This window comes from Vipera berus (genome assembly GCF_964194415.1).
Source record: "Vipera berus genome assembly, chromosome: 1".
Classification (NCBI taxonomy): Eukaryota; Metazoa; Chordata; class Lepidosauria; order Squamata; family Viperidae; genus Vipera; species Vipera berus.
Window position 1 is genome coordinate 234178874 of NC_138202.1, and position 72089 is coordinate 234250962.

Consider the following 72089-nt stretch of genomic DNA (forward strand, 5'->3'; position numbering starts at 1 on the left):
TCTATGAAATTATGACCCATTTGATAAATTATTGGGCAGAATCTTTTAGTTTCCTGACTCCTCTTCCCAGCAAATATAACGGAAAGATGCAAAATATATGGGAATCTGCAACACTGATTGCTGTACAACTGCTCTAACTATGATACAAGCAATGGGAGTCTTAATAGGAATGTCTTTGTTTCTCACAATGCCTGTGAGATGCAACACCTTTTATTTATATGCAGCTGGGTTCAGAAGAGACACAGTGTAATAAAGAAACAGAAACAACAACATTTTGCATTATTATCATCACAGCAAAGCTGCAAATGGAATTTTCTTAATAAAAACTATATGATCAAAGGAGATCAATTTTATTGAACCTGAGACTGTATTTTTTTCTGTTTTAGTTTCATAAAGAGGGGAAATAAGGAGTGATCCTCAAAGGAGATCATTTTATGGCATTCCTGTGCATTGACCTCACCACACTTATCATAAGGCCTGGAGACAATTGAGATGGTGGAGGAAAAAGTGGCAAGGTTGTTTTTTTCTCCATCTGCAATTTAAAGTCTGGAGGCTGAAGAGAAAAAAAATTCCTCCAGCCCTATGAGACTGTTTGATGTACTTTCTATCAAACTTTAAAAAAAATAGACTAACCTTCTATTCATCTCTCCAATTTGATTTACTTGCTATAGGTTAAGAGAAGGGGGAAAATATTGGGTGAATGAATCAGGAGCAAACACTCTTGAGATATACCAGGGACCAGCCTCTATCACAAGAGAAATGGAATTGGGCATAGAAGCTCTTTCAATAGAATGAAGGGCACCAACATCAGTGCTTCTTCACTTCTTCCATACTGATGATATCATCCAGGAACCTGGTTTCTCAAGAAGCAACTTTTACTAATGATGAAAATAATTTTTTTCATGGCAAATAAGTATTGCAGTAAATCAAATGTAAAAATGTTCAACACTTCTTTCCATTTCAGATCACTTTGGGCAGTTGCTCACCAGTACCAGGAAAAGAAGATGGGGAGAGCTCAAGAGTTCACAGAATTAAAAAAAATGCCCATTGCATTTCAAATTAATGATCTTTATTAAGGGCTATACCACTACAAAAAAATTTAACCATGTTAAATTTTCTAATGCCATTAAAGCAAAGATTCCATTTAATATCAACTAGTGTTAGAAGGAAAGGGTAGGGCCAGGGGCATCTGCAGAGGCTGTCAGTGAGGTCAAAATGGCGGGTGTTACTAGGTGATCAAAGCCACGCCCCTTTAGGCCACACCTGCAATGCACATTAAATAGGTGTGGTGTTTGATCATCCAGTCACTCCAGGCTGGACTGATGGGAATCAGGAGACCAACATTTCTCAGTTCTTTTGAACTCTTCCTTGTTTCTATTTTGCATACATTGTTGTGTTCACAAAATAATTAATATTTGTCGATATCCAGAATCACAAGAGTTTTTGTGGGTTGTGTTAAACAAATATGTCAATGAGAAGCTCTTTAGGTTCAACAAGCATATTTATCTCAAATGGCTTTTCCATTATGATGGATCTTTATCTGCCAAAGGATCCATAAATAAAAATACCTATTGATTTCTATGGTACCCAGAGTTCAATATATTCTCGACTAATATCATTCATCTTTCTACATCAAAACCCTTTCATTCTCAAGCACTGCTCTGCATTGTAAATATCAAAAAAAGCAAAACCCTTTTGATCTTGGTGCAGTTGTATGCTTCCTGGATTCAAACAGGTTTCTGGGTTTTGTTTTGTTTTTCAGTTTTGAAAGTTATTATTATCTGTGCTGACTTGTTCATTCATAAATTGTATGTGTATTATAACTACTGTTCATCATATTGCAACCATCCTCAGGATTACGTTAAAAATAGTGTGCTTTTTTTAAAAAAAATGAAACTATGTTTCACATGTTGAGTTTAAACACACATACACAATTACTCCTTTGTGCTGGGAATATGCTAGCATTAATACATTTTATTGTGCACCCAACCAGGACAGCCTGGTGTGATGCAACCATAATTGACTTCAGCTGGTATTTGCTACCATCCCCTTCTTTTCCTGCTTAACCAGGATTATAGAAGCATGGTCAACAGAATGAAAATACTTTCATTCTCTCTGCTAATTAAGATACTGTATCTAAGGGTTCATGTGAGATATACAATGTTTATTTGAGAAACCTAATCTTTCAGAGGCATGTTAGCAAAAATAGTTGTTTAAAGTAGCATTTAAAGTTTGTTAAGAGCACACAACCACAAAGAAAAACCTGGATGACTTCAAAATAAAAAGTGGCTTCCAAAGGAAGCATGAACAAAAGAACAATGGGTAGCTCCCTCTAAGACAGGGGTCTTCAAACTTGGCCCTTTTATGACTTGCAGACTTCAACTCTCAGAATTCCTCAGCCAGCGTGCCTGGCTGAGGAATTCTGGGAGTTGAAATCCTCAAGTCATAAAAGGGCCAAGTTTGAAAGATCCCTGCTCTAAGAGTATGTTTGGTTTTCAGAAAAGTACTGGTTTTGAAACAAATAGCACAAGGCTTCAACATGTGCAGAAAGATATGTACTCAAATTCTATCCTGTCAACACTTGGAGATCAACCAAAATAAGAATACAAAGTTATGATTGATAATATTGTTATTGTAAGGTTAATAACAGAAACTTGCAGATCTAAATGTGCTTCTCCCTTTCTTTATTTTTGTGGTAACTAGGGAGGGTCAAAACTGAGATGCCTTCTCGAATTACATTTCTACCTTGGTCCCAGATTTCTTTTATCTGACTGTTTCCTTGGTTGTGGCTCTTTCTCCTCTTCTTCAAGGTTCTCCCTCTGCCCGTTACACATTCTATTTAGTTACTCACTTTACCTGTGTTGGATTCCTACCTACTTCCTGGAGAATTTCACACTGTAACTATTAGAGGTTGCCAATATTTAAAGTATTCACAGAAACCTAATCAAAGGATCTGCCCACCACACTGTCACTCATGACCAAGAATAAAGGGATACAGAAGTCAAAGTCACAGGGAGTCACAGGCAGATAAAGCTGAGAAATGAAAAGAAGTAGCAATGGAAGATGTAGAGTTTCTTCACAGAAGCAGCACTTGACAATTTGCAGAACTATCTGTCATAAGTAGAGCAATCGGTACAAGTCAGTCTCCATGATGTTGATCAGGACATCTAGGACTGTGTCATCCATAATTTCAAATATCCAAACTAGTATTCAAGGGATACTTCTAGAAATAGAGAGGTCTATGGCAAAACTTTTTCCAGTGTTGTGAAGCACTCTTAAGAATAGCAGTAGCCAGAGGCATGGAAGTTTATCATCCAGATAACACTATCCTCCATGGAGGCTCACATCTTTGCAGCCAGGGAAGCCAGGTTGGCATACAAGCTAGAAGACCCAATCTACTAACCCTCAGTCTATGAAGTTTGAAACCTTGCATTAGTTTTGTCATAAAAAAGTTTAATTGGACAATAAAACTTATTGGTGCCAAATAACACTATGGATAAGATGTTCAGGACTGTTTACTCTTGTCAAGGTCCTATCTCAACTACCACTTCAGGAAAGCATGACTCTTGAAAACAAGAGTTATTTCAAAAGGGTCTTTTACTGAGAGAAAGTGATTGCAGAGAAGTCTGGTGGAGTCTGAAGTTCCCGTATGAAACGTTAAACTAAATTTTCCATTGTCCAAAACCCATTCCAACGTCCCAGTCCATCAGGAGCCAATCCGCTGATCTCAAGTTGTTGTGAGAACTTCGAGCTGAAAAGGTGATAATGAGTCATTCTCTGGCACCACAACCTTGCTAGCAGGCAGGAGTTAGGTAGAAGAAGTCAAACCAGATGGTCCCAAGAGCCCATTCCCCACTCCTCAATTCCCATGCAGATACATCCAAGCGAAAGAGTGAAAAGGAGAAACAAAGTAGAAACATCCTCAATCCCCAACTTGTACTCTCTCTTCCCTCCAGAATGGCAGTGTTCTGGTTGGGACCTGACAGAAGCACTGAGACAAGTGGCTTTGCTAGATGACTATCAGCACTTATAGGGAATGCAGAGCTGAGGCAAAGCTAGAGATGGCAATGGGTTGTGTCAGAACCCATTTCTTTGTTTGGGGGGTGGTTCTGTTCCTTTTGGGTTCTTTCTGTGGATTCTGTCATTCTCCTGGGGGGAGGGGGGAAGCTACAGGGTATATATATAATTTCTCCTTTTGCTCAGTTACAATGTATCTTTCTGCTTTCCCTGTCTGATTGCTCCTTGAACTATTTCCCCTTGATGTCAACCTGGGGTGAGAAAGGAATGTGCCTCCAGCCATCTGGCTTATCTCTCGCTGGGAAAGAGAAAGGTGTAAAGACCCAACAACATCTTCACAGGCATGGGAGCAAACTCCGTTATCAGCTCCATTCCCACAGCGGATTTAACACCTAGGGATTGGCTCATTTGAACTGACCGGATGAACTATTGGGGAGGGGGTTTGCTTGATGCTCCTTTAACCTATTGATCTGAGCTGGAAACCCTCAGATCCTGCCTTTTATGCCTGCTGTCAGCTTCTTCTAATAAAAGTTCCTTTTGGAATGGAGGTGTTCCAAGAGTCCTGCTTTTTTGGGGTAATGTTTTGAAGTGGGTCCTTATAGGTTGTTTCTTTAGCCAAACATTTCATGGCTCAATTATGCTTAAGGCAGTGGACGATCCATAAAAATCAGAGTACCACCTTTTCTAACTAATATACAGTATTTGATTAATAGGTATACGTTTTCAAGAGCTGTGGCATCAGGTGCTTGTTTCTGAAACGCCATTAGCAGATATTCAACTTTATTTTCATTCTAATCTCTCATATGGTAATACCTGAGATTCCATGAACTCTGGGTATTGGAGGAGAAAGAGGTACATCTGGAAAATAGCCAGAATATTTATTTATTTTATTTATTAATTCAGTTTATATACCGCCCTACTCCCGAAGGACTCAGGGTGGTTTACAAGGCAAAATTTAAAAACAATACAATATAAAATTAAAATTAAATTAAATTAAGTCTAGCCCCCAAAAATTAAAATCACAATTTAAAAACATTAAAACCCCTCAGTCCAGACCAGATAGCTCAAAGAGCCAGGTTTTTAGGTCCCGGCAAAATGAATGAAGGTCGGGGGCAGTCCGGAGTTCCGTTGGCAGTTGATTCCATAGGGTAGGCGCACCCACAGAGAACGCCCTTCCCCTGGGGATCGCCCGTCAGCAATCCTTGACTGGCAGTACCCTGAGGAGGTCCTCGCTTTGGGAGCGCACAGGATGATGGGAAATTGATGCTGGCAGCAGGTGCTCCCTCAGATAATCCAGGCCCATGCCATTTAGGGCTTTATAGGTAATCACCAGCACCTTGAATCTCACCCGGAGGGCAACTGGTAGCCAATGCAGCTCGCGGAGAAGAGGTGTTACATGGGAGTATCGGGAGACTCCCATCACAACTCGTGCGGCTGCATTCTGCACCAGCTGAAGCCTCTGAGTGGTCCTCAGGGGCAGCCCCATGTAGAGAGCATTGCAGTAGTCTAACCGGGAGGTCACGAGCACATGGGTGACTTTGCGTAGGGCATCTCAGTCCAGATAGGGCCGTAACTGGCGCACCAGGCGAACCTGGGCAAAAGCCCCCCTGGCCACGGCTCCTATATGATCTTCCAAACTGAGCCATGAATCCAGGAGGACGCTCAAGTTGCGGGCCCTATCAATGGGGGGTAACACCTCACCCCCCATAGTTAACGATGGAAAAGATTGGTTAGTCTGAGATGCCGGTATGCACAGCCACTCAGTCTTGGCAGGATTGAGACGAAGCCTGTTTCTCCCCATCCAAACCCGAACCGCCTCCAGGCAACGGGACATCACATTGAGGGCATCACTTGGTTGGTTCGGGGTGGAAAGAAAAAGCTGGGTATCATCAGCATACTAGAAGAATAGGGAGACAGGCATCATCAGGCATACTAGAAGAAAAGCTTTTAAGAAAAGATTTACCATAAGTGAAAGAGCTAAGTTGCTGGATGTTTAGGCATACTGATCAGGATTTAATGAATGGAAACAAACACGGTAGCAAAGGTCACAAGATATACAAAACCATTTCATATTTCAGGAATATGTATGTAAGACATCTAAAATTCCTGAAAGCTATATCAATTCACTTAGCCATTTATCTGACAGGTCAAGCAGAAGCTTCTCAGTATTCATCACTTATCAGATATTGTTGTTCTCTCTCTCTCTCTCTCTCTCTCTTTCTCTTTGTGTGTGTGTGTGTGTGTATACACATGCAAACACAATTTGAGTTACCTGGAATCCATGTCATGTTACTTGCACACATAAATATAGCCTGCAGCTTTACTTTTAATTAAAAATGACAGACTGTTGAACAATCAGTGCAAATTAAGCACTTTTTGCTCAGAAGAATCTGAACATGTGTCACTGGGGGCCTGTAAGGAAACTAAAATCAACATCACCTTCTGAGATTTCCAACTGAATACTGTTCCTCCCTTTCCTTGTTATGACAGGCAACATTGGGAGATACACAACACAACTCAGGAGATATCTACTTACTGCAAGCTGAGCAAAAATGCATAAGGTCAGACTTACACTGAAATGACTTTCCACTTGCTTGCCTCCCACCCCAAAAGAGGAGCAGATTCAAAATTTCAAACTAGAGATCACTAACATTCTCTAAACTAAATCATACAAAATGTGAAGCAACAAAAATGAATAAGAAATGAAATTAAAAATCATGTTGATTTTGTTACTGAGTTCAAACAGGTGCTAATTCAGTTTTTGGTGCGACCTGGAGAAGACATCTTGATGGTTCACTCCTTCCTCATCTGATAATATATCTAAAGTCCTACCATGCTAGCAGTATTATCATTTGACAGGTGGAATATTTTGTATTTGTTTTAAACGTTATAGTTGTCTCCCTTTGTTATATGCACAGAAAAAGCTGGGTAGATTCATACAAATAACCTGTATTAGCATCCAGTGTCTGGCAGATGTTAAGTTTGAAACTCATCAATAGTTTACAGTAGTCCAGTGTCTCAACAAAATGGGTGATTTTGCATCTGGTGTCACTCTGACAGCTTCCTTCCTTCCTTCCTTCCTTCCTTCCTTCCTTCCTTCCTTCCTTCCTTCCTTCCTTCCTTCCTTCATTTCATTTCATTTCATTTCATTTCATTTCATTTCATTTCATTTCATTTCATCCTCCCTCCCTCCTTTCCTTTCCTTTCCTTTCCTTTCCTTTCCTTTCCTTTCCTTTCCTTTCCTTTCCTTTCCTTTCCTTTCCTTTCCTTTTATCCTCCCTCCCCCCTTCTTTCTTTCTTTCCATCCTCTCTCCCTCGCTTCCTCCCTCTCTCCTTTCTCTTTCTTTCTTCTTTCTTTCTTTCTTTCTTCCTTTCTTTCTTTCTCTTTCTTTCTTTCTTTCTTTCTTTCTTTCTTTCTTTCTTTCTTTCTTTCTTTCTTTCTTTCTTTCTTTCTTTCTTTCTCAGTTTACATACAAAGAAAGATGTAAGATTATTGTTAATATAAGATAGATAAAAAGAAGACATTTATTTAATAATATGTCCTGCTATATCTAATGGATTTATTTCCAGGGAAGTGTGCTTTTGAAAGCCTTAGATCTGCCAATTCAGGTTTCACATTCATGTTGGGATAGCTGAGTTTTTATTGTATTCTTATGTATGAACATGGTATTATTGTAAATTCTAATTTCTAGGATATTTTGCTAGGTTTTTTTATGCATTTCTTTCATCCTATCTGAAAATGTGCAGTATACACTTGGTATACTTTTAAAAATGATGTTATGGTAATATGAAGATTCAGTCTGATATGATTGTTATTGCCATTTCTATTTTAAAATACAATCTTGCCTGTTCTAAATGGCATACAAAGTATGTGGAGTATAAGGATCTAATTTTAAGCTGGAGAAAAAGGTTTTGGGATTTATTTTCCATCGGAAATAATCCCTGGCTTTCTACCTAGCTGGGTTCTCAAGTTGGAAGAGAGGTGGATGGAAAAATATAAGACAAACCTTGTCAATGGCAGTGTTGGATATATTGGGTGGTTAAAAACTAAGGTTGCAGAGAAAATTAAGATACCTCAAAATAAATACAGAATTGTATTTATTGTTTTTGGATGTGAGGAACAGAAAATTCTGTACTTTGACCCTAAGCAGGCTTGCACGTGTCTTGTTTGTTTTACAACCCTCTTTTATATCACTGAAAGTCAGTTAAGTCACACACACTCACACAAAAATACACAGGAAATGATGAATTAGAACAAGGACAATTAAAATGTAATTAAAGATACAATCCTAGAACTAAAATCATTGCAATCAATCGACCTTTATTCAGTCATAGACTAGCAGATAAAGCTCCAAAATCACGATTAATTAGGGTAAAAAAACCAAAAAAACCAAAATTGTTTCAAAATTAAAAAAGAATTATTCTCATTCATGAATTTGTCTTTTTTATTCATTCAGCCATTCATTCATTTTCTTAATGAGAAAAAATTAATTAGCATAGTCATATACTTATGCATAAATTATGAGTTGTAGGGAAAAGATTTTTAAAAATCAAATCCTGCCACCTATACACACATCTGTGCACATAGACAAAGCAAATAACTATATCTCATTGCATTTCAGTTCACCCTCACAACTCTTATAGCAATATGTCCAGCCCTCTATTTCCAGTAATGTCTTACTATAAGGATCATATTTACAAATTTACTTGCATATTGATTGATGATTAATACTTTGGTTCAAGAGGGATATAAATTAGCTTTAATTTTTAAATTGGGGTTAAAACATTTTCCTTTTCTTTGAAAGCCAGACCAGTCTCTAAATTAAACAATAGTGTTGTGTAGGTTGTGCACTGTGCTATCAATAGAAAGAGCCAGAAATTATGAACAAGGATGTGGCAGAGACCCACTTGGCTCCAGTGTTAGCCTGTTATCCATTTTGTTTAAAATGAAAAAGAAAAAAGAAAGAAAGAAAGAAAGAAAGAAAGAAAGAAAGAAAGAAAGAAAGAAAGAAAAAAGAAAGAAAGAAAAAAGAAAGAAAGAAAGAAAGAAAGAAAGAAAGAAAGAAAGAAAGAAAGAAAGAAAACAATCTAGTTCATTATCCCAAAATAGTCTGTTTCTACCCACTTGCTAGACATACCAGAATTGATTACATAATTAGGGTATTACAACAGAGGCATTGTTTTTGCCTGCAAATGCTTCCAAAGATTTAGCTATCTATCTAAAAAAGATAGGCAAGACCATGATGGATTTTGAGAGCATGGGATTAGCACTTTCTCAAACTGGCTGTGATGAGAGATTGGAATTCGCACCCATGTGAAGATTTTTAAAAATTACAAAAACCCTACTAGGGAAATGTTTTAATCCAAATCCACCAGTCCCCTTTTCCTCACCTAGGACAAGGAGTGCAACTTTGACAGTGAGTGAGTAAATGGATGGTTCAATGGGGTTATTGAAAAATGAACTAGAGGGAAGAATTTACTATTGTAATGAGATGCTTCATGTAAGCATCTCATTATACACTATACATTATATCATGTAGGGCAAGGGTCTCCAAACTTGGCAATTTTAAGACTTGTGGACTTTAACTCCCAGAATTCTGGGAGTTGAAATCCACAAATCTTAAAGTTACCAAGTTTGGAGACCCCTGATGTAAGGCATCAAAGCTGGGTCTATATATTAGGCAAGATGTACCACAAAGAAAATATGAAAGGACGGCATGGATTATGTATTTGTTAAATTTATATTCTGACCATCTCACTGATGGGGGGGACTCTTCAGAATAATATGAAGATAATTTTGAAGTTCAGGTGTTTTTGTACTTTTTAAATTTTATTTATTAAATTTTATGCCATTTATCTCCCCTACAAGGTGACTCTGGGCAGCTTCTAGGTAATAAAACAACTTTGATAATAAAATGTTTCCTCTTATATGCAAAAGAAACTACACCATAGGATAGGGCACTGAGTAATGTTATCTCTGATACATAATTAATCAGACAATGGTTTTATCACTTCTGTAAACTCTGTTCATCAGACTGCTGTTTGCTGTTTCTGTCTGCTGTTTCTCACTCTTCTGACAGAATTAGTTTAAGCAGATTTGCTTAAAGAAAGGGGGGGAAAACAAAGGGGGAACTCAGATTTATTCTGCTGTTATTTTTAAATCTGGTCTGCACTTTACTATTCAGTCCTCTGAATTTGTAGCCTTTTATCTTTTTCTTTCTTTACTTTACTTTTCTTTACTTTATTCTTCTCAAATTTATTGTACTTCCTGTACTTCCTGTGGCCAATTTTTCAATGATCTTTCAGCTCTATCAGTCTGCCTTGTCATTCTCTTTCATCACCTTTTTTATACTTTATGCTCTGCTTCAATTTACAGAGAGAGAGAGAGAGAGAGAGAGGGAGGGAGAGGAAAATCTTAGGAACAAATCATTCACTGACAAGCTTTTTTTTCATTTTTAACTTGTAGCTGCTCAAGCATTGCCAGGACTCTATAGTGAACATAGATAGAAGTGGCATAGAGAGTTTGGCAGGAACCGGGAAATTAATCATTCTGATCCTGATATTTTAAGTTGATTGCATGGAATTGTTGTGTAAAATTAGATCACTAGCTCATTGGAATTTCTTGAAAGTATGGTCAGGTCATTATTTTCCTTAAAAATTCTGTGGAGGAATTTGGATGAAGGAACTGTACAAACTAAACTAGTAGTTCTGCAGTGCGTATCAGATTCAAAGGCAGAAAGGTGCTTTGAAGTGTGCAGGGGACTACTTGTCTAGTACGTGCCAGCTACTCTTTGAAGTGGCTGTGTCTCTTCCTGAGATTACACAGCTGCAAAAGGCAGCTGTATCACAATCCTAGGAGTGTGTGATGTAAAGAGTTTCATGCAGGTGCCTATATGCTGTGAAGGATATTTTTTTTTTGCTTTTGAATATGAAGAGTGGCATAGCTCCGTTAATAAATTATCTTCCTATGTATCTACATCTGTCTACATGCAGAAGTGGAGATATGGTAGAAAGACTGGAATCCTATTGCTTGTACTGTCTTACTGGATATGTGTATTAAGTGTAACATCATCAAAGAGTTGTTTTTGTGAATTATCTGGAGAATCAAAAAGAATCCCCATCAGATTAATAAATAAGAAACTATATACAGTACATCTCATGTATTTAGTATACAAGTATGAAAAGATTTATGTTGAATTCTATGATAGATCTATGTGGACTGTTCCGTAACACAAATTAAGAATTCTTACATACAGTAGATCACATAAGCAAAGTCATCTCAGGGAAATGTATATTTAAAATCATGTATATTAGAACTGTGCGATGTCTCAGATTTAATTGAAAAGAGATATACAGCAGCTGAAAATAGATATGGTTTCATTAATAGGATGCAAGCCAGTGTTGCATTCCCTGATGTGCTTCAGATGATTAATTGTCTATCCGCTCCCAAGACTGAGTGACCGAGTCTTCTTCATATCATACATAGATCTGAAATAGTATGCTAGTGATACATAGCTTGGTGGATCAGGAACTTCAGCCTACAGCTCTGAGAAATCAAAATAGATTAGAACAGTTGGGAAGAGACACTTCCAGAAGGACCACTATGATGGGCAGACCATAGACAAGCAGTCAGAAGAAATACAATTTATTGGAAAAGGAAATGGCAACTCACACCATTTCTGCCAAGAAAACCAAAGGGAGATTCACAACCATGACTGTATTAACTTGATAGTGAAACATGAACCTTCTATGTCAGAAGGTATCCTACAAACTACTGGGGAAGTTCAAAGAGCAGATACAACTAGGTAGTACTCATCACATGTCTGGCATAAAATTGCGAGAATGTGCAGCTGCTAATGTGTAAAAGGAAAGTTTGATGTTGCAAACATAAGTAACGGATCTTCTGTTTAACAGCTTTACCTGCCTGGTCTGTTGCATTGAGGTTTTACTGTGACAATATATTCTTCTGATACTTAAAACTTGATGCTACTTGTTTAGAAACCCAAAATGCAAAGGTTGCAATCATGTCACTTAAAGCTGAGCCAATTTGGTCATTACTGGCAGGCAAAAAAAAAATAGTTACAAAGACACTTTTGCAAACAATGTTAATATTTAATTGATTTGTCTCTAAGGATTTATTTGATAAATGTGTCTGTTTACACAGTGTTAAAGAGGGCTGAGTGTTTTAGCCTGTAAGAACTATATGGGCTTCATTTTTCACAGAGTGCTGTCTCATTAATGTCTCCATGGCATAGAGAGGCAAATCAATTGTTGTTGTTTTTCAAAATCTGCCTCTTAGCCTTAAGTGGTAATAGATTTAACTTCTACTTTATTGGTCAATGAAACAATACAGGTCATACCATTTTGTTCATGATGCTCATTTTCTGTTAAGACATTAAAGTTAAAATCTCATGACCTTTTTATTCTGATTCAATTAAATTTATCTGTTATGATTTCACTTATTCAAATCAGACTGCCTAATATTATTTTATAGTTCTGTGTGAAAAGTGTAAGGTAATGTTTAACAAAGTCTGATGGAATGACTTAAGGACAAAAGATTATGAAACAAAAGTTTTAAAGAAAGGGATTTTGTGTGTGTGTGTGTGTGTGGAAATAGTAACACCCTATCTTGAGGCACAAGACATCACAGATTGTAGTCCGATTAAAATGATTATTTGATTGTATCTCTTAGTAACATTTTGGAAAGTTTATGTGCTTCAGCTCAGTTTTTCCACTTAATCTTTTAGTGTTTCTTACTTGATCTTTTTAAGATGTGATTTTTGGAAAGGTAATTTCTGAAGCTTCACTTAAATATGAAAACAAATGAGAATTGAATGACATCTAGTGAAACAGACTACCAAAATGAATCTGGGAAGAGTAAATATTTTACCTTTTGAAAAGTCCTAAGCTAGTTTTTTCTTTCTTTCTAAAGTTATGCTGGAAATCACATCTGAGAGTCCTCTGACAAACAGAAGGTTGATGAAACAGCCTAAATTCTCTGAGGCATCTGCCAGATCCTTAATACTGATTTTGCTTCAACAGAAAGTTAGAAGCTTATCCCTAAACAAAAAATGCAAAAGGAATCATAGATGCTGATCCTCCAACCCATCACTCAGGGGTAACAGCATGTCAGCCAGCATAATCCTGGATGCTCACCATATTCCCTGTTTTATGTTACTAATTTTAACAATTTTAAATTTTATGTTACTAATTTTAAATATAAAAAGATGTGGAGCTGGAAAGCAGTGGATTAAAACACCAATCCTAGGTATAACTTGTATATCTAGCAAAGCCTCTGAGCTGTAACTCTGGCAACATAGACTATAAAATATTTTGTGACTGCAGTTCTTTGTGTTGTCTTCTGATACAGTATATAGGTATTTGGGGATTAGTCTAAACCACATGTCAAGCATTTCATGAGACTATTCCTAACAGGCCTTCAAAACCCAAATTGCCAATTAGCCCCCCAATTTTAGGACCTCTGTTATAAACCTAGCTACCTCCAGTTCGGCATGCTTACACTTCTATTTATGGCCTTATCGATTTACTCATTGATCAGGTGCAAATTAGATAGGCTTAAATCACAATGAAGCTGGACATTCGCTCATATTATTTAATTAAGTAAAAATCATTATACAGAAAAAAAATACAAGGTTTCATCGATCATTTTATTTAAAAATCAATGAAGAAGAGCAAAGGCAGTATCATCAGATCTGACAACTGTCAGCTCTATAACTTCTTTTTTTCCCCTTGAATTTCCACTGTACCTCAAAGGCTGTAAAAACAAATGAGAGGTTTATTGGAATGGAATAATATATGCCAAAATCATTCTGCCTCAATCACAGGCAAGTTAGTGTTATGATGGAATTGTAATCACTGTTCTTTAGTTATTCTTGTGGGCTGGGAGTGAGGTGGGGTAGGATATGTGTTGGTTATTACTTAGTCATTGTGATTCGAACTCATGTATCATAATGTACAATGGTACTCTTTTAGACAATAAGAGTATCTAATGATATATGACAGATCACCAGAGCATACCAATTTCTCTTAAATCATCTATTTTTTTTAAATGAAACCTCTGAAGACTGCCATTGTACCCTCAATAACTTTATGTATACATTTTTTAAAATATTGCACTTTAAAAAGACTAAATAGTATTGCCAATATCAAATAACTCTGCAGAGTTGTTTGTTTATCTATCTGTAAGATTTCTAGGCTGCCTAATTCCAAAATAAACACTGGACAGCTTCAAAAAGTAAAAACAAAACAAAACAGCGTTAATGAAACCAACAATCATTTAAAGAAACACACATGTCATCCTTGCACATCACTCCCAACTTAAAAGGGCCTGCCCAATCATCTTAATCCAAGCAAAGCCAAGTTGTCAAAGACTGCTTGAAGGCAGAAAATGTGGAGACCATATAAATATTCAGAAAAAGAGAGAGGGCCTCGCTCCTGGGTTGTGATACATCAGTGAGGGCAAAACATTTGAGCTTGGTATGTCAAAAGTTGAGAAAATGCCTACCTTGCCTCTGCTGGTGTGACACACACACACACACACACACACATACACACACACACACACAATTACACACACACCAGAAAAAAGAGGCATCTCCAGACCTCTTCTCTGGACTGTCCTCTCTGAACTCTCTGAAAGCCATGCAAGAAGGCCCAGAAAATTGTGCCAGAAGATTCACAAGATATGTGGATGCCTCAGAGGCTACACAGCCTTCTTGCGCAACTTCTAAAGGATCTGGAGTCTTGGTCTGTCACAAAAATGGCAGGGGTGACACCTGTGACATGCCTGTCATAGGTTTGCCATCATCATGCTAGATGCTATTGTTTGATCAATGGGACTCAAAGCAAGCTAAGTCAGAGGAGTCAAGGCACACAGAACAGGCAGACATTATGGGAGGAAAAAAAAACCTCAATTTGTGGAGACAGCATGTTTTGAAATCAAACCTTTTAATACTTTGAGGCTGATCACAAGCAGAAAATATTACCTAGAGAATAACCCTTTACAAAAGGAGAAGAAAATTAATTATTAATTTATAATTAATAAATTTATAATTATTAAATTATAACTCCAATTCCAAACTTACACCTGCTTTGTATTCATTCAATTAGTCATATAGTTAGGTATTTGCTGGGTTGTTGTTTTTTTATATTAATCATTATTTTTCTTTATGTTTTCTTTATGTTCTTGCACCAGAAATGTTACATTACTTTAGCTTCCTGATCAATAATCCAATAATCGAGAATTGATACAAGGCTTCTTACGTGCAACACAAAGTTTCTTATGGCAATCAAGTGCATCGAAAACTTAGTCATTCAAGTCAAAATCTATTCTAGAGTTTCAGTTATGTGAACCTGATGCCCTATTAGTCATTAGTATGAAACTTATAGATGCCCCCTAGTATGATAAATACATATCATAATAAAATTAAGGCCTTGCATAGTAAATGAACACAGGAGCACTCATAGAAATAACATTGCTTAATCTCCAGCAGCGCATATTATGTATGCATGGGTAATTTCGTGAAATAAATAACTTGCCATGGAATTTTGCAGATAATTTGTGTTGCCCTACCAGCTGTGAACAACCATTTAGTGCCTACCGTGGGAGAGTGAGGAGTGGGAATAAGCATCATCTGGTTGTTATCTAGAGTAACTACACTGTGTTGTTGGTTTTTTTAAGTAGAATTGTAGGGAGCATGGAACAGAAATCAGTCATCCAGAGATGAAATGGCTGAAGTTAGATGTCTCTTATAACTTTCGTAATTAACCTTTTCAAAGTATGATGAATATATTCAAGGTCTTTACAGGTGGTCTTTGACTTACAGCTCTTCATTTAGTCACTGTTCAAAGTTCCAATGGCACTGAAAAAAGTGACTGACAGCCAGTTTTCACACTTACAATCGGCCTAGCATCCTCACAATTCTGAGATCAAAATTTGGTTGCTTTGCATCCAACAGGGCAAGAAGCAATGAATGGAAACTAATCAAGGAGAGAAGCAACCTAGAACTAAGGAGAAATTTCCTGACAGTTAGAACAATTAACCAGTGGAACAACCTGCCTCCAGAAGCTGTGAATGCTCCAACACTGGAAGTTTTTAAGAAGACAGCCATTTGTCTGAAATGGTATAAGATTTCTTGCCTGAGCAGGCGGTTGGACTAGATGACCTCCAAGAACCTTTCCAACGTTGTTGTTGTTGTTGTTGTTGTTGTTGTTGTTGTTGTTGTTGTTGTTGTTGTTATTATTATTATTATTATTATTATTATTATTATTATTATTATTATTATTATTATTATTATTATTATTATTATTATTATTATATATTTACCATGGTTGCAGAATCCTGGAGTCATGTGGTCACCATTTAGGACCTTCCCAGACAGTTTCTGACAAGAAAAGTCAATAGGGAAAAACCTGATTTGCTTAAAGACCATGTGATACACTTAACAACTGCAGTGATTCATTTAACACCTGTGGCCAAAAGATCATACAATTGGGCGTGAGTCACTTAAAAACCACCTCACTGAATGATAGAAATTCTGGTCTCAGTTGTGGTTGTAATTCGAGGAGTACTTGTACCATAGTTTCCGGCGGGTGCTGAAACTTTAGGGACAGGGCTGGCTGGAAAACCTGGAGCGGATATTCCATTTAGTCTGCGCAGGGAAAGCAGGACCAATTGGAGTAGAAGCTGCAGTCTGTGATTTTTTACAGGCTGGGGTCTGGGCGTCTTTCCTTGAAGAGCAGCTGTAGGCAGGTGGGGAATGCAAGAGCAACTTGAAAGGCAGGTGGGGAATGCCGAGCAGCTGCTTAGCTCTAAGGACACATTTGACTCGAGGAACTGGGCGGGCTGGCTGGAAAACCTGGAGCGGATCTCCCATTTGGTCTTTTTTTTTAATCCCATTTATATCCTGCCCTTCTCCGAAGACTCAGGGCGGCTTACAATTTAAAGCACAAATCAATGTGATTAGCAATAGCCTTCATTCTATGTATATGCCTGCTTATTAGAGCTTTCACCCCCCCCCAAGCAGCATTATTACAAAGTCAGCTAATTGCTCCCAACAATCTGAGTCCTCATTTTACCTACCTCGGAAGGATGGAAGGCTGACTCAACCTTGAGCCTGGTGGGATGAGGACCTGCACTAATTGCAGGCAGCTGGTGTTACTTAAGGCTCTGCACAGGGAAAGCTTTAGAGTGAATTAGGAAAAGTGAAAAAGTGAATTAGGAAAATAGGAAACGGTTGCTGGAATTGGGTATGTGTAGTTTAACGAAGAGAAGGGTGAGGGGTGACATGATAGCAGTGATCCAATATCTCAGGGGCTGCCACAAAAAAGAGGGAGCCAAGCTATTCTCCAAAGCACCTGAAAGCAGGACAAGAAGCAATGGATGGAAACTAGTCAAGGAGAGAAGCAACCTAGAACTAAGGAGAAACTTCCTGACAGTTAGAACAATTAACCAGTGGAACAACCTGCCTCCAGAAGCTGTGAATGCTCCAACACTGGAAGTTTTTAAGAAGAGACTGGACAGCCATTTGTCTGAAATGGTATAGGGTTTCCTGCCTGAGCAGGGGGTTGGACTAGATGACCTCCAAGGTCCCTTCCAACGTATTATTATTATTATTATTATTATTATTATTATTATTATTATTATTATTATTATTATTATTATTATTATGTTTAATCCACTTGCACTGTTTTATGTTTACATGTTTGATGACAAACAGCCTTATGTTTATAAGTGACAGTTTTCCTACTAAGTACCTGCATGTCATAAGCATTTGAATTAAAATTATCATATTAAAATCAAATCTGATGTTTTTTAATTTTTATTTGGTGTGCGTTGGAAGAGGGGTAGTCTTATACGGCAAGTATAGCCCAAACCCTATAATTTAACAGGAAATGTAGGGGGTCGTCTTATACGCCCAGTCATCTTATACGCCGGAAAATACGGTATATAACAAGGTAAACTGGATAGACTTTGGCATTGATGCAACTATGGAATATGAGCATATTACATTGCACAGAGGTAATTTTCATCTTTTCCCCTATAAATTTAAGACTTCAAATTTCTTCCACACAATTAATATTTTCACCAATAAAGAGCATCCAATGTTTTTCAATACTTTTTAAATATTTTATATCTATTCCTTCAGTGGTTGTGTCATGCATGGAAAAAACTGTGGGAAAGAAATACAGGCAGTCCTCAGCATACAACCACAATTGAGCACCAAATTTATGTTATTAAGTGAGAAATTTGTTAAGTGAGTTTTGCTCCATTTTGTGACTTTTCTCACCACATTTGTCAAGCAAATCACTGCAGTTCTTAAATTACTAACAGTTCTAAAATTAGATTTTTAAGTGAATCTGGTTTCCTCATTGACTTGGCTTGTCAGAAGGTCACATGACTCTAGTACACTGCAACTGTCATAACTATGAGTCCGTTGTCAAGCATCCGTGGGGATGCACCAATGGTCATAAGTGTGAAAAATGGTCATCAGTCAATTTGTTCAGTGCTGTTATAACTTCAAATGGTCACTAAATAAGCTTATAAGTCAAGAACTATGTGCATGAGAGAATGACTAGAACTGGAGTAGCAGTAGTAGCAAAAAGTCAAAATGAAGTTCCTCTGCTTTTAACTTCAATGACATCACATGGGCAGGGCCTTAGCCCAGAATTACCCAAACAGTGAGATGGTGGTATGTACTATCTATCTATCTATCTATCTATCTATCTATCTATCTATCTATCTATCTATCTATCTATCTATCTATCTATCTATCTATCTATCTATCTACCTACCTACCTACCTACCTACCTACCTACCTATCTATCTATCTATCTATCTATCTATCTATCTATCTATCTATCTATCTATCTATCTATTCATAATTACGACCTTAATCCTCCCCCCCACCAAAAGTAGAAAAGAATGGATTCAATGAACATTGCAATGAACAAGGACATACATTCAATTTTGCAGCTACTAAGATATTGGCCAAGCAGGTACAAAGATAGCCAATGATTGAACCCTGAGAAATGAGCCCCCTTATAAGTCAACAGGAGTACAGATTTACCCGCAAGCTTATCAGGTACTTAGGAGCCAAGGACTTAGAAGCACAAGGAAATACAGGCAAAGACTTAACAACTGGCCATCAACACCACAATCAACAACTAAAAAGCCCCATTCCCAGGCACCACATAAATACTATGCATAGAATAGCCCAAAGCACACATTCTGGTAAAGAATAGTTCATTCATTCATTTCATTTCATTTTATTAAATTTATATGCCACCCTTCTCCCTGAGGACTCAGGGCGGCTCACAACAATAAAAATTAAAAAACATAGAGTAACAAATTTAAAAGAGAATTAAACAATAAATACAAAATTACAAAACAATTTAACCCAGTAAAAGCCTAATTAAAAATCATAGTCAGTCCAGGCCCGCTTGTTGGAACAACCACGTCTTCAGGTCACGGCGGAAGGACCGAAGGTCAGGGGCCGTTCGCAGCTCCGGAGGCAACTCATTCCAGAGGGTCAGCACGCCCACAGAGAAGGCTCTCCCCCTGGGGGTCGCCAGCCAGCATTGCCTGGCCGAAGGAACCCTGAGGAGGCCGACTCTGTGGGAGTGAACCAGGCAATGGGAGGTTGACAATGGCAGCAGGTGGTCTCACAAGTACCCCGGGCCTAAGCCATGCAGGGCTTTAAAGGTTATTACCAGCACCTTGAATCACACTCAGAGGGTAACCAGAAGCCAATGCAGCTCATGGAGTAGAGGTGTTACATGGGAGTACCGAGATACTCCCATAAGCACCTGCGCGGCTGCATTTTGCACCAGTTGAAGCCTCTGGGTGCTCTTCAAGGGCAGCCCCATGTAAAGAGCATTGCAGTAATCCAGGTGAGAAGTGACAAGGGCATGGGTAACCATGCATAGGGCATCTCGGTCCAAAAGGGGGCACTAGGCGAACCTGTGCGAAGCCCCCCCTGGTCATGGCCATTAGATGATCTTCCAAATTAATCTGTGAATCCAGGAGGACACCCAAGTTATGAGCCCTTTCTGAGGGGGGCAATACCTCCCCCCATCAAAAGAGATGGAACTTGTTGGACAATATGAGATGCCGGTATCCACAGCCACTCGGTCTTGGAGGGGTTAAGCCTGAGCCTGTTCCTTCCCATCCAGACCCACACCACCTCCAGGCACCGGGACATCACATCAAGGGCATTACTGGGTTGGCTCGGGGTGGAGATGAACAACTGGGTATCATCCACATATTGGTGATACCTCACCCCAAAGCCATGGATGATCTCACCCAGCGGCTTCATATAGATGTTAAACAGGAGGGGGGAGAGAACCGACCCCTGCGGCACCCCATAAGTGAGGGGCCTTGGGGTAGATCTCTGTCCCCCTGCCAATACAAACTGTGAGCGGCCCGAGAGGTAGGAGGAGAACCACCGTAAAACAGTTCCTCCCACTCCCAACCCCTCGAGCCGTCGCAGCAGGATACCATGGTCGATGGTATCAAAAGCCTCTGAGAAGTCAAGTAGGACCAGGACAGAGGAACAGCCCCTGTTCCGGGCCCGCCAGAGATCATCTACCAGTGCGACCAATGCCAGTTCCCTGAGGATGGGCTCCAGCACAAATCCGAAAGCTTGGAAGTTCAAACCTCTGATCTTGGTGATTGACCAAGATTGGATCCTGCAGAAAAAGAATGGATCAATTTATTTCTGGTCAGTTTCTATTTCACTCATAAAATCTCTTTTTACCCATTTGTGATTTTAAAAAGGTGCATAAAATGATTTTTTCCGTCTTTGTAATTTCAGTCATTAAATGAATGACGATAAGCCGGATGGCTACCTGTACCTTTGAAACTCTGCTCCCTTTCAAAAGAGGCTACTCTCTGTGTGTGCAAAAGAGAAGAGAGATTTTGCTGTTCGACATCTATACCTCCTTTTTGAGGTGCAGATCTAGCCATGCGTTTCTCTGAAATCAGGCAGCAAAGTGGGTTAATTGTGAACTGACAGTGGGCTGTCATTCACTGCGTAACATTTCAGTTTGGGGAATCTTCCAAGAACATTGATGGTAGTCTATTTAATTGGATTTGCTCATCCACAGACTTAACTGTTAATATATGAGGCTTTACCCTCTAATTTGTTTTCTGATATTTTAAAAACTGGAGGAAGTCCTTTGATTCCTTCCGGTTCTCTTCCCTTTTCAATAATATAAAAAAATTGGCTTTGGACTTTAAGGGTTTAATGGGTTGGAGGTGTCTTTATTGTTTGCATATTATTTAGAATCTTAGCATTGTAAGGTTACAAATCTAACACCAATCCTTTTCGCAGTCCCCACTTGGTGTGATTACTAAGGATCAGGTTATCTCATCAGTAAGTCTCACAGTATACAATTACTTCATATTGAAATTTCACTATGAGATTGATGGATTTTGTTTCTACTTGCTGTAGGGTACAGAATGGCTAATGTCTTTATTCAGCAAAAGTCTTCAATGTTCAACTGAGAATTAAAAGAAATGTTTCTTTTGTGAAAATCTCACCATGAAGGTCACAGGTACTTCACTGATGATGAATGTGTAATTGCTAAAATGTATAAACTTTTGTTGAAACTTGAAGCAGAGGAAGAACAGTTTAAAGATTGTATGATAAAGTGGGTAAGAATTTTGATTATGCTGTATAGATAGAATAATGGGAAAATAGATGGATAAAAGAGTTAAAATTTACATTGGAGTTATGGATTGATTGATTGATTGATTGATTGATTGAACTGATTGAATTTATTTGTCACTCATCTTGCAATGAAAAAACTCTGGAGGCTTCCAGCCAAAACATTAAAATCCTAACAAATAAATCTCTAAAACAATAAAAATAGAAATCCAATCAAGATAACAGTTAAAGGGAATTTTTATAAAATTATGAATGTATAAAGGCACTTCAGATCAATGTTGGAAATGCAAACAATACAGAAGGGCATTTTTGATGCTTGGTGCATGTGTAAAAAAGGTTAAAAGATTGGGTTCAAATACATTCGTTGATGCAGAGGATTCTAAAGTTTAATATTCAATTAAAGCCAGAACTTTTCCTTTTTTGACTAATGGATAAAGAGTTAGAAAAAAGTCATGGAAGATTATTTCAATCTATGATTACTTCAGCAAGATTATTATAGGCATAGAGATGGGAAGATTCAACACTATCCAATATAGAGGAATGTGAAATTGATAGATCATGCTGAGATGGATAAATTAACTTCTCTGATTAGAGAAAAGGGTTTGTCTATATTTAATGGTGGCTGGAAACTTCCTATGGACTTTTTGCATAAAACTGCAGATAATGAATTTGTAATTCATGGTTTTGATGATTAGACAGGCTAGAATATGGAAAGAAGAGAATTAGATGTAACATATAACTGCTGTGAGGAATATTGGAAGCCATCGCTTTGTATTGTTTTTGTTTCTTTTCTATTTTTCTTAATTTTCTCAAATTAATTGTCTTTTTTTCCTTCCTTTCTTTTTTTCTTTTCTCTTACTTACTTTGTATTAGTATGTATTAGTCTGCAATTGAATTCTTTTTTTAAAGTTTCAATAAAAATCACATATGTGTTTTGAATAGGATGTAAGTACTCCAAGAATGTAAAAAAAATACATAATGTAATAATTAGCAAATGTTGATGCCTTAGAATATCTAGATTCTAAGCCTTAAGTTTCAAACTAGTCCCATATTAATATATAAATAGCTATTTCCAAACATAGCTGAGAATTAAAAAAAAATGAGGCAATATTTCATTCTCCATAGTGGCCTCCCTCTGTGTATTATGTGTTTTGTACACATGCATATGTGTGTTCTTTATGTATTTTGCTGGGAGTTGACTTCAAAAAGTTCTTGCAAGGTCTACCCCGAGTTAAGAGTGAAAAAAAACAGGCTATAATAATAATTTCTGCCTATTGGGTTGTTGAAATAACTTGGCACCCCTACAAAATAATATATCATAATGACTACTGAGATACCTCGATGTTGTACTTTCATATTTCTCCCACATATACCTTCTCCTGTATGTTCATTTTATCATTGTCAAATAGAAGGCAAAATGAGTACACCCAAGCATTATGAGATTTTGGAAGAAAGGTTATATAAAGGTACCATGTGTGACACGGGAGGAAAAAAAAGGGAAACCTTTTCTAACTAGAGATGCTTCATATATTGAAGATATTTGAACGGTAACAACATTACTTGCATAAGTTTTATTATGTTCTTATTTGTAGAACAAATATCCCAAAAGTATTTCAAGAAAAAGCTTACCAATGTTTTCCCCATAAAATCTACATTCATTTTATGGGAAAGAGACAGGATAATCCAGGGGTGTCCGATTTGGCAATGTTAAGACTTGTGGACTTCAACTCCCAGAATTCCCCAGTCATAATCTGAGCTTGTCAGCTGGAAAGCTGACAGCCTGGGATTGAGACCTGAGGACTGTGCAATGGGTGGAGCTCCTGTCCCTTGCTCCAGCTCCTACCCACCTAGCAGTTCGAAAGCATGCCAATGTGAGTAGATTAATAAGTACCAATTTGGTGGGAAAGTGCCTTAGGAGTGTAGCCATGTTGGCGACCTGACCACGGAAAATATCTTTAGACAACACTGCATCCCTCAGTCAAGAAATGGAATTGAGCACTGTGCCCTAGAGTCAGACTTGACTGAATAGGGAAACCTTTACCTTTAATAGGAACTTCTTAGTAGAGCTTACTAAGTGATTCCTTCTTCCCAAGTGGATTTATATAAAAAATTGATTCTAAGAAAAAGTATTTGTGGGATGTTAAGTTTTGGTGTTGAGTGTTGTTGTGCTGTCTTTAATCCTTGGGATTTTTTTCTATGTACATCAATCTTGAGTCCTTGGGAGTAGAATAAATAACTAAATATTGATCATATTCATATGTCACATTAAGTCTGGAAATGTTTCCATATATCAGTCTCTTCTTGTCAGCAGAAGCAGCTAATTTACCTTTGTGGCTTGTTATTGTGATGCTTTAGCAGTTAAGTAAGAAACCATGGGTGTTCTTTGCTTCAATATCTGGATCATTAAGATGGGAGTAAATTATAGGTCCAGGTTGAAACAAGCCACACAAGATGCTTTCATAATTCACTAGCTGCTTCAGTAACATCAGTATTGTGCTTTAATATCATGTCCAATGCAGTTGTTTGTTTTTCTTGAGCTGTTATCTCACCTAACTCCAGAGACACTGTTTGGGTAGCATGCAAATAAAACTTATAAAATAATCATTAAAACATTAATTTTACAACAATACTATCAAAAGGAGGAAAGGAAAAAAATATGAAAGGTACAGATAATCTACATTGTAGAGCTAAATTTTGAGGCTATTGTTTTGTTCTGCACAAGGATACAAGAATGGAGGCCATGTGGATTTCAGGAAGCAGAATATTCCAAATAGATGGGGCCAAAATGGCCATTTTCAGATCCATTCCTCCTTGATCTATAAAGGAAGGGAAACCCAGACAATCCTTTCATGAGTCAATTAAATGAGATGGGTAGATTCCCATTGGAGTAGAGGTCTCATAAGTAGCCTGGATCTAAACCATATAGGCCTTTTATAAGTAATGAACAATCAAAGCAGTGACATTATTGGAGTGGTCTACTAATTAATTCTGAGGAAAAGAAAATGTGTTTATTGGCCTAACATTTATAAAAAAAATGTCTTCTGGGAAATATTCAACAGATTGAAATTATTTCCATTGAAATTTCCACAACTGACATGTTTGTGTAACTGTACTTGCCCTTTGGCCTTTGCTGATAAACTGTTCCACAGAAATACATAAGGAAAGAACACATTTTTATTGTGTCCTTAATTTGCCATTATTTAGTAAATAAATAAAAGGTTGGTAGCTGGAGAATCTGCTCTCTGAAAATTAGATAATTAAATCTGTTGCGATGTAACATGTAAGGCACTTTTTAAAAGTAGAAAATGCAGCTAATATTTTCCTTTTATTTAAAGAAAAGTCAAAGGAAATATGTTTGGAGTTATGAGAATGAATATTATTATTATACTGAGCTTTCTGTTCCAGTTCAAATGGATCCACATCAAACAAGCACAATTTCTGCTGGCCAATCTGACTTATATTCTATAAAGAAGATAAAACATTTCAGATCATGGAAGTTTTTGATGATAAATAAAGGCTGAGCGTTTCTCATTTGGATTCCTGATTCTTAACAGTAAAATCATGAATGCTCAGTACGTAGCAATCCAGACTCTTGTTCACAGTTGGTATTAGTCTTGCCATTTTTATCTTAATGTTTCAGCTCTCCTTACATTGCCTCCTCCCTGTTTTTAATTCTCACTACTGGTAGCCATGTTCTTTTCCTTCTAGACTTTTTCATTACTCATTTCTGTGTATGTTTCCTAAATTAGATGAACTTCTTTCCACAACCGGTTAAAAAAGCTACTTTTAAGTATTGCAATTTCTTTGTTTCTCAAATGAAAATGATTGTTTATCATCTACCTATCATCTATCATCTCTATCTACCCACTTACCCACGTCTCTCTCTCTCTCTCTCTTTCTTCACTCACAGCTGCAGAAATGTACCTGACCATTAACTACTAACAAAGAATTAGATATTTCTGTATCTCTTTGCTACCATCTAGAGCAGACATGTCAAACTCAAGGCTCACAGGAAAATCCGGCCATTGATGTGTTTAGATCTGGCCCACAAGCAGACTAGGAGGAGGAGGTGATTGACTATGTAGTGGGGGGGGGGTGACTGAAATGGCGGCAGCACCAGAGAGGCCTGGGGGAGAGTCAGCTGGATCTGTGGTGTTCTGCTGTGGCCCCAGGATTAGCGCTCATGGCTCCAGCTGATAGGGGCTTCCAGCAGCCTCAGGGATGGTCGGCAGCTACCAGCAGTCTTCAGGTGGAGAGTCAGCTGGAACCGCAGGGCTGCCAAGGCTTGGTGGGGACCCCAGAATCAGTGCATGCAGTTCCAGCTGATGAGTGCTGCATGAAAAGTCCAGCCAGGCAGTGAGTGAACAAATGGGGGAGAAGAGGATATAAAATGAGGATTTTTGGTGGGAAAGAAAAGGAATGAGGGGGGAGAAAAGGAGATAGGGAAGAGATATATTGGTGAGGCAAGCCTGAGGGAGAGAAGGAGATAGGAGAGGCTTCTGTGGGGCAAGCCTAAGAGAGAGAAGGGGACAGCAACTGACCCTTTGAAGGCAACCATAATGCTGATGCAGCCCTCAATGAAATTGAGTTTGACACCCCTGATCTAGAGGTCAGGTGGATTTTTGACATGTAGATCAGGTATCCAAACTCATCATGATCAGCAACAACAACAATATCATCATCAATCATCATCATCATCATCATCATCACCATTGTCATCATCATCTTCACCTTCATCCAGTTGAGGGAATATCTTTGTCTGTGTTAAAGTCAGTTTCCACCTTCAATAAACACTGAAAACAAATTCCTTCCATTAAAGCTTTTTTTTTCAGTACAAATGTGAAAGTCCTAATATATTTTTCAGGTGATCACTCTTAGCTACCAGTCAAGGTTAATTCCAAGCTGCACAGCCAGTGATCCTTTGCAAATATTCTCACTTGTTTGGTTGTCACAGAGATCCTTTAAAGAATTACTGCAACTACTGTGCATAGAAGGTTAATATGCAAGGTAGAAGTAAGATGTTATCACCAGTCCATGCCCAATTTTGCATGTTCTACGTCCTAAGATCCACATTTTTTTTAAATTTTTATTTTAATTCCATTTATATCCCGCCCTTCTCCGAAGACTCAGGGCAGCTTACAAGCTTAGCAGTAGCCTTCATTCTATGTATATGCCTGCTTATTAGGGCTTTCACACACACCCCAAGCGGCATTATTACAAAGTCAGCTTAATTGCCCCCAACAATCTGGGTCCTCATTTTACCTACCTCGGAAGGATGGAAGGCTGAGTCAACCTTGAGCCTGGTGGGATGCGAACCTGCACTAATTGCAGGCAGCTGGTGTTACTTAAGGAGGCATTAGCCCACTGCTCCACCAAGGCTCTATGTTGAAAACTATAAAAAGAAAATGTATATGTGTAGAGCAGTACCCACATAGATTTCACAGAATTGGGAACCACTGTTATCACACTTCCAGATAATAACAATGAGCATGGTGAGTCTACATTAAGGTCATGATATGAACACTAATGACATTTAAATAACTGGCTGACATTTGACACATACATTTATTTTATAAGACAATGGCAAAACAGCATCTTATCATGACCCAGAGATGACATTAAAGCCATCAAACTTCATTTGAGAAGGTACCACGTTTTAATTTGATCGGAGAAAAGGATATGGCTGAAAAATAATCATCCCTCTGGCTCCTGAGGAAGGCATTTATAGTGGCACAAAGAAAAGCTTCAAGAATAAATCTGTGACTTCAATTTCACATTGATGTCGCATTTGCAATAATTCAGCGGGAGGGGGGGGGGAACAAATGAATTTTAAGCTCTGCAAGGTAACTATAGATAGGATCTATTAGATTACAGATAATGGTCACTCACAGAGTGAAAATTAGGTTTGTTTCAACAAATCTCCTAGTTTATATAGGTCAATCTTCTAGTCTTTTTGGTCTTTTGTCTTAACTGTTGTCTGTCAACGTCAGTGTCCATTCTGTTGAGCTGTTTCCAGATGGTCTATAGGTTGGCAGATTTGATATGTCACGTCACATAAAAAGCTGGCAAAACTGAAGTGGCATACACATCAAGTGGGGCTTTGATGATTAGCCCACACAGGGACAATGATGCCACACGATCCTATCATGCACCCATCATCCCTGTCACCCAAATCCAATCATCGTCGTTAAACATGTTACACCCTGTGCTGAAGTAGGTGAGGGCTGTGAATCTGAAGGCCGATGATGAGAATTGAAAGAATTTATGAAAAGCTGTGGGATAAGTTTCAGTTTGTGCAGAAATGCATTTTCGCTCCTGTAAAAAAAGAAATAATTACTTTTTAAATAAAATGTTAATAGATCTATCTTCTTGGCAAGAAAGGTTCAGTGTGTTCAAAGCAAAAAAAAAAGCAGTGAGTGTTGTTAAAGAGTATGCCAGATTGGAGGTAACTTCTAAAGGTCATGGAGCTGTTTTTCATTTCATCTCACAGTTTCCCTGTGTTTAAAATGTACAGCTATGTGTGCAAGAACAGTTAGAGATGGATGGCTCACTTCCTCTCCTTGATTTTTGTTAATTCATGCAATTTTTGCATGGGTCAACCCATACTTCCAATCTATTCCAGTTTTGTACTTATCTAATGTATGTAAAAAAACAAAAAGCAAAACTTTTAACATACTAGTGATAGGGGGCCATATCCATCAGTTCCATAGACATTATTGCAATTCTCTGTGCCTTCAAAATCTTCTCTAGGACATTGGAGGAGGCTAAAAAGTGTGGGATCTATTATGTATGAAAAGAATTACTCAAAACTGAGCAGAGTGTTGGTCTCAGCCCTACAGGAAAAAATGCAATTGACATTCTCCATATATATAAAATCAGTGCTTTTTTTGTAAAAGAAAAAGGTGCCGGAACTCACACATGTCATACAACCCGCCTTGCCTACCCTACAAGGTTCCATCCAAAAAAGGTGCCGGAACTCCGTTCTGAGCGTTCTATGACAAAAAAAGCCCTGTATAAAATAAATCAGCAAGGTGGCCTACAACAGTGAAAGAAAATAAACTAAAGCCATCATCCCTATTTGTGATAACATACAATTAAAGCCAAAAACAAAATATTTTAATGCACATGCAGTGCATTTTGACAGTTGAGCAGTATAATGCCAATTCAATAACAGATAACTATTCTTCCCTTTGATCTGACAGGGACAGACTGAGTAGCTTCACACAGAACTGTACAAAAATGGAATTTGTTGAGTATCCCAGAGATTAAACTTGCTTCCCTCATTCATTCATTCATTCATTCATTCATTCATTCATTTCTCCAGTTGGGATAATTTGCTTTTAAAGTCCATTTGGGATCAACTGTTTCATATGAATAAAAACATTCCAATATGGACATAATCCAATACATTGGAAGTGTGCAACATTTTTTCCCAGGCTGATGACCACAATTTGAGTGGTCAGCTCAAGCAAACTCCAAACACTATTGACTAAGAAGTGCATGGGACCTATCAGGCAATAATTCCCTTTCCTTGCCTTAAATTAAAAGAAGAAGAAAAAATCCATGCCTTTATTTAGGAGGATTTTGGAAGCTGCACCTCATCCCTTTTCAACCACATGTGGCTTTAAAGCTCAGCTACTTAACTTTATAGGTAGTTTTTGACTTATGATCAGTTGCGTAGTCTGCTTCCTAGCTAGCCACCCAAGGGAGATTAAAACTAGCATCAGATGCTACAAGCAGCTGTGTGGGAAGCAGGCCTCAACCTCCAAACTGTAACAGCTCTGCTGGTTTTGGTAGCTTCTTCTGTCAGCTTTAGACTCTCTTGGACGGCTGAATGGGGTGAGGGACTCCTTGGAGGCTGGGACAGGAGAGCCCGGGCTTCTGCTAAGCCTCCCAGGGTCTCAACACTGAGGGACTCTATTCTCTGCCTAATGACTCTCACAGTTACTTAACATCCACATCAGAAAGAGTAAGGGTGCAGGTCATTAAGTGAGATGATCACATGGGCATCTCATTAATGAACATCGCAACTTGTGACTGTAATGGGCAGGCTCCATTACAGTTGTAACTCAAAGACTACCAGTACTTTAAATACTAGAGCAACATCATGACATGAACACACTCATGCAAGCAACAAGAGGAATAAAGGAACAAAAGCAATATTTCAAAAGGGCTTAATTTTGCTTTATTTTCATTCTGAAGTTGTTATCTCTTTCTTTGTTGCCCTCCAACAGAAGCAGGAGGCCTGCTTGAAGTTACATATTTCACTTCAGCTGTGTTTTAATATGCAAAGGAGATTCTACAAATGGAATCTGGGGTTGAAAGCTAAGCAGCTTTTCGTTAAATGCTCTTAAAACAATCACTGTCACTTCCACTTGCTTTCTATTAATGCAGGCAGATACAATATGTATGTGAAAGCGAGCATGTGCTGTGTGTTTTAACTCCCCTGCTTTAAGTACACATTTGATACACAAGAAGAAGAAAAATATTCATGTTGCCACATGCTGCTTCGAAGCACTTAGAAGTGATATGCTTAAAAGTTAGACTTAAGAAAATGGGAGAGCAAATTAAGTAGGTTCACCCAAGTGCTGACACTGCCAGGTGACTGAATGCAAATATTTAACTTTGAATTAAACCTTTTCTTTGCTCAAACTTTGTTAATGTTTTTGAATATTCTAATCTAAGTCATCCTATTTGCCCTCACTACCTCTCACTTTCCCTAACTCACTTAATCACTCAAAATGTTGATACACTGAACAAAGAAAGAGGGGGGGGGGAAGCACAGAAAAGTGAAGAGGTTTTCTAATTACTCTAGATTTACATGTGAATTTTTCATTTTTTTTAAGTTTCTGTAAAAATTTTGTTTAAAAAAAAGGATATGATGGGATGGGAGAAAGGGGGAAGGGGAAAATGGGCAAGGGGTAAGTGGAGAGGAGAGGAAAGGAAAGGATTAGGACTATCTGTATTACAGCTACATGAAAGGCGAATGGCCTATTCTATCAGATGACCAATGAGGAATAAAGTGCACACAGCTGGTGGTACCATCTGTATATAGCATTTCCATACAAAATAATCTTTACCCAAGAGTTTCCAGTTGTTAATTGGAGGCAATATGGCCACATTGCTGTGATCAGGAAAGAGAAAATAAGAGAGGGATTAGCTTTGGCTTTACTATATGGCATCTTGCTGCGAATCATCACCATTACATATTCTCAATTTCTGCCAGCATTGTTCCTCCTATAAAAGTTGGCTGTGGAGCAAGTATGAAATGGGCAACCCTCAGCCAGTTACATACAGCCATGTGTGCCTCTGCTGAGCCATCAGTAGGTTATCCCACATGCCAGTTGTTTTAGTTTGGGCTCAAGTTTCATATGAGACACATTTTAAAAGAAAAATCCAGGAAGGGGAAAAAAAACCCTCTAATTTTCTTTCATTTGGAGAGAAGCAGTTATTTTTCCTGAAACAGATGCTTTCAATGGCAAACCACTCATAACTTGGAATCTCTTGAGCACCAATAAAAATGTTAATCAAAGCTGGTTTGAGATTATAGATCTAACTAAAAGACTGATTTCCAACATGATCTCCCATCTGTAGAATCCATCCATATTTCCTGTGTGTTCATGGCACAAGCTTGGATCAAAGTGAAGCCAACCTATCCATTCTCTATGACAAGCTCATCAGTAAATATCATTGTTTTAATATAATTTAACACTATTCAAGTACATAGTATTGCTTAGAGTATAAAGGGAAACTTTGCTGCCCCAAGGAGTTTACAAGATAGCAGGAAGCAGCCATTCATTTATTTCTGTGGTTTTTATTCTGCTTTCTGGACAATTGTGGTCTCCAAATGTTGTTTGTGTTGTTAAAACATAGGCAGCCAACCCCAGTTCTTTAATCTGAAATAAAAAGGGGGGGGAATGGAAAGGGAGAGAAGAGAGATCCATTATTTTTAATCAGAACCAAATGCTAATCTTTAATGGTGACATTTAGATCTCTCCAGACTGGGCTGATATACCTTGGCTGATGCATTTGTTGCAGAAGTTTCATCAGACCATAGAAAAGATAAGGACAGGCTGTACTTCCCTTTAGCTTTGCACTTCTACAGAAGCTGGTGCTCCTAGAAGAAGTAGAGAAGGAAAGGAAAGGATCGATCGATCAATCAATCAGAATAGAGCTGATCTTGGAGGTCTTCTAGTCCAACGCCCTGATGAAGCAGAAAACTCTGTACCATTTCAGATAGATGGCTGCCCAATCTTTTCTTAGAAACCTCCAGTGATGGAGCACCCACTATTTCTGAAGGCAAGCTGTTCTACTGGTTAATTGTCCTCACTGTTAGGAAGTTTCTCCTTACTCCCATATTGCTTCTCTCCTTGATTAGTTTCCATCCATTGTTTTTTGTCCTGCCTTCTGGTGCTGTTCTGTACCAGCCTACTACCGGCCCTGCAGATAAGGCAGGGACAACCCCTTTACAAGAAGGCAAGAGGCTGGAACTAAGCCTGCCAAATTTATGGACACAAAAGCAAACAGAGCAAAAACAAGACACGAACCATGAAACAGGAGCTATTCAAATGGTTGCCTTCAGCAAACCAGCCCTCCCACGCATTCCCCAGTTCAGGGCGTGGCTTCTCTCTGCCTCCTTCCGAGGTGCCCCATTGCCTTCCTCTGTTTACTCCTGATTGACTGCCTCCTGCGTCAGGCGTCCTTGAACAGGGCCAGCTGTGGGTCATCTTCATCCACGCTGTCAGGCTCACACAGCTGGGTCTGCGTCGTAACCAGGTGGGAGGGGCCTGGCTGAGGGCTCTCATCAACAAGCTCTCCAACACCCTCAGCAACCTCTCCAACACCCCCCTCCTCCTCCTCTGAATCGTCCGACACAACTGCCGAACCCACAGGCTGACCCTGAATCACAACAGGTGCTTTGGATAAATAAACTGACCCCCTCTTATTTGTGGCAGATATTGGAATAATGCTATCATGTCACCCCCTAGTCCTCCTTTTCTCTAGACTGGCCATACCCAATTCCTGCAACCGTGCTCCATATGTTTTTGTTTCCAGGCCTTTAATCATCTTAGTTGCTCTTCTTTGCACTTTTCCCAAAGTCTCAACATCTTTTTTGTAATATGGTGACCAAAACTGGATGCAGTATTCCAAGTGTGGTCTTACTAAGGCTTTATAAAGTGGTACTAATACTTCATGTGAATTTGATTCTATGCCTCTGTTTATACAAGGGTTGTATTAGCTTTTTTTGGGCTTCTGCCACATACTGCTGGCTCATGTTTAAGTCATCCACTATGACTCCAAGGTCCCTCTCATAGTTCCTGTTTCTGAGCCAGGTTTCATCTAATCTGTACCTTTGGTTTTTCCTGCCTAGATGTTCCTGTAGCTCAGGGTTGCCAAATTGCCAGCCCGTGGGCCGGATGCATCATCTGGAAGCTGCACCCACCCCATTGCCGGCAATGGCAAAAATGTCCCAATATGTTGCGTGATGTCATGTGATGTTGCGAGTTTGACATGTCTGCTCTAGCTGATACAAGCTAGGCCAGCCTCTCAGTAATCCTTACTCTTCTGATCTATATAGCACTAAAACTCTGATGCCCGTGAGTTTTAAATGGGATCACAATGCACCATAGAACAAAATATTTTGAACCAAATTACCTCAGATGGATTCACTTACAGGATGTTTCCAAAGACCAGAACCCATGACGCCTGTGAAGCTAAAATTTGGCACTTTTTATAAAACATTAGCATAAACTTTACCATAAAGCAAGTTGTGACATAATACCAAATGTCATAAAACTTGTCCTGTGCTGAAGTTGGGCTGAACTATGGGCTATTTTCAAAGCAGATACATCTCTGAATACATCCCAGTCTTTCTAAGGAAGGCAGCACTTATTAGATTTGTGTGCTACCCATCTCAACTAGAGGCATCTTGTCTAGAATACATTAGAGGTTATGTCATTGTTGAAAGCATTGATAAATCTGGCAAGGTAGTATCTCCAAAATGATGACAAGCCATGGGTTGTGTAATAGATATACAAAGCAAGGATCACTTGCTCTTGGCTCTCCAGGTCCTGCTTAACTTACTAATGTTTGCTTTAGCTGCAGGCCCACAAACAGGAGAATAAAGGGACCCTAAGTCTTCCCCAAAATGCTGGATTTGGAAGAGTTAAGGCAATGAGAAAACAGTATTCAGCTTGTGGAGGAAGTTAAGAGTGTTTGGGCTACAAGATAGAAACAACAAATACTGTTAAGTTATTGAAAAACTGAGAGAATGGGACAGGACAAGGAATAGAAGTGAAGAAGGATTAGATCCCTGCATTACCATTTTTGTGACACAGGTCTACTAACTTTTCATCATAACTCCAGCCACTGTGCCTCATCCCTCCTTAAAATTGTATGTGCAGTCCCTAACCCACTAACCAAAGGTCATCTATTTAGTCCTTATGTGTAAGAAGGGAAAATCTAATGGAAGAATAATCCTTTTGTCTTGGTTTATGTAATTATGTTGAAATCACAGCATTGCAAAAGCAATCATTATCCCTGTTGCTCTAATTATGTCTTCTGCTTCTCCTTGCACACAGTCTACATCCTGCCATGCAATCTCTTAATTCTGAGAGTATTAAAAAAATATTGTGGAAAATGTAGTAAAAAAAACCCAAGCATCAGAATTCAAGTAAGTTCAACAAGCATAGGTTCTCCAATTAGTAATCCTTGTTCTACTGAAATCTCACCTGCTTTAGGAAGTGGAGCTTTTTTAAACCATTCATCTGAAATAGCCTGACTGTTGAAAGTTGATTTTTTTTCTTCCTATTACTAATTGCTAAGTGTTAAGATTACAATATGTAGTGTTAACCCCTCAGTGGCCGCTAAAACCCAGGCCCTCCCAGCCCCACTCCCCTCCGTCATGCCCTGCAGCTGTGCTCTCAAGGTGTTGGTAAAGTGTCCTTTCTAGCAGAAGCTCACATGAAGTGAGGAGATGGCAGAGTCTTGTCATCAAAGGGGGGGGCTTTCAGGAACAAAGATGACCAACCCCTAGCCCCAACAGTCAATGTGTGATAGTGTTTAACAGCCCCAGGAAGTCATAACAGCAATAGTCAGCGATAGGAACATGGATGAAGGTAGTCAGCATTCTGCAGCAACAGCTCGCCCTCCAAGGGCAACTCCCCACAATGTCTATAAATTGCACAAATAACAATAATCAAAGTTCGGATGGCCGCTGGTCTGTAAAGCAGTAACAACCAGCCTCTCCTACTCTTCTGTCGTCACTCGCAGTCTCAGGTCTCATCGGTGTCAAAACCCCTCCCCACTTCCCTTTATTGTTAATATCTGAATTTAGCAACCCCAGCAACTTTCTCTCTCCTGACTCTCTCTCTTGCGTCCGCTCGGGATTTCCCTCCTGCAAAAGAAAGTAGTAAAATTCCACCTTCTCACTCTCTCTCACTCCCTCCTTCCCTCTCCTTCACAGAAAGGGATCAGCTAAAACCTCAAATACCTCTTCGACTTCACCTCGTCTCTCTCCAACAACAGCAACAGCCCAATCCTAAAGGAGAAGATTAAGGGTGAGAAGACAGAGCCAGGCAAGGTACTAATTGCTTATGCTAGGAAATCTTAACACCTGTGATTCACAATGAATATTACAGAAGATTTGCGAAGGTGATTGAAATTAACTGGTTCACACTAAATTAAAAAAAAAAAAGAAACACCAAGGCACGAGTAATATGACTTTTATGACACTGGAAAAAAATAACATTATACTTTATTTTTAGTTGTACTCATTTTTATGTTTGGCTTGTTCTACAGTGAAAAAAATGTAGTCCTGTATTCTCCTGTAATTGAAACATTTTCCAATAGAGATTTACTGAGTTGGATGATTTTGCTCATTTTGTTCCAAAGGGAGCTAACTTCATGTTTCCTTAATTCAAGGGTAATCTTCAGGAGCTTCTTTCATGCCATCCCTAACTAATTATGTAGGCCACTTAGACACTTTCATTGTCTCTAAATTTTTCCAAATGTCCTTGAAACTCAGGCTTTAGACAGAGTCACATAGTCTTTTTCCCCCAGAATCAGCAGCACTGAATGGTAGAATTGAGGAATTAACTGGTCCTAAGTTTGCTTAATATCTCATTAATGATGCAACAGCTTTTAGACCTATAGACCAATTTGGTTTCTCTTTGGTGAGCTCTCCAAGGTACTAAGAGTGCTTTATTCAGTCCCTACTATGTGAAAATTAATTCTTTTCTGTTTTTCACAAGCAACCATTTCTAGCTAATTCTCAGCCTCATGGACTTTACAATATTGAAAAGGGCTTATGCATCTTCCCCATAGAAGAAGGGTAGGGTGCAGTTTGGCATCAAGATTCATCAACATTCAACTCTACAGTTTGTTGAACATGCTATAGTGGACTGGTTCACCCACAAATCAATTCATTCATCATGGTTATAGAGTATAGACTATAATGGTAGATTATTTATCATATTCTGCTAGTCTTCTACAATCTGAACATTTAGTAGACAAATGGAGTTCAGTTTCTATGATTACTGAATCTGCATGGCCACTGCTAAAAATTCTAGGATCAAGAATCAAGACTATCAAATTTTAAGCCATAAAAATCATTTTACATGGGAAATGTGGATATCGGGAAGAAAAAGGGGATGAAAGCATGCATCAGCATTCCAAATAAAAAAATCAATAAATATAATCTAATATATTTAGTTGCATGTTATCTACTTGAATCAAATCAATCATTTTCTTTGAAACTGAAACTTCCAGGAAAGAAGACAACAACAACAACAACAACAACAAAAACAACAGTAATAATAATGATAATAATAAAGATGATGATGATGATGATGATGATGATGATGATGATGATGATGATGATGATGGAAGGGATCTTAGAGGTCATCTAGCCAAATCCCTGCTCAGGCAGGAAACCCTGTACCATTTCAGACAAATGGCTGTCCAGTCTGTTCTTAAAAACTTCCACTGTTGGAGCATTCACAGCTTCTGGAGGCAGGTTGTTCCATTAATTGATTGTCCTAACTGTCAGGAAATTTCTCCTTGGTTTTAGGTTGCTTCTCTCCTTGTTTAGTTTCCATCTGTTGCTTCTTGTCCTGCCTTCCATTAGGACTCCAAGACCTCTCTCACAGTTACTACTATTGAGAAAGTTATCATATATACTATATGTGTGCCTTCATTTTTTCTTGTCTAAATATAGAACCTTACTTTTTTCACCACTGAATTTCATTTTCTTAGATAGTTCCCAATGTTCAAGTCTGTCCAGATCCTACTGTATCTTAAGCCTATCTTCTGGAGTGTTGGCTATTCCTGCCAGCTTGGTGTCGCCTGCAAATCTGATGAATTCCCCATCTATCCCCTCATCCAAATCATTGGTTAAGATATTGAAGAGCACTGGGCCAAAGTTTCCAAAGTATTCCAAAACACCAAGGAAGAACTCTCAAATTTTTGACTCAAGCAAAAATCATCCCCTAGTGACAAATGTTTTGACCACTGGTTCTGTTGTGGATAATAGCAGTACCAGTCAGAACTTTATAAGTCAGCCAATTCTGAAGCTTATTTCTTTTCACATTTATGTGCCCTAGTCCAACTATTCTGTCTGTTCTATCTTATCTTGCCTTATCTTTCCAAATATCTTGTTGTTAGAATTGTTTTGAAATATAAGACATTTGGTTTCTTGATTATCCAGCTCCCTCTTTTTTCAGAATAAATTAAATATTTGGAATGCATGTTGCCACCATAGCTTTCTCCTCTTTTCCCTCTTTGTGAGAAATTGCATCTTCCAGCTTTCATTTTTATAGGAAATGATCAAATGTTACATAATCACCACATCAAGGCACAGAGGGAAGTTAAAGGGAGCTCTTTCCCCATCCAAATACTTAGCTGTGAGTAAAAGCATTTAAGTTTTGAAAAAGAGCCTAATATCACCACCACTGCCTCCTTTCCTCCTCACAGGAAACAATATTGGACTTCAGAATTCTTATTTGGTCTAATACTAGATTAAATACACAATTAGGAAGATTTTTTCTTTTTTTTACTAAAGTATAGTGAGTGTAGGTTGTAAGGATAATAAGATGGGGAAAAAACATTTGGCTAATGATATACCCTACATTGTTTATCTGCAAGATAATTTCCTTAGAATTAGGGGAAATGTTCTTTTCTAATGTAAATGGACATATGCTGAAAAGATAAACATATGCTATAATGCCAGGATATACAAATTTATATAACTTTTCCTGAATACCAGAAGAAAAGTGACAGTAATATTAAGAAATGAACAAATCAGCTTCAAATTGTCCATTCTATTCCATCGTTATCTATAGGGGGTGAGGTGTTACCCCCCGTAGATAGGGCTCGCAACTTGGGTGTCCTCCTTGATTCACAGCTCAATTTTGAAGATCATATAGGAGCTGTGACTAGGGGGGCTTTTGCCCAGGTTCGCCTGGTGTGCCAGTTGCGGCCCTATTTGGACCGGGACACCCTACACACAGTCACTCATGCACTCGTGACCTCTCGGATAGACTACTGCAACGCTCTCTACATGGGGCTGCCCTTGAATGCCACTCGGAGGCTCCAGCTGGTGCAGAATGCAGCCGCGCGAGTTGTGATGGGGGTCTCCTGATACTCCCATGTAACACCTCTGCTCCGCAAGCTGCATTGGCTTCCAGTTGTCTTCCGAGTGAGATTCAAGGTGCTGGTGATGACCTATAAAGCCCTAAATGGCATGGGTACGGGCTAATTTCAGGAGCACCTCTTGCCAGCATTAACTTCCCATCGCCCTGTGTGCTCCCACAGAGAGGGCCTCCTCAGGGTGCCGTCGGTCAGGGAATGTCGACTGGTGGCTCCCAGTGGGAGAGCATTCTCTGTGGGCGCGCCTGCCCTGTGGAATCAGCTTCCAGTTGAGCTTCGGATGGCTCCCGACCTTCGCTCATTTCGCCGCGACCTGAAGACTTGGTTGTTTGAACAGGCTGGCCTGGACTGAGGGATTGGATTTTAGTTAAATTTAAAAAAAAATTAGAATGTATTTATTACTTAGGGCTATTGATTTAATCTTATTTTAATTTTTCTATCTTGTGTGTTGTTAGTGATTTTTGCCCTGTACACCGCCCTGAGTCCTTGGAGAGGGGCAGTATATAAATCTAATAAAAATAAAATAAAATAAATACAATGGGATCGTCGGAATATGTAGAGGCTTTCATACATGTCCCAGTTCACAGTTTTGAGCAATTTACCTGTTCATTTCTAATGTCATTTCTAATGCTAACCTAATTAAATATGATCCTAGGCAATCAGGAATCATAATATCAGTATGATGATGACCATAATTAGCAAGAACACCTAGTTTCAGCATCACAATGTCAATTAAAATGACAACAAAGATAAAAGCTTCATTCTAAACATTTTAGAAGAACTTTGAACCTCTGTGTAGCTCCTATCTCCAGAAGGAAGAACATTGAGTAGGGGAATTGGTTCATGAAATATTACCCATATATGCCCATGTTTCAGTATCCACAAAATGCTGATTGAACTTAGATAATTCCAATGAAACTCTTCAACATCATAATCCTTTGTTTAATGTCAATTCATCCCTACCTTCACCTCCTTCTTAACTCCAAACAAGATATGCTGAAAAGGTCAGTGATACCAGCTGACAGGAATTACTAAAGGCCAAATTAATTTCTTTTTTCTCACTAGTCAAGTTAACATTGATGGAGCCGCTATTTAAAGTGTAATTTGTAAGCCCTCACCCACTCATAATAAACATCAGCTGCCTTTCATACTGCAAATATTGTTGGGCTGATGTGAATGCCAAAACTTAAGCTAAATTATGCATTTTTCTCATATCTTTATGAAAGATAGAGAAGAGGACAAAAATCACAAATGAATGATTGTAACCCAAGAAAACTATAGATACAATGGCACTTTAAAATAATCCCTAAAATAGTTGGAGACAATTACAATATAACTGAATAATAATAGTAAAAATATGTAAATTTTTACAAAGGAATGTGCAGATTTGTGATTAGCAAATCAGATTGCTTTTTTTCTCCAGTGCACCGAAGTTTGAGTTTTATTGGTTGTAAAACTAAAAACTACACAGAATTAATTTTATTTGAGACTAGAGAGCATTGTAAAAAGAATTTCTGATCAGATCCTTACAAAATGCATTTAACTGTATCTGTATCTTGATTAGAATTTAATCATTTGTCCTGAAGAGAAAGAATATCTGTATACAAACCAGCAAATCTGGCCCTGGTGGAGGACTAAGAATTAACTTTTGAACTTTTAATATTTTATGTTTCTATCCTTAACCAGATCAGTTTAAAAGTAATATGTATACACTACCTCTTACTTTTAATAATATCTACTATAATAAATTTTGGCATATTATAAATCTCCTTCCTCTCTCTCTCTCTCTCTCTCTCTCTCTCCCCTCCCCTCTCCCTCCCTCCCTCCCTCCCTCCCTCCCTCCCTCCCTTCCTTCCTTCCTTCCTTCCTTCCTTCCTTCCTTCCTTCCTTCCTTCCTTCCTTCCTCTTTCTTAACATTTCCTTACTTGATTATCCAACTCCCTCTTTGATCAGAATAAATTAAATGTCTTTATTCTGTTCTATTATTTCTGATAAATTTTAATTCTTTTGATTAAGTTTAAAGAAAAGACAAAGAAAAAATAACATAAAGTAAGAAATTAAGAAAAGTATGAAAATAAGTACAAAGAGAAAAATCTACTTACTCTTAAGAAAAATCTTATTTATATCAGTTTCAAACTTACCCTCTCTCTTCCCCCATTAAAATTGGATCATAATTCCCCTCTTCCCATATTTAACCTTTTTTAATTGGTAAATCCATAAATCACCAGTTCATTTCTTTCAATTTTCATCAAAAAACACATAAGGGGTTTCCAATCTTTACTAAAGGTACTCATTGTCTTATCCCTGATGAAACAGGTCAAATTTGTCATTTCTGCAAAATTCTATCATCAGTACAATCCATTCCTCCATTGTCAGTATTTCAGCATTTTTTTCCATCTTTGTGCATACAATAGTCTTGCTGCAGTTGCCATATGCAAAACCAATCTTCCATAAAACTTTTTTAGTTAGTTATCCATATGACTCAATAAAAACATTTATGGTTTCATCTGGAATTATTCTTTAGAATTCTTTGTTTCATTATATATATTATTTATTTTATTTTATTTTATTACATTTATATACCGCCCTTTCCCGAAGGACTCAGGGCGGTTACAGGGTAATTAAAAACCAAAATACAAAAGTTAAAAACAAGTTTAAAAAAATTAAATTTATCCCTGTATAAGTAAAACCCCAGTTAAAAAATTAATCCTCAGCCTGGGCCAGAGAGCTCAAAGAGCCAGGTCTTCAGGCCCCGGCGGAATGAACGGAGGTCGGGGGCAGTCCTCAGCTCCACTGGCAGCTGGTTCCAAAGGGCAGGCGCCCCCACTGAGAAGGTCCTATCCCTGGGTGTCGTCCGCCGGCAATCTCTTACCGGTGGCACCCTGAGAAGACCCTCCCTGTGGGAGCGCACTGGACGAAGGGAACTTGATGCCGGCAGCAGGTGTTCCCTCAGATATCCCAGACCCAAGCCATGTAGGGCTTTATAGGTCATCACCAGCACCTTGAATCTCACCCGGAGGGCAACCGGAAGCCAATGCAGCTCGCGGAGTAGAGGTGTTACATGGGAGTATCGGGAAACCCCCATCACAACTCGCGCAGCCACATTCTGCACCAGCTGAAGCCTCCGAGTGGTCCTCAAGGGCAGCCCCATGTAGAGACCGTTGCAGTAGTCCAAGCGGGAGGTCACGAGCGCATGAGTGACTGTGCGTAGGGCATCTTGGTCCAGATAGGGTCGCAACTGGCGCACCAGGCGAACCTGGGCAAAAGCCCCCCTGGTCAAGTACATTTATACAACTTAGCTAATTCCTGTGGTATCATATACCAACAGTACAATATTTTATAAAAGTTCTCTCTTAAATTGTAAAACAATGTGAATTTCAGTCTTTTTAACCATATTTTTTTAATCCCATTTATATCCCACCCTTCTCCGAAGACTCAGGGCGGCTTACAATCTAAAGCACAAATCAATGTGCTTAGCAATAGCCTTTATTCTATGTATATGCCTGCTTATTAGGGCTTTCATCTCATTGTCCACCTGTTTATTATAAACAAAATTCTTAGCTCATTTTATAATGCAGTCTATTTAACTTGTTCTTCAATTCCAAATCTCAGCAAAATTTTATGCATTTCAGCTATTATATGTTCAATATTTGTACACAGTTCAGCTTCAAATTCCACTTTACTTTTCAATTCCATTTTTTAAAAATCTCTATTAAATATTTCTTAACTGTGCATATGTAAACCATTGAGAACTAAATCTCACTGCACCTAGTAATTCTCTTGACTTCATTTTAAGCTTCTCATGTTCCTGCACCAGTAAATCTAGATATGGCAGCCATTTTTGACTGCCCACTGTTTCTTATCTACAAAATGCTTCTTTTGCTAAAAATGATAAAAATAATGGGGGCATTATTTTATCTAATGCTATTTTTTTATTTCTTAACAGAAATTTGTGATCTCATTTTCTTTTCTTGAATTATACACCAAACATTTATCCAGTTTATTTACAAACTGTTTCACAAAATTCAATTTTATTTCCATTTATCTTATCATCAACATAGAAAGCTGGCATCACAGAAGTTTAATTTAGTATTATCTGTTTTTAATTCCTGGACATCTCAGTTCTTTCTCTTTCATTCGATTACAATCTTTTGCATCTTCTCTGTCTGTCTTTTTAATTTATTATTTTGCTTTATAAATTGTCCTCTTATAAAGGCTTTACTACCATCATAAAGGCTTTACTCTAACATTAGAGTCACTTGCTTAGGATCTGAAAAAGTCATCGGCAATATCTCCACTTTGTCAACACATGTAACATTTTTTAAGAAGTCCAAAGCATAACTATTTCTGAGAAAGATCTGTCTCTTTCAAAACAATACACACCATTTTTATCTTTCTATACACAAGCTGCAAGTTGTGTATCACTCCAAAAAAATATTTTTGGTAATTTAACTTGTGTTATTTTAACTCCTTTCACAGAGGATCAGTCTTTTTGCAGGCAAGCTGCTCCATTCAAACTTTCCATTACATACCAAGTTTCATATGACAAGTCTATTAATTTTTCATTCCTTATGGACTTTTTCTGTGAAAAAGGAAAAGGAAAAAAAAATGAACTTATGACTTATGGTTTTGATGATTAGACAGGGTAGAGTAGAAAGAAGAACATCAGAATGTAAATTTAGGGGGAGAAGTTGAAATATAATTGTACTTTTAAATGCTGTGAAGAAATGCTTGTAATCTTGTACATTTACCTGTGAGTCAATATGTTGCAGTACTTGTATTACAAATTTCTTTTTTTCACTGGTATGCACAGTTTGATTGCTATTCATTAGATTTGCCAAAGAAATTAATCTCCCATTTCCATCTAAGTCTCTTTATACTCCATTATTATTAATTATTATGTACAGTGCTACTAGCTTTTTATCTTAGATACCCGAATAACTTATTTCACATTTTTATCTCCACCGCCTGCAATTGTTGCAACATACTGATATGATCTATTGATATGTCTATTTCGGTTTCATCCCTGGATAAGCAGATTCAGTGGAGTCATTTTTAAAAAATGGATGGAGAATAGCTCTGCTGATTTTGGACTGGACCTTTTCAAATTGCAAGTTACCACCTTAGAGATAAGACTAGTGTGTATTAAACATTCAACAGGCAAGTTGCTTTTTAGGTTTACTTTTAGATTCCATTCAAAATGCCAACACTGACTTACAAACCATGGCAAACCATGGCAAAAAATCACTTGAAAATTGTCTGCTATTTATTCTCCTGGTTGCTTCTCAAAATATTCACACATATTGATGGGTAATCTACAATGTCTGGATTCTATGCAGCCTCCTTGAGGTGTTGTTGAAGCTCTCAGAATGTTGTCCTTCTTTGCCCTTGAAGGAAAAATATCAACAAATAGTTTGGGAACAATGTGAAAGGAAGAGGGGCAGAGAAAAGAAGCTGACCAATAATAATAATAAAAAAATCCAGAATAGAAATTATGGTGTGCATATAGTAGTTAAACTATGGAAATATTTTTCAGTTCATCAGTTTACTTTTTAAATTTCACCATTCAATATTTTCAAATCTTATATCTGATAATGAGTTGTGTTCATAGTGGCTTGACAATAAATATTACCAAATTACAACACTTCCTTGTCATGTTCTGATCTTCAATTTTTGGAAAGAAAGGTGGATTTTGTTTTTCCCCTGTTGACTTCATGGCCATGTTTCATTTTGGTTTCTTAGCAACAAGACAAACAAGTTTGTCACTGACTTTGTTTGGGGTGCTTTTTTGGCTTCCCAGTCTAGTATGCAACCTTACGTTTTCTGAAAATGTTCTCCACCAAGTGCTAAGTTTGGCAATTTTCCATGACAAAAATCTTTTCTCTCTCTCTTTTTCAACAATCCAGCCTGCTAAGTCCAGTCCAGTCCAGTCTGCTAAGACATTAGCATGACTTTTGTGGTCCTCTAAAACATCCAACTAGCTTCAAAAAGAAAGTGTTGCTTTCATTTGTTCTATATTCAGTTTGCTAAATGTTCATTCATAGCCTGGTTTTGGTAGCTTAATTCTTTTTCCCCCTTTTGGCTTTATTCCTTTTCTCCCCACTTCTTGAGAGCAGCCTTTGGTTCACCACATAAATCTGACCTCAACTGAAAAAAAAAGGACTTATGGAAGGAAGTCACTTCTAGTAATCCATGCAGTGAAGGAAACGCTATGCAAGCTACAAAGAAGCAGTTGCCATGTTGTTTAATGAGCCTGGGGATTTAAATCCCCCTTTTCCAGTCAAGCCAGTGTAAATTACACTTAGTTTGATGGAATTTATTACTCTCATTGAAAGGGGATGATAAATCTTTCAATTAAGCAGCCTGTCCAGATTTTTATGCTGTTTCAGAAAAATGCCTGGGGAGCTGCATGGAAGGGTGACTTACATGACCAGAGGTCCTGCTCAAAATGTTGTATTACTTGCTATAAATGGAGACTGACTCTATGGCTATGGATTCATTACAGGTTACTTTGGGCTTTCTCCCTAGAAGAAAGGTGGGGATAAGAATCTCAACTATGAAAATAAAATGTGGATTGACATGTTTTATGCCTGCACTCAGATATGACAAAAGGGGCCTATTTCTAGACTAGCAGCTTTTAGTTTTAGTTAACCATGACTTTGGTTAAGCTCAGCAAAGTAAGATAAGTGAATAGAAAGCTTTGGAAAGGAGGAGAATCTTTCATTGGCACACAAATTTCTGTGATTCTGTGTTTCTCCTTCCTACCACACCTTACTGCTCATTTGAACAATCCTATGAGCAGTAAAGGGAGAGAAAACCCTAATTCTTTGCTGCCATTTAACGGTTGTGCATATTTTTGCAGCCTGGATAAAATTCAGAATATAGTATAGAAAAGAAAAACAAGTAAGTCCAGTTGCCTCTTGAAAGAGCACCTTTGGAACTGACCTGGATGACTGAGAACCTCCATGGGCGTTTAAGATATAGTATGGAGGGAAGGAATCAGCTGTTTTTCCCACTGTATTTTTAGGGGTTGTATTTAGGAGTCTAATGCCAATGATGAGCAAGGCCAAAGCAAGCGGTAGATGAAGTCATATTTAAATGAATGGCACCAGATTCTTTTCAATGACCTTTTTCTCTTTCTAACATTGTTTATTCATTCCCTTCATCTCTTCCCAGTGTCACTTCTTTGTCTCTCAGACAATGGCACAAGGAATGGATAACTAGTTCCTATCAAAGTTCTGAACTGATTGCTTGCAGAGGTCTGTTGAAATTAGACATGTGTCCCAGATTTAAAAAAAACAAAACAAATTAAGCTTATACACTCACCCAAATGCTAACATTTCAGTAGCAAGGACAACTTCTTAGAAAATGCAAAATCTATGTGACAGGGCTTGCAGACTCAGTGAAACAAATGCTCCAGTACACTTTTCTTCTAAAACCACTATTAATTCTCAGGAAAGCATCAGTTCCATAAATAGAATTGTGCACATTCTCATCTGGTATTCCATATTTTATTTCCCCCAGTTTTTCTTTTAATTGAAACTGGGGGGAAAAAGTCCTGCATCGTTCACTGGATTGCCACCTCCAATATTCCTGCTCATTACTGTGCTTATCTGCCTTATCTTTCTACACCAGTCGCAGATGTCAAATTGTGAAGATATTTCTCTCTAGCAAATGCTTCTGGCTGCTTGGCAGAACACTCAGGCATCTGGGCTGGCAGCTTTGGAGTTGTTGTTTACTCTGTCACACAGACACACGACGCTGATAGACTCTTTGGGCTGTCTCCTGTGCTGATTTCTCTTTGGCATTAGGCACAAGGATATCATTTGCCTCTGAATGAAACTAGTCTGTGCTTGAATACCATTTTCTTTAATCTGCTCATGATAATTTCCCTGGTAGCAATAATCTCACGTGATACAAGAAAAGATGGTTTGAAATCTCAAGCCAGACAAAGTGGTTTGAGGCTTTGTGGGGGAGGGCAGATGATACCACAATGGAAGGCCAACAGTTTTTTTTTTCTGTTGCAGCTCAAAATGTCTACTTAGGAGTTCTGACAAATTGACATAAATTATGATTGGAATCTTTATAGATCTCAATGTTTAACTTCATCTCTAAGTCTGAATTAGTGATCTGGTACATGGACATCTCTCAAAACCTTAAGGGCATGTAAGCCAGCAATTTGACCACTGAGACCCAGGTTTGTTGGACTTTACATTTAACCATGTATCAACTATGCATCAACAGCTGATTCTCTATTACAGAATCAATACAAGGTGATATTTTCATAATAGGAATGCAGATGAACAATACACATCCTCTTTACATACAAGTTTTTACACATGAGTCATGGTAACTGTAGTAACTGAAATTAAACAAAGCATGCCATCCTGTACAAAATATTTAACTCCCTAATAGTTAATAGTTAATCCCTCAATTTACTTATCAGAAAACCAGTCACCAGTTATATTAGAGACGGTCCCCAAAATACTCTTCTTCTGCTTGCTAAGTGACTTGCCCATCCTTAGGGAGCATTAAAGACTCTATATCTAAAATTCCGACCCCCATGAAGTAGGTAGATTGACCTGCAAGGTGTAATCTGTAATCCCAAACTTTGTTCCTCCTCCTTTATATTCCCCCCAACAACATACTCATGTGAGAATGCCTGTCATCAATAGTATCTAGGCCTGCAGATACTCTAGCACTCATACAAGGTTACAATTTCACAGTTTCACAACACTTCCCCACACACAAACCAGGTAACAGCAATTTGGCAACAAATGAACGTATATACACCCTGCCAATACATATTCTGAACTTCAAGATAACTGTTGTAATTCAGCGTCAGCCTGTGGTTTCGGCAGCTGAGTCGGACAATTCTGAAGAGGAGGAGGAGGAGGGGTTTGGAGAGCCTTTGGTGTCAGAGGAAGGTTCTTATGCACCGCAGAACCCTCAGCCTGGCCCCTCCCATCTTGTTCCTCCTCAGACCCAGCTGTGTGAGCATGAAGGATTGGAAGAAGATGATCCACAGCTGGCTCTGTTCAGGGACGCTAAGAGCAGGAGGCAATCTAGCGGAACTGAGCAGAGGAAAGCAATGAGGCATCTCGGGAGAAGGCAATGAGAAGCCACGCCTTGGGACTGCTGTTAAAAGGGTAATGTGTGGAAGGTGCTGGTTGTTGAAGGTAACCGTTTGAAGAGCTTCTGCAAGAGTCCTGGTCTGTTATTGTTTAACTCTTGTTTAACCTTTTTGGCTTAAGTCTTGTTTGAACTTTTCATTTAACTTTTGTAAATAAATTTGGTTGGGTAAGTTCCAGCTTGTTGATTATAAAAGAGGGTTGTCCCTGAAATTCAAACAGGGCTGGTCATAGGCTGGAACAGAACAATAACCAGAAAAAAAACAGTTAAAGACACTCTCCCGTTAATGACAATAACCATGTAAATTTCCCGTCCTGACACACCCTCCTTTCTTATCACTTGCTAGCTTACTTCCCACATGAAATAATCACCAAATTTGATCCAGAGACTTTGGAAAGTTTCTGGAACATCAGAGCAACTACCATACAGTACATTAGGAAATGCTGGGGGAGAAGAAATCTTCATCTCTCTTCCACAGAGCTCCTGTTTTAATATCCACCTGTTTTGACAAGTCCCAGTGTTCCAAAACTTCCATCAATTTCCATTTAGCATTCAGATTTCCAGAAGTCCAATGAGGCTCTTCATCCAAGGTTCCAAGCCTCCAGAGATCCTCTTTTCTAAACATCCTACCTCTTTCTGTATTAGTAACTGCCACGTGACCTCAATGTCATCCCACGTTTGCAGCTTCACTGTGCTGCATGGACAAATCAAGACAATCCTTGACCTTCCTGCCACTTGAAATAGATTAATTCAAATAGATTAAATTGAGGAAGCAGAAAAGTGCCTCTGATCTTCCATCCTGCTAAAACATCATGGATAATCTATACTGAAACCTTCGCTCTTCTCTTTCCCCAGCCTCTGTTTCATCTCCTGACTCTTGATCTAGCTTCAACCCATCCAACAGATACAGTCCTCAGCTTTATGGGATCAAACCTGGAAGCAATCCCAAAGCATCAAAAACATCCATCAACATTCTCCTTCATTCTCTGAAACCATCATCTTAAAACTCCATCAAAAAGCTTGCCGAGAAACCAGAAGAAAAAAAGAAAGTTATTTCTTAATCAACTCCTTAAACTGGCTGGATCATTTTTCAGGCTTGTATGGAATCCTAGGGGAAAAAAAAGATGAGTTTCTTCTGTGAAGAATAGATTTCTTTTGTGTGTTTGTGTGTGTGTGTGTGTGCACGCATGTGTGTATGTGTGTCTTGGTCCTGAGATTTCAATCACTTGTTACTTTAAATTATTGTTTTTGGCATTTGTAATTACCCTGCAACACTTGCAATTATAGGTTTGTCTATTTAACAGTAATTAATCAGAAAGTATTTTAAAAAGGTAATATAAATATACTAATAAAAGTGATTCACAGTGCAGAATTAACATGCCGTTGCTGGCTTCTAATACTCTATAAAAAGTTCAATCCAGAAAAACGTTTTCATTTCAGTGAAAATTACTGTACTTACTTGAAAGGAAGAAATAATTTAGCTATCGATTTTCTAAGGATGTGGTGGTAGAGGCAGTTATTTTTTTTCCTTTCCAATATTCCTGGGTTATCTTCCATTGGGCAAATACAGTATATGGGAATTGTGTTAATTAAAATGTAGCTTATTAGTACTACATAAAATCAATACTGAGCTTTTTAAATATGGCCTATAATCCCTCTTCTGGAACTAGGAATGAGCAAAGGAGGTTATTTTTTCACTTTGTTCAGTTGTATATTACTATACACAGATTTCTCCAATAAAAGATTTCCGAATTCATAACGATGTCTACTGTCATGGTTCTGACAGACAGAGACAAATAAAGCAGAACTCTGAGTCTTACAAATTCCTCAAAGAACATGTTTATTAGTTACAAACTACAGGCACAGTCAAGAGTGAAACCAAGTCTGGATACACAAGTAACAATTTTCCAATACAAAGTTCAATACCCCACCCATAAAAGCTATGCAAGCAACGACGTTCACCAATATGATTATTTGGTGGGCTTTTTATGCAACGGCCAGTCCCTAGTCTCTGGAGCAGCTAATGACCTTGGTTCCCACAGGACAAAAGATTATTTTGACTAACAAAGCACCTGGGCAACCACTACCCCCCGCCACCGCCTCCATTCTATGTGGCAACCTAGAATGAGAAGGAAAATGGCTGCAGCCATACTCATTTTGACATCTACATTCCAAGAACATGAGAAATATGTAATCCAAAAGGTGCATTGGTTCAGGAAATACAAAGTTTATTTGTTTATTTATGAAAACTATATGCTGCCCATCTTACCTAGAGGCACCTCTATGGAGATTACATTCAATCAAAGCAACAACATAAGTTATTTTTTAAAAAATTAATATTAGCACTAAAGTTGATTTCAAATGGACAAAAATGAGAAAGGAGGTGGTGGGGGTCTTATCTTAGTTCATTAATCATCACTAGTATGACATGGACCCATTGTCTCCCCAGGCCAGTTGGCAAAGCCAGTTCTTCAGGCCTTTTCAGAAGGCCAAAACGGTGAGTGTACATCTCACCTTGGGGTGAATGATGTTCCAGAGGACAGGAGCTACAGCAGAAAAGGCTCTTCTCCTGGAAACTACCAGCTAATATTCCTTAACTGACGGGGTATGCAGCATGCCCCTTTTGCCAGCTGGGGTGGGGTAATCCAATTCCATTGGGGCAAGACACTTCTCAGATGAGTTGACTATAAAATGCAAGCCAAATTAAATATTTTCTCATTGCTCTCTCAAATAAATATTTCTAGCAGATCACACCGGTAAGGGAAAACACATTCCTTTCCCTCTGAAAGGTTATGCCTTCTATACATCAGTTAGAATTCTTTCTATAGAATTATTTATATAAATCAGGGTAGAACACAGGCAATCTCAGTGATTTCAGATTGTAACAATGCAGGTCCTTATAGATTCTGAATGAAGAATGTAAGAGTAAAAAGATGAGAATTCAAATCTGTCGGTCTCATTTTTTTTACCTTGTTTAGACAGAGCAAATGCCTATATTTATGTTTGTGGCCATGTCTCTCTTATGTGGTATTCTCAGTTTCCTTGAAAACAGTCAACATTTGAAACCAGAGGCTGTAGAAATAAACAAAACTATAATCAGGAGAAATATATTATTAATATTGCACTGGTTTAAGCTAGCAAAGATATACAGTATGTTTATTTTCAAAATATATCAGATTTTTTTTGTTACTTGTTCTTCAATAATACTTTTCCATTTGGAATCTACTAAAAACCCCACTAATGCTAATGTGTCAAACTTTATACTAATATTGCTTTATTTTCATACCCAGATGGATTTGGTACACATATGCTTGCACCTAGTTTTAATGCCCTACGTTGATGACCCATGAGATTTATGGGCAGAAGATGTATAATGAACAGCAGTTCTGCAATAAAGTTTAGCTACATTTGACAGTTTTTCCAATTTCAGGCTACACATTTTGCTACCAGAATTAGTTCTTCATATTAGATAAAATTCTGGGAATACAGATCTGACCTTGGCATTTGACAGTTGTGATTAAATGAATTAACTATTGAAAGGAAGTTCAACTATGTCCAATTGGAAGGAAACTTTTGCATACTGTCAAATGCTGCTGCTGCACAATTGCTGTGATATACTGCCAAGCATCGATTGTTCACATGTCAGTCATTGTCAGGTATTCACTTCTTCTGCATGCCAGTGTCTTGGCCCTTCAGCTAAAGTTAGATAGCAACCAGTTCAAGGTTGACAATAAGCAAGAATAATAAATCTCACTAAACAAACTCAAAGACTGTTTCCAGGCTGATTCATATGAAGTAAAGCTCTTTCAAACAACCCAGCTTTAAGGTGACAAGTTAACTGGCATTTCCAAATCAGGTCAAGGGTCAAGGTTTTTAAATTGGCTTTCACAATTCCAACCAAAATACTAAGAAAGCAGGGTGCAGGTATTCTAATTGTTCCAGTATTATATTACCATTAGAGCCATAGTGGCACAGTGATGAGAACACGGTATTGCAGGCTAACTCTGCCCATTGCCAGCAGTTCGATTCTCACCGGCCCAAGGTTGACTGAATCTTCCATCTTTCCGAGGTTGGTAAAATGAGGAGCCAGATTGTTGGGGGGCAATATGCTGACTCTGTAAACCGCTTAGAGAGGGCTGTAAAGTGTTGTGAAGCTGTATGTAACTCTAAGTGCTCTTGCTAAGTGCTTTTGCTGTCAAGGTGTTTCAGAAGGAAACAAGTTGGGAAACTGTCACTAGGTAAAATGAGAGAAAACCTTTAAATCAAACCTCCTATGCCATTTGGAGATGGCTATTAGACAGGAACTTTATGCTTTTGTCTGATCCCAACCAGAAGATGTTAAACTTGAATCCCCATTCCAGGTTACTTAAATCATTAATCTACTACCATATATATTATCCTGCATTAGATATCTCCCTATGAAGCTCTCAAATGCAGTAGTCCCTGGGCACTCCTAATTGCTGGCTTTTTAAATGAATAAAAGGAAGTTCCTACGTGTTAGATGGACAAAATACAAACTGATCTTGTGGAGGCACAAGGAGACAGTAGCTGTGGAAGATACCTTTGCCTCACAACTACTGTTGGCACCACGCTTTTCTGAATCTAGTTTAGTAAGTATCACAAGTTGTTTTTCTTCCTCAGCTGAGGGTGATTTATAGGCCAAGGGCATGACAAGCAACTGTCAGTTCCTGTCAAATGTTGTAATGTCTGCAGAATTTTGGGTTGAAAAATGCTTCTGTGAAATATGAAATATTTGCAAATGTTTCCACATCCAAATCACAATTTCCATGCATTTTCTCCATGTAGTACCACCAGCATATTAAAGCATGCTGTCAAGAACTGAATTTATTAATTGACTTTAGAATGTGAGAACAGAAGGGGTTTTTGAAGAATTTTGATAATGGGAAGGATCAGAAAAACAACCTCCAATCTGGAAATGAATGAAACTTTTGATCCGAGCAAGACAACTGTGTATGACAAAGATGGGCAACCCTTGATAGATGAGGACTGTACTTAACATTTTTGGCAGAACTGCAAATTTCAGATTGTCTCAGGCCATATCCCCTAATGGGTTGAGTAGGGTTTGGAGACAGGAGATTCACTCCCAGCAAAATTTTAGAATGATGACCAAGTTAAAACTCTATAGGAATGGAGAATTAGTTGTCATGGCGGACTATTACATTCAAGCGCAACAGTCTGATCTAGGCCTCTCTGATCAGCTTTATTAAAAGGGAAATGGGGAGATAGACAAGCAGGCAGACATATTTGATTAATGTGTATGTGTTGTATGTACATGTAGACATACATCAACAAACAAATATTTTCATTTTTATGACCCAAATAGACTGAGTTCATTAGGATGGAATTTTCTTCAATTTCTCACTAATAATTCTTTGATGAACAGTAGACAACAAATAATGATCCATTATACATATTTATTTATTTAGAAAATTTATATTGCTGCCTACTCACACATGGCGACTCAAGGCAGCTTACATGAATATAAAAAAACCCAGATAAAAGAATAAAAAATAGCAAGACATAAAATCAAAAAATAATAACCTCCCACCCCAGCTATAACACACATTTAAAGTAGCCATTTGATAGACTTTATCCCACTCTGGGTTCTCCAGGCCCACTGGCAGAACCAGGTCTTCACCACCTTCTGAAAGAGTGTTAGAGTGGGGGCCAATCTAATCTCTGGGGGAATGGTGTTCCAGAGGGAGGGAGCCATCATGGAGAAGGCCCTTCTTTCGGGTCCGGCCAGATGTATCTCCTTAAGAGACAGGACCCACAACATTCCTTGCCTCCCTGCTCTATCTCAGGTTTGCAATGTTTAATTCTTCTTTTCCAAGGTCTGACAAGTCCATTGCAGATTAATGTGGTCCAGCTAGAGCTTCTTATGAATTTGGGTGGTTTTCTGAATCCATTAAAAAAATTCCATCCCATTTGTCAAATGGTAGTCCAGATGGATGATAGCATTGATCCTCAGCAACAGATAAGCCTTTTAGTTTACTGGCAAAGTGATGAAGAATACAGAACATCAGCTCCAGTGCAAGTAAACAGTCTCTCAGGATGGATCAGACTGTAGGTGCCTACCTGAACATGCTAGAAACTCCACAGGAAGAGAGGCAGTCCAAGAAGCTTCCTGTGCTTCCATTGCAGTCAAGGATGTTTGAAGGTGTGGCAAGGGTAGAAAAGATTAATTGGGCATCATAACACCTCCATGCAAGCTATGGTTATCTAATGTGTGTGCCATGAAATGGCATACAAGCACATAAGGGAGGATGGTTTCATAATTTTGATGAAAGCTCAGCTTGCTGTAGATGTCCCTGATTACATCTTTTCAGAACAGGCTGGAAGGAGCCAGAACAGTCAGTGGCGTGCTGTGAACAATTTGCATCATTCTTTGTGAACAATAATTTGCCATACAATTTACACTATCTTGTCCCTGTTGCTGTTTAACAAAGATGTGAAATGCTGGTGGAAATCACCTAGAGATTTTGAATTGGGTTTCTATCAGCAGGGTGATGATACCCAACTTTATTACTCCTAACTATCCGGTTCCAAGGAAGTGAAAATTACTCTTAAATATTGTCTAAGCTGGATAAGACCTGACATACTGGAATTAAATCCTGACAAAATGGAAGAACTGAGGATAAATAAAAACAATCCAGGCCTCAGGAACCAAGACTGAGCAATCACTAATGTATGTTATGTATGTATGTTATGTATGTGTGCACTTTTGAGAACAGGCAACAGAATTTCATTTTTAATGTGTGCCAGTGTTCCCACAGTAAAGAATGACAATGAAGGTTATCTATCTATCTATCTATCTACCTACCTACCTACCTATCTATCTATCTATCTATCTATCTATCTATCTATCTATCTATCTATCTATCTATCTCATTACCCTTGAAAGTAACCAGAAAGTACAACTGGTACAAAATGTGATGTCTAGACTACTAGCCATTGCAAGATACAGGATATATACTATGCTAAACTATGATACTAAAATAATATTTATGTTGCTTTCCAATTGCTTATCAGATACTATTTAAAGCAGGAATCTCCAATCTTGGCAATATTAAGACTTGTGGACTTCAAGTCCCAGAATTCCTTGGCCAGGATAGGTGGCTACAGAATTCTGGGAGTTGAGGTCCACAGATCTTAAAGTGGTCAAGATTGGACACCTCTGATTTAAAGTGGTGATATTAAGCTTTAAAAACTTCAACAGCTTTAGGGGATGCCAATCATGTTAAAGATCAGTTTGTTATTAAGACTGAAAGATCCTTTTGAAGAGACCCTGATTTTAGAGCCTTTTCCTTCCATGAAGCCTTCTTCTGCGTTCTTCCCAAATCCTCCTTTGGGAGTTCAATTTGGCCCACCTTCTCCCTAAATTTTGAAAATCTATAAATAAACATCTCTTTCATCAGATTCCTATTTACTTGTTGACTATTAAACTCTGGTTTATCTTTAGGTCACCTATCTGAATTGTCAACATTATTTTTTAAAAAGTGCCGGCTTCACGGAGTGCTCCCTAGAACAGAAAATATATGTTATAAAATTTAAAATAGTCATGTTACGTCTTCTTTAGGGCTTGAGCTGCTGTTTCCTTCTACCTTTTCTTATAATGGGAAAAGAAGTCTGTTATCAGTTTTTAGCAATCATGTTCAGAGGAGGCTTTAAAGGCCACATAAAGTTGACAATATCCACCCATGGGGTCAGAAATCCCCATTTCTGATATATGACCTTCCTTAGTTTGGCTCTTCCTATACCTTTTCAAAAAGCTTTAAGGAAAGGGACAGATTCAAGGAATTGCCAAGATGGATTTCCACCCCCACTCAGAATCCTGTCATTTTCCATCCGTCCTGGTTGACATTGCAAGTTGTCTACCCTCTTGCAACACTCTTCAAAAGCACAAAGAAGGATGAGTAAAAGGATGTGTGACTAATCCTGAAGTAGCAAGAGAGGTGACCCTTGGCTTGAAAAATATTGTTTTCCCCCACCAGCAGCATAAAATAATATCAACGGTCTGGCTAGAACCACTAGGATATTTTTACTTTATTCCCTCTCTCCAGCCTTCTGAGGATAGCATAGAAAAATGTGTGCCAGCTACTGAAATACCTCACAATTGGATCTTCTGTCATTTTAGCAATGCTCACTCTATCAGCATTCTCAAAAAGATTCTTCTTTTGAAAAAGGAGACCTCTGGGTACTTAACTTTATTTTTTCTTTTTTAAAAAAGCAAATCTTCTATAGTATTCTCTTAGGGACAACATTTGGAAGGCATGCTTTGATTTGACAGTGCTTTGAGCACAGCAGCCCTTTGAAGTCACTTCCCCAAAGCCACAGAGTCCTCTGTTTCTGAACAGCGAGGCAAGGTTGCAATGTAGCTTTGCTTCAGGTTGATTCAGTGCCTGCTTTGGCATGTCCCATTTGTTGCAAGAGACAGTTGGAAGGCATGCAAAGCGCTCAGTGAGGTGAGGAGCATTGCTTCTCTGCCTCAGCCAAGCAAACCGCATCACTACCGCAGTGCAAAGGACATTGCTGAGGCCAGCTGCAGATACTTTACGCACACTTAGCATTGTCCTTTCAGCTTGGCATCCCTGGGTGGAAGAACTGTCAAACAGCCTCAGAGGACTCTAAGAGAAAAGAAACATTTGCCTTAATAAATGCCTGGTTCTACGGCCTGATTACATTCCAACAAAATCATACTTGTTTCATTTCTTGTTTTTAACACTTGTTCCATTTTGTCTGGCCAAATTGGTTCAGAAATTATTTATCTCCTAACCAGATCAAACAGGGTAAATGTAAGTTCTAGAGCATTTAGAAGCAATGTCAGAACAAATTGATAATCCTGAACTCCAATTTATTCATCAAGTAAGGTGTCCAGCATAATCAACGCAGTCTTAAGATGTGTCATTTTCTAACCTGAATCCCTAACAGCTTTGTCGTATAAGCTTTATAAATTGCTCCTTTCACCTTCAGAATAAGATGAATTTAAATCAAAGTCACAGCCCTATCTCACGTTATTTGACTTTTTTGTGCTTAGAACTTCTGCATAATGACATAAAAAGGGTCTCTCATGATTCAGTTCAAAGCTCAGCATTATATTCCTTTATTGAAATTTCCACATTTTACACAAAACACATCATTATGTTGTTAGAGAAGGGAGGGACAGGGGGATACTTGGCTTAAATGCACTGCACACTAACTGTAGATAAAAAAAGGCTGTGGAATTGTTCTGATCATGGCAGACTTTATCCAAGCCTAGTTTGATGCAAAGTCTGAATCATGATTTGGGGAGGATCTGAGGCTAATTCCATGCAAGCCTTGAATCCCTGAATGTCTTCCCCCACACATTTTAATTCATTCTCAATCTTCTGGGTGTTATCAAAAACTGGACATTAGCAGAGCAAAATGTCAGCAAAACTAGAAGCAAAGTTAGAGAGATGAATTGATAAAATATTTCTACTTTTCATTTATTATAAAGCCACAAAACCCACAAATATTTCCATCCACATCTTGTTCAAATGTCTCTCCACCTCTTTCTTTCTTTCTTTCTTTCTTTCTTTCTTTCTTTCTTTCTTTCTTTCTTTCTTTCTTTCTTTCTTTCTTTCTTTCTTTCTTTCTTTCTTTCTTTTTTCCTCCACTGAGATGGAACACATTAGTACATCAGATAGTGAATTGAATCTGCTATTAACTGAATCAAGAAATTTGGATTGAAAGGCTGTGAGGGCCCAGTTGGTCCATGACATAGATCTTCCCTAACTCTTAAAAACAGATTTCCTCAATCCACCACAAACTTAGTCAAATGGATCACTGTTGGAGAAAGTAAAAATAAATAACAGAATTCAACAGAACATTGGGAAGAGGAGTCTTGCCAATAATAATAATAATAATAATAATAATAATAATAATAATAATAATAATAATAATAATAATAATAATAATAATAATAATAATAATGGGACCTTGGAGGTCCAACCCCCTGCTCAGGCAGGAAACTCTATACCAGGGATGTCAAACTGCCAGCCTGAGGGCTGGATGCATCACGAGGAAACCATGCCCACCCCATTGCCAGCAATGGGGAAAAAGTTCTGATACATCACACAACATCATGTGAAATTGCAAGTTTGACATGTCTGCCCTATACCATTTCAGACAAATGGCTTTCTAATCTTTTCTTAAAGACTTCCAGTGTTGGAGCATTCACAGCTACTGGAAGCAGGTTGTTCCACTGATTAATTTTTCTAACTATCAGGAAATTTCTCCTTAGTTCTAGGTTGCTTCTCTCTTTAGTTAGTTTTCATCCGATTGCTTCTTGTCTTGCCTTCAGGTGCTTTGCAGAATAGCTTGACTCCCTCTTCTTTGTGGCAACCCCTGAGATATTGGAACACTGCTGTCATATCTCCCCTCATCCTTCTCTTCATTAAACTAAACATACCCAATTCCAGCAACCGTTCCTTCTAAGTTTTAGCCTCCAGTTCCCTAATCATCTTTGTTGCTCTTCTCTGTACTCTCCAGAGTCTCAAGATCTTTTTTACATCATGGTGACCAAAACTGGATGCAGTATTCCAAGTGTGGCCTTACCAAGGCATTGTAAAGTGGTATTAACACTTCATGTGATCTTGATTCTATCCCTCTGTTAATGCAACCTAGCACTGTGTTGACCTTTTTGGCAGCTGCAGCACACTGCTGGCTCATATTGAAGTGATTGTCCACTAGGACTCCGAGATCCCTCTCACAGTTACTACTATTGAGCAAGGTACCTCTTAAACTATACCTGTGTATTTGGTTTTTCTTGTGTGAATGTAGAACCTTACCTTTTTCACCATTGAATTTCATTTTGTTAGATAGTGCCCAATGTTCAATTCTGTCAAGATTTTTCTGTATCTTAAGCCTTTTTTCTGGAGTGTTGGCTGTCCCTGCCAGCTTGGTGTTGTCTGCAAATTTGATGAGTTCCCCATCTATCCCCTCATCCAAATCATTGATGAAGGTGTTGAAGAGCACTGGGCCCAGAACAGAGCCCTGGGGCATCCCACTACTCACTTCTCTCCATGTAGTTGCAGTTCCATTGAGGACCACACGCTGTGTATGGTCGGTCAGCCAGCTACAAATCTATCTGGTGGTGATGCTGTCTAACCCATTTTTTTTCTATCTTATCAAGTAGTAGGTTGTTAGCTACTTTATCAAATGCCTTACTGAAGTCCAAATAAATTATATCCACAGCATTCCTTTGGTTCACTAATTTTGTCACTTGGTCAAAGAATGTGATAAAATTTGTCTGGCATGATCTATTTTTGACAAACCCATGTTGGCTTTTGGTAATGAGTTTGTTTGCCTCTAGGTGTTCGCTGATTCATTGTTTAATTATCTTTTCCAGAATCTTCCCAGGTATTGAGGTCAGGCTGATAGATCTGTAATTTCCTGGATCCATTTTTCCCCCTTTTTTTAAGATGGGAACAACATCAGCTCTTTCCCAGTCCTCTTGTAGTTCCCCAGTGCTCTAGGATCTTTGAAAAATATAGTTCAGTGGTTCTTAGATTACATCTGCCAGTTCCTTCAGAACCTTGGGGTGTAATCCATTTAGTCCTGGTGATTTGAACTCATCTAGAGTGGACAGGTGCTCACTTACCATTTTCTTGCCTATCTTAACTTGTGTTTCTAATCTGTTTTTTGCGGTACTGTTTTTAATAGGTTGGGCTGTTTTTTCCCTTTGTGTAAAGATGGATGCAAAAAACAAGTTAAATAGTTCTGCTTTCTCCCTGTTGCCTTGCCTAAGGCCTTGAGAACCTTATTGAATTTCCAACTAGCATGACCAAAGTCAGTAGACTTTGGGGACACCAGATTGGAGAAAGATGAAGTGTAGCAAGGAAGTTGCTCCTAATGACAGATGACGGAGGTAGCATCTTCCCTGGCCATTTACCTTTAAATTGTCACATTGCCTGTTCTATGTTCCCTATTTTGATCTGTTCTGCATGACTGAATAAAGATGATAAATAGTCTCTGCCACCCTGTCATGTGATCTCCCAGATGTACTGATCATATTTATGTGATAACCTGAGCTGAGAGAACAACCACATGAGGCTTTTTTCCCACACAGACAATTATTCTTACAAAGGAAGAAGGGAAGAAAAAATGAAATGGGCTAAGAAAATGACAGGAAGCAGTTGGAGTCACAGAGAAGACAGTGAAGTAAATGCTTGCAAGGAAGGATGGGCTTGAGTGGTGGCAGACTGCAAAAGAGATGCAGGTTCCTAGGAATAAAAGAAAAGAAAGGAAGGAAGGAAGGAAGGAAGGAAGGAAGGAAGGAAGGAAGGAAGGAAGGAAGGAAGGAATGGAGAGACACTTGAACAAGATGCTGATGGAAATATTTATGGTTGTTGTGTCTTTATAACAAATGAAAAGTAGAAATACTTTATCAGTTCATCTGTCTAACTTTGCTTCTGGCTTTCCTGACATTTTGCTCTGCTAATGTCCAGTTTTTAATAACACTCAGCAGATTGAGAATAAGTTAAAATGGACTATAACACATCGAAGAACAACAGAACACAACAAGGGATTTGTCAGCCCAGCATAGATTCACAAAAGAGAAGGACTGGAGACAAATGAAAAGAAGATCAAAGTTGGGCTAAGTTGCCATTTAAATTTTAATTAAAATCTTTGATTAATTATTTGGGGAATTTAGTAGGAATTACCTGGGAAACAACGTATTATGGCAGCAACTGCAGGCAGGGAAATGGTTAATCTCACAATAGTGGAGCTATTAGCCATTCAATGCACTCTACATACTTCAGAAAGCAGGAGGAGGTTGAAGCTCTGTTTGTGTGTATTGGTTGAATGCTGCTTGCACAGTTATCTGGATGAACAAGTCAGTTTAGTAGACTAATAGAGAAACCAATGAGTTCTTTAATTATGCTACCAATAAAGTAAAAAAAAATGACCTGATTTACAAGAAGATCCTTGTATGCTGTCCTTTGTCTATCATTCTTAAGAATGTGGTGGGTGAGGAATGAAAAACCATGATCAGGACAGAAAGAAAAAGGAATTTGCTGACATCCAGAACATCTCGCAAGCCTGGATGAAACCAGAAACATGGTCATTTGCAGATAATTAGCTGATGGGCTGATAACAACAAAAGCAGATCTAGAAAAAAACTAAAGGGAAGAGCTGTGGGATTCAGAGACTCCCTTGCTAAGTCAAGGGCTGACAAAATTCTTCCTTCAGCCCTGGACAGAGGAGAAAAGCCCCTGGTGCTAAACCCAAAGGCATCCTGCACACTGTAGCTCCAGATCTATCAGAAAAGGAGATTGAGTGGGTCAGAGCTTTCCATGAAGCAGCCACTGGAGAAAAGGGAACTTTCTAGGCCAGGGATGCCCAACCCTGGCAACTTTAAGACATGTGGACTTCAATTCCCAGAATTCCTCAGCCAGCGTGGAGAATTCTGGGAGTTGAAGTTCACACGTCTTAAAGTTGCCAAGATTGGGCTGCCCTGGCCTGGGCAGAGAATTGAAGAAGAAATAAAACTGAATGGGTAGAATGATACCAATGGTTGTTTGTGATTTACCTCAGCTGCCTATTATGAATTTATTGTTATGTTGTGGTTGTGTTGTGTTTTTAATTGTTATTAGTTTTTCAGAGCCAGGATTATAAGAAAGGTGGCCATATAAATTGAGCTAATGGACATAATTATTCCAGGTAGTGGAAAGACCTATGAAGTCTTACTTGTGATTCACAGCACCACCTGGAAGGAATATTTGAAGAAATTGAAAGATGTCATTTCCAAATTTGAAGGTGTTGGCTTAACAATTAACTCACCCAAATGCCATCTGGGTTATTACGATTGTATTATTTGGGCTACAATTGATCAATAAGAAGTCAACCTTAAGATAAGAAATTGCCTTGCATGCTGAGTTTTGTCTGGCTAACCTTAAGAAGTCGCCCCATTTTATGTTCCAAATGTTATAATGTTTGAATCAGTCTCTTTCTCAATCCAGTTTACAAGGGTTGAAGGTGGGGGGTTAGAGGAGTGAGTACAATACAGTAGAAGCTGCCATGAATTCATAAATGACAACTGCAGTGTAAAAGAAACAGATAAATAAATAGATATTATTTAAGCCATGGTGACACAGTAGTTAGAATGCAGTATTACAGGCTAATTCTGCCAACTATCAACAGTTCAGCAATTCGATTCTCACTGGCTCCAAGTTGACTCAGCCTTCCATTCTTCTGAGATCAGCAAAATAAGGACCCAGATTGTTGGGGGCAATAGGTTGTCTCTGTAAAACACTTAGAGAAGGCTGTAAAGCACTGTGAAGTGGTATATAAGTCTAAGAGCTAGTGCTATTAAGAGATCACATCCTCATTAAATGTATAAAAATTAGAGCAAAATCTCCTTTGTTTTACATTTCACTGTGGAACTGCTGCTATGGAACATTACAATGAAATGGGCAAAATAAAATACATTCTATCCTTATGATGACACACTTATATTGCAAAGTTACTGCCTGCTTCTTGTGGAGTGCAAATTGCTTGTGATTCTGTGATCTGTGGAGCTCAGTAGGATTGTTCTCCATTTGTTTATTTTGTTTGATTGAATCCACAGCCCAATTTAATATTTGTGTCTCAATGTAGCTGTAGTACAAAGTTGCTTCTCTCAGTATGCGATCATGTCAGTATGTGTGTGTGTAAAGGGTGGTGAGCTTCAGCTACCAAGGCCTTTACCATCAACATGCAGGAGATAGTTCTTTGTGCATTCCTGCATTTTTAAAAGGTTGATTAGCCTGTCAATTGGGTGAGACTTCAACTGCCTTCACAGTTGATAGAAAATCTCCATTTCCTATTAACAGTGCACAGACACTGATTAAATGACTAGGGATTTTATTTTATTTTATTTTTTATCAGTGGAGCCAAAGTCTTGTTACAGACATTAAAAACCAGCTACCTTGATACTCTGTGCTTGATCAAAGCCTCCTCAACTGAATGGCAGAAGACTTTAGCGAGTTATATGATGAAGTAAAAAATTAAGGCTAAAATGTCATGCATAATTAATTTTTTATCAATGCCCACAATGCAGACTTGTGATAATGATTACACTCTACCCTTAAAACGACTTATGTTTTAAACATCCATGTTATCATTAACATATTTTTTCCAAAGATGAAAAAATTGATCTTTGCAAATTAGATAAAAAATGGAGAAAGAAAAAAAGGAGAGAATTGAGGTTTTCCGTAGCTTGCTTGGTGGGGCTGTTCGGAATTTCTGGAGCTGAACATTCACCTCTGAAGATGGTTTGGCACCCAGAGTGGTTAATCTGGAGAAAATTGTTGAGAATGCCTTAGTCAGCAAGAAGAACAGATCACCCTGTGCTAAATGAAGTAAAACTGGAGAAGTCACTGGAAACACTAACAATAACACTACAGGCTAAGTGTATTGGACAGATACTGCAGAAGCAAGAACTTTTGAAGAAGAACCAAATATTTGGACAAAACTAAGGCAACAGAAAAAAGAAGTCAGCAGAAGACAAGCTGGTTAGATACTCATTTTGAGAAAGAGCCTATGAAAACTCAGAGAAGTTATTGACAGATGGTCCTGACAAACTGAGTTGGGTGCAGTGGTGGGATTCAAATATGTGAACAACCAATTTTCTGTGTTGATGCTGTTCCTGGAAGTCCATTCTGGGCCTGGGCAACAAAAAATTAGCTACTGGTTCTGCAGAACTGGTGCAAACTGGCTGAATCCCACCACTGGTTGGGTGGCATGTAAGTTTGATCAATTAAACAATCACTCATCATTTCATAAGAAGAAACAGAACTGAATGACAAAACAACAGCAACAGTAACAGTTAAGCAATAGGAACAAGGTTTGAACTTGAAACCAAACGTATGCACAATTTCTGGGCTGAAAAATAGCTGGGATTGTCATAAAAGTGATGCTTAATTACTGATGAAATAACCAGTGCCTGAGCAATTTATCTGTCCAGTGTATTGACACTGTAGATCAGCAGAATCTCAGTTGCAGAGATGAATCCATGGTCATTTCCCCCCTTGCAACTGGGAGCATTTTCTAGACAAATCCATTAGATCTCTTCAGCAATAGATGGGTAAGGCTATACAGAATTTGTAAAGTACTAGTGAAAAAATGACTATGTTTAAGGGGGAAAAATGAGTATACTCTTTCCATCAGCTCTGTAATTTGTGTCCATCAATGGTGTCTCAACTTATTTCCTAGTTTGCCAAAACAACAACATGAATTTTGAGGAGCTAGGTTCCCCAAATAGACTTTTATATATTTCTGTTGTGCTCTTCTATTTCCTATAGCATTGCTTAATTTATGTTATTTGACCTATTCCATACAATAACCTCTACCCTGTGTCTGACTCACATATTTATTTCCACAGACACTTGACATGTCTTAATTCCCAAATGTATTGCTTTTAAGGAGAAATAATTTACTTTATTCCATTCGACTAGGTCACTTGGTACTAAATTTATCACCTAAGCTTATCGACCGATATACAAGATTTTGTGTTTATTGGTGGGAAGTTAAATTAAACTTTTTTTGTCTTTCTTAAATAACCTTGTTGAAAAGCAAAATACAAATTTTGGGAGATTGTACAGCTTTAGTGAAAAAAGTGTCCCTTAAAATCATGAAGCAAAATTATTTACAAAATTAAGCATTCTTGTTTAATGTTAGAATTACCAGTTATAGCAGCTGCAATAATATGACCCTGAACAAAATATGAGCAAAAAAACAGGAGAAAATATCCATATGTAATATATGTGTGCACAGATAAAAATGTACATTTTTCAGCTGGACATATTTCATTTTAAAATAAATCTTTGATATGTTATTCCTTAAGGCATTTTTTCACAAGTAAAACAAATATAGAGAATTTATGATCAAAAGCTCAGACATTTCTTCAATGTTTTCTGATCTGCTTAAAAAAAACTGGATAGCAAATTCTCAACATTAATATTCACCACTGTCTAAACACTTCACTCAATGTTTATTTATTTATTTATTTATTTATTTATTTATTTATTTATTTATTTATTTATTTATTTATTTATTTATTTATTTATTTATTTATTCATTCATTCATTCATTCATTTATTTATTTATTTATTTATTTATTTATTTATTTATTTATTTATTTATTTATTTATTTATTTATTTATTTATTATGGGACTTATATGCCGCCCTATCTCCCAGAGGACTCAGGGCGGCTAACAACAATAAAAAACCAACAGTACAAAAGTTAAGAAAAAATTAAATAACAGCCCCAAATATTAATTACACAGTTAAAAATTAAAACTTTTAAAAACCCATCATCAATCCAGGTCAGCCTGATGGAAATACCGAAATAAGGGGTATGTATAGCTAGAATCAAGATGTAATGACTTTGATTATATATGCAATGTTTTAACAGGAATGCTTTTAAATTATGACTATTATTTACTGATGAGTTATATGGCACTTTTAACATAGAGCCAGGTAGACAACCTGTGCCCCACTGTGAAATTGTTACGGAGATATTTTCTTATCTAAACAGAGAAACAGAATAAATAAGGGTGGGCAAAAAAAAATCAATGGGAACAGGAACAACTTCTGACTTCCTGCTGGCTTCCCCACTGAGTTTTCTTGTGGGAATCTGTCAAGAAGCATCAGAACTCTTCCTTCCTTCCTTCCTTCCTTCCTTCCTTCCTTCCTTCCTTCCTTCCTTCCTTCCTTCCTTCTTTCCTTCCTTCCTTCCTTCCTTCCTTCCTTCCTTCCTTCCTTCCTTCCTTCCTTCCCTTCCCTTCCCTTCCCTTCCCTTCCCTCTTCCCTTCCCTTCCCTTCCCTTCCCTTCCCTTCCCTTCCCTTCCATTCCCTTCCCTTCCATTCCATTCCATTCCATTCCATTCCATTCCATTCCATTCCATTCCTAGCAGGCTATGGCTGGGTGTGGGAGAGAGCAAGGGTTTGTGAGACTGGCTAAGAAACTTATGAAATGTTGAAAATAAAGATCACATGACTATGAGCAGCAGGCTATCAGTGTAGCAGCAGTTAGTAACAGTTACAACTTTCTCACATTGTAGCCCTCTGGGAGTTATGACTCCCAGTTTTTGAACACATTCTGTAAGTTATTTGAGATACATTGTTTCAAAAATTGTTGTTCTATGATGCACCATTGCACCCAGTTAAAGGTCATGACAATGAATAGTATATAGATTGTTTGGGTCTTCCAATTATTTAGAATCACCTTTTTTCGTATGTGTCCTTTATAAAACTCAATCAAAGGCTGCAAAATGCCTTTGAAGCCTTCATTTCACTGAAGTAAGATTTGCTAAGACACAGAGCAAGATTTTGGTTTTGAGGGGGACACAGAGGAAAGAAAGGGCCAGGACAGGCATCCTTTAAGCCATTTCTCAGATGTGTACCTTTTGACACACTGGGCATTCTGTCATTGTATGCCACCCAGCATTACCTTGTGTGAGATGGGTTGCCATCTCCATTTGCTAAATAAATAAATAAATTTCCACAGCTGTCAGTTCATTATTGTATGTTTTTCTAGTTGTGTTTACATCTCTTTTGTAACTGTGTTTTTCTATTCTCTGATTATTTGTTGTCTCAGCTACAGACTGGAAAGGCAACGCATAATTTTTGTTTAAATCAAATAAAATAAGAAATCAAGGAAAAACACTATTTAATATTGGACATAGTCATGGAGGTAAAATAATGTTCATTCTGCAAACAAACATTGATAAATACTTCATAGTAAATTAAGTGGAAGTGCATTGTAAGAAACCCTGCCTGCCTTGCATAGAATCAACAGTAAGCATGGCCTCTGTTCTTATAGGCAGAGACACACTTTTCCTTTCTTCCTTTTTGCCAAGTTTGCAGTTGAGCTAAATTGTGGCAGGGTATTGCTATTGCATCACACAAATGAGGGATGAAAATTTTCTAGGCTGGATTTTCTAGCTTCTTGGGGTTTCAGTAAATATGATTGCATTTCTTTTTTTTCTTTTTTTTAATTCCCAGAAATGATGGGACCTTTTCTCTCCATAAATTCTAAAAATGGGGTTTGGGGGTGCTTGTATCCTTGTGACAATGGCTTGGCAGTTCATAGCCTAGATCAGCATTTTTCAACCTCAACTACTTCTTTGTATGGGCTTCTATGCTGGCTGAAGAATTCCAAAAGTTGAAGTCATCTTTATGTTGGTGAGGTTGAGAAACACTGGTCTACATTAATTACCTGTATTTGTTTGCATAATACTTTATAGGCTTAAATCTACATTTATTTATATATAGTTTGTATCTATGTACATTTTTCTCAGTTAGACATGTAGTGCATATCAGGTGAGACCCCTCCTCAAGAAGCCTGCCATGGACCCGGCTGTTTTAAATAACTATTGTCTGGTCTCCAACCTTCGCTTTTTGGCGAAGGTTGTTGAGAGTGTGGTGGCGCATCAGCTTCCTCTGTTCCTGGAGGAAACTGATTATCTGGACCCGTACCAATCGGGCTCCAGGCCCAGGCACAGCACGGAGACGGCATTGGTTGCACTGGTGAATGATCTCTGGCGGGCTCGGGACAGGGGTTGTTCCTCTGTCCTAGTCCTATTAGATCTCTCAGCGGCTTTTGATACCATCGACCATGGTATCCTACTGCGGCGTCTCAGGGGGTTGGGAGTGGGAGGCACCGTTTTACGGTGGTTCTCCTCCTGTCTCCTGGGCCGCTCGCAGTCGGTGTTGATGGGAGGGCAGAGATCCGCCCCGAGGCCTCTCGTTTGTGGAGTCCCTCAGGGGTTGGTTCTCTCTCCCCTCCTGTTCAACATCTATATGAAGCCGCTGGGTGAGATCATTCGGGGTTTCGGGTGGGGTATCATCAGTATGCTGATGATACCCAACTTTTTTTCTCCACCCCGAACCAACCCAGTGATGCCCTCACCGTGATGTCCCATTGCCTGGAGGTGGTCCAGGTCTGGATGGGAAGAAACAGGCTTCATCTCAACCCTGCCAAGACTGAGTGGCTGTGCATACCGGCATCTCGGGTTAACCAGATTATTCCATCTTTAACGATGGGGGGTGAGGTTTTACCCCGCGTTGATAGGGCTCGCAACTTGGGCGTCCTCCTGGATTCACGGCTCAATTTTGAAGATCACATAGGAGCCGTGACCAGGGGGGCTTTTGCCCAGGTTCACCTGGTGCGCCAGTTGCGACCCTACCTGGACCGAGATGCTCTACGCACAGTCACTCATGCGCTTGTGACCTCACGTTTAGACTACTGCAATGCTCTCCACATGGGGCTGCCCTTGAGAACCACTTGGGGGCTTCAGCTGGTGCAGAATGCAGCCGCGCGAGTTGTGATGGGGGTTTCCCGACACTCCCATGTAACACCTCTACTACGCGAGCTGCATTGGCTTCCGGTTGCCCTCCGGGTGAGATTCAAGGTGCTGATGATGACCTATAAAGCCCTTAATGGCTTGGGTCCGGGATATCTGAGGGAACACCTGCTGCCGGCATCAAGTTCCCTTCGTCCAGTGCGCTCCCACAGGGAGGGCCTTCTCAGGGTGCCGCCGGTTAAAGATTGCCGGCGGGTAACACCCAGGGGGAGGGCCTTCACTGTGGGTGCGCCTGCCCTCTGGAACCAGCTGCCCATGGAGCTTAGGACCACCCCTGACCTTCGTTCATTTCACCAGGACCTGAAGACCTGGCTCTTTGAGCTTTCCGGCCCAGGCTGAGAGTTTTTAATTGGGGTTTTTATATTTTTTCAGGGATTAAATTTAATTCTTTTTAATTGTTTTTAATTTTTGTATCAATGTTTTAAGTACCCTGTAAACTGCCCTGAGTCCTTTGGGAAAGGGCGGTATATAAATCCAATTAAATAAATAAATAAATAAATAAATAAATAAATAAATAAATAAATAAATAAATAAATAAATAAATAAATAAATAAATAAATAAATAAATAGTATATTTAGCTTTGTAGTACTCTAATAAGTGAGGCCATTTAAGGTACAATATCTCCTTTTCTCTAATGAGTTTCTAAGAGTGATCTACTGGCATTGTCTTGAATTCATGTACCAATGGACAAAGCTCAGAAAGGAGAGTGTTTTGTGGAATTATTGTTATTATAATGATAATGAAAAAGAGCCTTGGTGGCACAGTGGTTAAAGTGCAGTATTGCAGGCAAATTCTGCCCACAGCCAGGATTTCAATCCTGACTGGCTCAAGGTTGACTCAGGCTTCCATCCCTCCAAAGTTGGTTAAATGAAGACCCAGATTGTTGGGGGGCAATGTGCAAGTAAGATTTCTACATTGTAAATGACCCGGAGAATGCTGTAAAGCACTATAGGCTGATATATAAGGCTATATAAGCCTAAATGCTATTGCTAATGTTATTATAGTTATCAGCAATAAAATGTTCCAGCCTGGAAATAAAGCAAAGCTGCAGCATTTGTGAAGTGTCTGGAATGTTTTAGTTAAGTCAGAACAGTAGTTTACTTATCTGAGATTTAAAGTAATTCTAATAATTTGTTTCTAATTCTTGAACTTGTAAGACAAGATCTATTTTTATTACAAGTCTTGAAAGACTACATGTTGTGCAATAGTAGAACTTCTATTCCAGAAATAATATCTGATCTAATAGATAAGTGATTAGATGAGATTCTTCATTCATGCCCTGGACAGTTTCTAAATTAGTAGAAATTTGTCAAAAACTGTTAGAGGATTGTGAAACCCTAAAACACTGTTCAAACAATATGTTGTTGTTCCAAGAAAATCTTTTTTTTTGGAAGCCGAATATGAGGTCAAATCATTCTAATTTTTTGTTTTGACACTTTTACTGTTATAGCTCCTAATGCTCCAGTAACTTCAAGAAAATGTTCCATAACCTCTGTATTTCAGTTGTTATGTCCCAATATTTTATAATAATATCTAGTTGCTTTTGAGCTACTCTACCATCATTTGGTATTGGCCACAGCTATAAGTAAAATCAGATTTTCTTCAATTACTGTGATGTCCTTCAGGTTGTCTTCTAGAAGCCAGTCGGAATTTGAAAGTCCCATAAATGTTTACATCATTCTGGAAGCATACTTTGAAAGTTATGGTCATAATTTGGGGCATCAGATTGATATTTGTTTACTTGAATTCCAATGCAGCCTTTCTCAACCTCAACTCCTTTAAAGTATGGCTTCCATACTTTAAGATTTGTGGACTTCCCAAAGATGCTTCTTAAAAAGGTAACTGGACTTTCTTTGTTTTTTCCTTGAAGACCTTTGGCTTCTCATCCAAGAAACCTCTTCAGTTCTGGTTGTTCTTCTTGAACAAGAAGTGAAACATCTTCAAAGAAAAACAAAGAAAATCCAGTTGCCTTTTGAAAAAGAATGTTTAGGACAACCATGATTTAGATGACTGAGAATCTCCATTGACATGTGGACTTCAACTCCCAGAATTCCAGGCTGGCTCCCTTAGTTTAAGACAGGGGTCTTCAAACTTGACCCTTCTATGACTTGTGGACTTCAACTCCCAGAATTCCTCAGCCAGTGTTGAAGTGTTGTGGGAGTTGAAGCCCACAAATCATAAAAGGGCCAAGTTTGAAGACCCCTGCTTTAAGAAGTGTAAACTTCAACTCCTAAAATCCCATGCTGGCTTCCCTGGAATGGGAGTTGAGCATGGAATTCTGGGAATTAATAAGTTGCTGAGGTTGTTCCAATGAATTATTTTTTTTCCCCACAAACTATTTCTGGATTTATCTGGTCTGAGCAATTTCACTACAGCTGCTTCTTAGTAGTTAATAATCTTACTCTTTGCATAGCCTACATTTGCTATTATTTTCAGTTTTTTTGAATTCCTGTTTGATGACACTGTTGCTAGTACCTGTTCTTCTGCTGCAGTATTAAGCCTTAAAGATGTTTCCTTCTTGATCCAATCCAATCCAAGCCATTGTCAAGTTTTATTGCTATCCACCTTACCTTCAGTGTCTTTTAGATTTCAGCCCGTGCGGAGATTTAGCTTCCAAAATTTTCATTCACTGTTGTAGCTGTTTAGTTTTGTGTGTCTCTTTTAATTCTGTCACTTTCAAAATGTTTTCCTTGCAGACATTTGTTAACGTATTCTGTATGCTTTCTTTTATGTAGTTATAGAGGCCTCTGATTTCATCCTCCACTGTCTGCTTCATTGGAAACAAACCATGACCACCAATTTTCCTTGGTAAATACAAATGATCTATGCCACTTTTTGGATGTAATGCATGATGAATTGTCTGATGCTTTTGGCTCTTACCATATAAGGTGTCTGGTCCAGTTTACACCTGCTCTGTAGCTTATCAGAGAGATGGTCCAAGTATTAAATGGCTTAGGTTATATTACTGCCATTCATCTTCAGTCTGAAAACTTTTTCTAAGTTGTTTTACATACTTGAAGCTTTTCTAATTCATTTTACATATTTTCTTTTTCAGTTAGGCATGCAAGACATTATTAGCTTCTGAAAGACCATAATATTTGTAATTTCTCTTTGTCGTTAATGCTTTGATTTCATGGCATTTTATAGTTCAATACCATCTGAGTATGGATTTTTTTTTCATTGTTTAATTACCAGTGTGGCAAACCTGTTCACCCTAAATTTCATTTTGAAGTCATCATTAAAGATTCAAACTATATTTAAATATTGATTACACTTTTATATATAGTCTCAAATGACCTGCATTGAATAAATTGGAAAAAATGTATGTATTATTTGGATAATGTGTCATCTAAAGGCATTTTCTTCTAACTTATTAGTAATGGAATCAGTGCTGTATTAAAAAACAATGAAGACAAATACTTTCCCAGAACAAATCTCCTGATTTTGACTTCTCCAAGGTGGGTTTTTTGTGTGTGTCTGTTTTTGTTTTTCTATTGCATTATTTATAGATTTTGTAATAACCTTATTAACTCCCCAAATTTCCATTAAAAAAAATAACCTGTGAATACTAAGTCAAATGCTATTCTGTAATCATACAGAAGCCATATAGAGGCGAGCATATATGAGCCGTGATTAATAGTAATTTTGTTACTTTGCAAGACTGAAAATTCTTAGTTGTTTTGCCTTATATGGTAACAAACATTTGCCTGTATTGTCACCAACAGATCCTTGCTATGATATCCGAGTGAAATGATTTGCAAGATGAGAATATAAAATGGATATTGCACCCAAATACATGGTACTTCTCTTTACCCACTCCAGTCTTTACCTTTTTACCTTGTATATTTTATAATTTATGCTGCTGCTAGAGAGGATCCTCAACTTACAAGCATTCATTTAATGACTGTTTGAAGGTGAAACAGTACTGAAAAAGTGACCTTTTTTCACACTTAAGACCATTGCAGTATCTATCCCCCATGGTCGTGCAATCAAAATTCTATTGATTAATTGTTCTTACTGTCATGAAATTTCTCCTTAATTCTAGGTTGGATATCTCTTTGTTAAGCTTCCATCTGTTATTTCATGCCCTTCCTTCACATGCTTTGGAGAACAAGTCAACCTCTTCTTCTCTGTGACAGCCTCTCACATATTGCTGCTGCTATCATGGTCATCTCTAGTCTTTCTTTTCATTAGACTAGACATACCCA